Genomic DNA, 63,696 nt, shown 5'->3' with positions numbered 1-63,696 from the left:
TTTTAAAACGGCTTTGGTAGACAGATGAGCACGGAGAGGCATATACAGTCTCAGGTAGAGTATCAAAGAGTTTAGGAGCATTCCTGTTTAAAGCCCTTTCACCCTGTATACTGTATTGTAACGCAACGGGGGCTCAGGCGGGCGCCCTTGCCGCATCTGGTCGGCCCCATCCCGACTGAAGGCTCGAACCCGGGACTTCCGCGTCTCTCTGCAGCGACCTAGCCCCGTGAGCTAAAGAGAGATCTCTCCACAGCCCAGTAGCTGTGGTCCTGCTATCACAGGGAAGGGCGGTGACGTCACCCGCTCTGGTACGCCGGCTCTTACACACAGTGCTTGTCGGCCGTAAGCGTTACACTCTCCCCCGCTTAAATCGCCGTCCCCGGCGAAGGGCTATCCCATCCCACTTCTGACACCAATGTAACGCAACGGGGGCTCAGGCGGGCGCCCTTGCCGCATCTGGTCGGCCCCATCCCGACTGGAGGCTCGAACCCGGGACTCCCGCGTCTCTCTGCAGCGACCTAGCCCCGTGAGCTAAAGAGAGATCTCTCTACAGCCCAGTAGCTGTAGTCCTGCTATCACAGGGAAGGGCGGTGACATCACCTGCTCTGGTACGCCGGCTCTAACACAGTGCCTGTTGGCCGTAAGCGTTACACTATGATGTTTTGTTATGAGGGCACACAGCAAGGCACAACTGAAAGAGCATCAGAAGGAAGGAACCTACTGTATATTGTAATGCAACAGGGGATCAGGCAGGCACCCTTGCCGCATTAGGTCAGCCCCCCACCGTCGGGGGCTCAAACCCGGGACTCCCATGTCACTCAGCAGGGACCCAGCCCGGTGAGCCAAAGAGAGATCTCTCTACAGCCCAGTAGCTCTAGTCCTGCTATCACAGGGAAGGGCGGTGACGTCACCTGCTCTGGTAAGCTGGCTCTTACACAGTACCTGTCGGCCGTAAGCGTTACACTATGAAACTGGGAGCCAATGCAGGGAGTCTGGGACAGGAGTGATATTCATGTGGGGCGTACATGAATGAAGCTTGTCAGCAGTGCACTTAGAAGTACCAGTAAGCAGCGCATTACAGTGATCCAACCCGGAAAAAACAAAGACAGGGAGTAGTTTCTCAGTGACGGGACGGGACAAGACAGGTTATAAATAGGCAATATTACGCATGTCAGAGAAGGACACCTTTGTAATATTTTCTGTCTTGAGCCTCGAGTGGTAAACGTCATCTCTTGCACCATTGAAGACTATCCTAAAGACATCCATGTTGTGTAGTCTGTGTGTTGACCCCAGAGACACCAGCTTTGTCTTGTCACTATTTAGCTGCAAAAAGAATTGTGTGAGTAGTGATACCTACTGTACCTCTGTATCTGCCAAGGTGCTTTATAAGTTCAGTCAGGTACTCTAAGCCAATGTATTTATTGGTTTTGACATAAGACTGTGTCTCACATTTGCCTGTGATGGTAATATAGTGAAGGTGGATAATTTCATATTGCTCTTTTCCGAGATCACATTTAGCAGTGTGCCCATCATGATTAAAATCAAAAGCTAATAATCGAAGAAATCTCACACCTGAAGAAGGCTCCATGGCCGAAACGTTGTGTTTTCTTTCTTCTTTTTTTCAGCATGGAATAAACCTATTACTTGTTCCTTTGCAGCCTACATACGCATGCTGAGGCAGCTACCCACCTGAACTACTACTTGTTAACAGTAATGTTTACTTGGGCTCAGAAAAAAAAGGGATTTGAGTTCAATAAATCATATTTGTACAGACTTTGTTCAGTTACGGACTGCAGCTCCTGGGGGAACAGGCTATGCTTCTGAGGCTGGTGGGGAAGCCACTCCCTTCAGCCCCAGTCTGGCCACTACCTGAGGACGTGCACGTGCTGCAGACACTCCCAGTACAAAAGTCTTGGTCTGGTGTCTTTGACTCCAGTATTGTTAGTAGAGTACATTCATCAATTCCCAAGGCCCAATATCACCAGCAGCTGTTCTCAATTTCCTACACAGGTCAATATAGGAAACTCTACCTGAATATTACACTTTGTAATCTTATAGTTATGCAGTTTATAGCAGAGGTTTCCAATACCAGCCCCGGTGTACCCCTGTGTTCACTGGTTTTTGTTTCAGCACATCTCTGAATCACTAGTGCAAGTTGATTAATCCACCTGTTTGTCTAGGCTTCTGGCTAACTTGTTTTGTGAGTTTCAGAAACAGCCTACTTCAAGGGTAAAGTTTCTAGTGTGATAAAGCGTGAGGTTTAGCCATGCTTTTATCCTCCGGCGTACACTTTCCTAACTCCCTTTCGAAGTACAGTAGAGTGCCAGTGTGGAATCGATCCACCGATGTATGCCAGATAGAGAAATGGGACCAGCTCGATACAAAGGAGAAAAATTATTCTCGTTACTGAAAAAGATTTGCTCTGCTACAGTATATCACCCTGCAACTCACAACTGGCAACCCACTGAAGCTCAGCATGTGTGAACCTGGTCAGTACCTGGATGGAAGACCTCCTGGCAAAAACTAAGGTTACTGCTGGAAGAGGTGTTAGTGGGGCCAGCAGGGGGTGCTCACCCTGTGGTCCATGTGGGTCCTAATGCCCCTGTATAGTGACAGGGACACTATACTTAAAAAGTGCCATCCTTTGGATGAGATGTAAAACTGAGGTCCTGACTCTCTGTGGCCATTAAAAGTCCCAGGGCATTTCTCGAAAAGAATAGGGGTGTAACCCTGGCATCCTGGCCAAATTTCCCATTTTCATTACTTCATTACTCTGTTCTTCCCCCACTAAATAGCTGGTATGTGAGAATTCTTGTGCACTATGGCTGCCATCGCATTATCCAGGTGGATGCTGCACATCGGTGGTTGTGGAGGGGAGTCCCCATTATCTGTAAAGCGCTTTGAGTGGAGTGTCAATAAAAGCGCTACATAAGTGTAAGCAATTATTATTATTATTACTATTATTAATATTATTATTAATACAGGGTTCTCAATTAGGGACACCCATGTTGTTAATAAAAATGTAAAGATCCTCTAGTGGTGAACAGTGGTATCACAATAAGAAAAGTGAATTTTCGCAGCTGTGTCACACTAGCAACCTCAGCATACAGAATGTTAAGCAAACCCTCCTCAATGTAAGCTCAATATGCTCGCCCTAAAAAAAGATCACCCTTATTTCTGAATAAACAGCTATTAATAGTTGCCCTGTCTTGTCTTACTGTTGCCTGCTTTTACCATGATCAAACAGAACAGGAAGAGTTGCTTTTCATTAACTTTATCTTCATAGGTGATCAACTTACAGTATGGAGAACAGACACAGGAATGTATCAAACACTCCCACAGTGAGATTTTAAGGCAACACACCTCACCTGAAATTCAGCACCCATTATAGAAATTATGAATACACCCCAGATAAAAAAATATTTTCCTGCAACTAAAGATTCAGCTGGAGCAAAAACTAGAAAGCACTGTGGTCCACCAGGACTGGATTTCACATTGGAAAGGGTTCATACTGAAAGTAATAGTACCTATTATCATTAAAACAAGCAGACAGAACATCAGGATTATTGCTAATTACAGAAAAGGGCTAAATGGCACCCTCAAAGGTTTGAAACCTTACAGCACGTTCCTTTGTACAGTATGTTCAGTAATGTTTTTTAGAATATTTACCTCTGAGACTGAAAAACTACCATTTTAAATTATGTATGAGGAATATACCGGAGAACCAATACACTCAAGGAAATAGCAACCTCCTCTGAAAATGAGACACTCTGGTCTCAGAGATAAAAATGTGAAGTGTTTGCATGCACAGGGTAGAAGTGAGAAAGAAATTTAAATTTGATTCAAATAGAAGCTCCCGAATGCAAATCCCATCCGCTACAGACATAGTTAGCATTCGGCCTCTGCTAAGAAACTGCACATCACAGGTGAGACACATCTCTTGCTATCGTTCTAAGAACAGAACTGTATCACTAAGAGACAGTCAAAGAGACTGTATCACTTCTGCCTGGCAATGATAATGCCAGCAATATCTTACATTTGCCCAATGTCCAGTGAAATTTAGGAAAAACGAGAAGGCTGAAGATATCATGGAACACTATGAGCATGAAATAAAAACTTTCTGCACATGGTTGGTCCAGTGATAAGCTTGACTGAACTACCAAAGATTGCTAGCTGTATAAAATTGATAATATTTTGTATATTATTGTCATTATGGGAATGTTAATGATAAAGCCTTAATATACAAAGATACTGAACCAACCAAAACAGTCAGGAAAGTCTTCAATAAGACGATTGCCTGTCCAAAAATTGCCTGTCTCTTAGTTAAGCTTGAAAAGTTAAATGCCTAGCCCTTCTTAATGTTAATTCTTTAACAAACACATTTTTATCATTATTTTTATGTTTGTCTTAAATTTGGATTTTTATTCTTGAAGGAGAAGTGGCTCATTTCTGATGACAACAGGATGACTTCCTTCGGACATCTGAAATTGTGGTAGAAAAGGCCATGTAGAATGATTTTGATGTGTAAGACGTTGTAGAGCAAGCTTTGAAATAACTCTGGAAAAGCATATGAAACAACAACAATTCTTGCTTTCTTTAATGCAGGGGGGGGTCACCTTTGATTACAGTATTTTCGAATGGGTGCTTTGACAATAAAATGGTCAGAATTTTTAAAAGCAAGTGCTTCATTTTGTAATGAATGGGAATAGAAATGTATTCAACACCTATAACATAAAGACCAGCTCCCAATTAAATACAGAAAGGTTTAAGTGAATTTTGCATGCTGTTTTTTAAGCTTACAGAAACAATACTTCAGAAACAATTTTTAAATGTTTTTGGGAATATGATGTTATCTAGATTTGAAATATTTTTGAATGAGTAAACAGTTAAATAAAAAGATATTTGATTAACTGATTGCTTGTGTTTTGCTGCCACATTTTACTTATATCTGGCACCATGTTACAGAACACTCTTGGGCAGCATGGAAATGCAGGATATTGTAGGGCCAAATGTAGAAGAGGGCTTACAGTTTAACTGAAATTCAATTCAATTCAGTGAATATCAATTCAAAATCTTCAGGAGCTGAAAAGTGAGGGTTATGGTAATACAAGAGGGAGTCATGAACTACAATTTGTTGACAGTGCCAGATCACTTGTATTTCACTAACAGGATGGTTATTATATTATCCCTTGAGGTTGGGTTATTGTTTGCAGACTTGCAGTTTTTAATGCCGTGCCAATTCTGGGCCACTGTATTTTGTAGATTTGATTTAACATCTTGTCTTTAAGAACTGTCATTTTAAAACCTATACAGGTAGGACACGGATATGCAGTCCATTTCATCCACAGTTATTACCAACCTCTTCCATTTTCTTAGTGACACGGAATCATTATTTTGCCCAGGAGAACATTGGGGTTAGTTTAATGAGCCCCAGAGCCACACATCAAGGTAAGTTCACAAACAACTATTGGCTCACAAGTTCACAAGTCATGAGGGAATACTACCTGCCTGCCAGGTGAGAAACTGCAACCATGGAAACCGCTTCTGCCTTATCCATCTCAACAGGATCTGAAGTATGTGGCAGGAGAGCTCTGTATGGGGGAGTATATTGGAGTACTGATCATAGCCACACTGAGGAACCCTGGCAAGAGCCCTCTTTAAGACACAGGTGGAAACGTGAGACTGGAAGCTCAGAGCAGTAACATTCGGCGGAGAAGACTGCAGGGACAATGAATCGCTGGTCTGGGCTTCTCAGGTGGCACCGTGGACAGATGAAGGAGGGCATGAAGAAAGAGGAGGAGAAAGATGGAAAGAGGGCAGCTGAAGTCAAACACCGACTGAAGTTAGTGTTTTTATTTGTCAAAAATGTGTAGGGAAAGCTGTGTGGCCCTTTGTATTTGCAACAGCAAACGAAGATATGTGTCTTTTCAGTTTCTCTCCGGCAAGGCTAGTTCGAGTTCTTTGCATCTAGAGGCATGCTATCTATCTAATTTTAACAGAACAGCATTTGTGAAGGAGGAATTTGTTTGAGTATATTTGGTGTGGGTTATATATTTCCCTGCTTCTCTCTTCTACCTCAGAAGCTGGAAGGATGTGGTAGTAGACCCTTCCAGTGATGTCTATTTCACCTGGATCCAGGTCATGATCATCCCTGTGTTGTACAACTGGGTTATCATCATTTGCAGGTAGGAAACCAAATGCTTAATCAGTATAAGAAGGAAATGCATTTTTTACATTAACAGTATAATGATTGCAAAGGTTGCAAATATTTAAAATACATTTAAAATGATTGTGCTAGAATCAATCTGACAGAGAAGACAGTAACTAGGAGCTTCCATGACGATGCTTTATACAGTCGACTTATATACAGTCGCACTTTGCAAATTTTATGTTTTGGCAACAAAGCCACAGCTGTATGAGCTCAACCAAAGTGAAGGGGATTGGGCAGAAAACCCTGAAGTCAGGAGGTGTTTAGCTAGATTATATTTTACGGACATGGAACAGGGGATAACACTCATACTCCAGAGGTAAGTACACTGTTTACACATGGTGGCTCGAATGTCCAGCATTGTGAAAGGCCTCTCACATCTGACTGCAGGAACCCTCTACCCCTCTACTACAGTGATCTCTAGCCATGGGCACAATTGTTAAAAGGGTATTTCCTCACAGATGAAGAAGAGGAAATTTAAACAAAGGAGAAATATATCAAGAAATGCTGGAAAACTAAGCACAAAACTGAACACTGTTTTTAAATGCAGTTTTTGATTTGAAGCTGCATTTTGGTTGGAAACTACAATGCTGTGCATTTGTGACTTTTCCTTTAGCAAATGCAGTAAGATTTCTGAAACAGCAGCAGCCCATTTTTATACCATACAGATCTGTGCATGGTGTAGTGAAGCAGCAGGATTTTGGAGTTTCCTGACTGCTTGCGCTCTATGAGTCAGTCGCTAGAGGCTAAGAAAGCAGTTGTAAGATTTTAGTATACTAAGATATTTATTCGATACTTTTATATACAGTAACTTATTTCCTAATGCTGACTTCCTCTGTTTTGTTACAGGACATGCTTCGTGGCAGTACAGAATGACCACCTGGCTGTGTGGCTTACCCTGGATTACCTATCTGACCTGTTCTACATAGCTGATGTCATTTTCAAGTTTCACACTGGTACGCTCCACTTCGAGACATGTTTCAACAGTCTTCTGATTAGTGTCTGTACAGTCCTGTGAATTCTCCCACCACTCAGCCAAGTGAAAACACTGAACAGACAAAGTGGGAATGATGATGCTTTATGAGAACAAATCAGAAATATATTTTTTACAAATAAATATCAATATTAGGAATAAGACAACTGAGATAAAATAATGTTATCCCAAGTGTCTGACCTTGTGAGGCTGTTGTTTACAGTTTGGTCCTGATAGTCTGAAGATCCCTGGTTTAGGTCTGGGCTGCATCACCAGCTGATCACTGCTGGGCTTTCTAAGGCCCAGGGTTCAAGTCTACCAGAGTGTTCTTGGTGTAGTGAGCAGCAGTATCTGCCTTGGCTCTGCATGCTGAAGGTGTGTTTACGTAACTTACACTAGTGCACAAATACAGTATATAGTTTGCCTTGATTACAAGAACAATAAAATAATAGCTCAAAATGGAATTGTGACAAGTCTTGCCCTTGCCTCAAAGGGCTCAAAGGACCTGCATTCAATGAGTAAGTGGCCATGCTCAATGACTAACAAAGTAAAGTATAGGAGGCTTTATTACAGCATTCATCTACAAGTATGCTTATTATGACTAAAAAACCTCTTAACAAACCTTTCAATCTCATCTTTCCACACACACACACCTGCATGGCTTTTTTTAGACCACTACTAATCAGGTCCATTTGAGATTGTGGAATTTAGTGCTTCACCATTCATCATTTAATAATCATATCAACAATCATGGAACCCATCTACAGGTGTTAGAAGGCTTTTAACGACCCCTAGTGTCAGGTTGGCTGTTATTACAGTCGCTTCACATGCCAGCCAGAAAATATTCTTATAATTCTAAATTAGGAGAATCGAACTAAGAGTAAGCAAAAGCTTCTGTTTTACTGTAAAAACAGCACCTGAAAAAAAACTGTCCCTTCCCAACAATCAAAATAATCAGTATTTTAAAAATACATTTAAAATGATCCTCTTCCCTTGGAGGTAGAGGTGCAGGGAGTTGTACAATTAGGCGGTGTTTTTATACTGTATATGAAGAAAGATTATTTCCTTTTACTACTTGCCATGCAACCCCTGAATCTCTTGGAGACAAAATGTGGTTTACAGAAACACTTCCAAGACATTAGCAGTTTTAGGGTGCAGTCTATGAAAGGACTTCTGTCATGTAGAATCCATCGTTACCTCTCAGACCTGTGTGTTTGTTAGTTTGCAGTAAGGTTGGTCCACCTTTGAGGGGATGAGTAAAAGCTGATTTGTGCTCTAGGGGGTCAGGACTCAAGATTTGTAACCTATACAGAACCTTAATAGATCTTTCTAAATAATTTGTAAAGTGTAGTTTATTCACTTGTAATTAATTGTGGTAAATAAATATTTGTGTTTTAGGATTGTGCCTCCTCATTCACCATCTGGCTTGCCTTGGACAGAAAGACCATGTTACCTGCTTTGTCCATTTTCACTCCTGAACATAGGAGGCATCTTATCTAGGATTTTAATTTGATGTCAGGATTTTTTAATTTATTTTTACATTAATACAGTACTTCTCACCTCATATGTTGTAACATTGTATGCATTAAAATCAATTTCCATTAAAATCATGAATATGCATAAATTAAGATAACTGGACCTGACAGTTTGTGACAATGTTTCTGTTTGCATTTGCAGGGTTCCTGGAACAGGGCATTCTGGTCACTGATCACAGGCGGCTCAGAAAGAGGTACCTCACCTCCTCACAATTCTTCTACGATGTGCTGTCCCTCCTCCCAACAGACCTACTGTACCTGCGCCTGGGCCTCAACTACCCGATGGTGCGCGTGAACCGCTTCCTGCGATCGTCCCGAATCTCAGAGGCATTTGACCGCATGGAGACACGTACTTCCTACCCCAACACTTTCCGTATCGCCAAGCTGATGCTCTACATCTTTGTGTTGATGCACTGGAATGCCTGCCTCTACTTTGCCCTGTCTTCTTACATTGGGTTTGGGGCAGACCGTTGGGTGTACCCCAATACGTCTATCCCTGGGTATGAGTCTGTACGACGGCAGTACTTCTACAGCTTCTGGTTCACAGCACTGATCTTCACCACCGTGGGCGACAACCCCATGCCTGAGAGGGAGGAGGAGTACCTCTTCGCCACCATGGATTTGCTCATTGCTGTGCTGGTTTTTGCCTCCATCGTGGGAAATGTGGGGACAGTGATCATCAACCTTCAGAGCCGGGACAATGTCTTCTTCCCAAACCATGAGCTGGTTAACAGCTACCTCCGCTCACAACGTGTCAGCAAGGACCTCAAGCAACGGGTGAACAACTGGTACCAGCACCTCCACATCAACAAGAAGATAACTCGTGAGAACGAGATTATGCGGCACCTGCCTGACAGGCTCCGGACCGAGATTGCTGTCAGCGTGCACCTGGGCACCCTGAGCAAGGTGACCATCTTCCAGAACTGTGAGAAGAGCCTACTGGAGGAGCTGGTGCTGAAGCTGCAGCCCCAGGTCTACAGCCCAGGGGAGTACGTCTGCAAGAAAGGTGACGTGGGTCATGAGATGTACATCATCAAGGAGGGGAAGCTGGCTGTGGTGGCAGATGACGGAGTCACGCAGTTCGCAGTGCTTGGGGAAGGGAACTTCTTCGGAGAGATTAGCATCCTCAACATCAAAGGTAAAATAAAATGAACTGAATATTTTGGGTAGTTTCTTATTTAAAACCAAGGGAAGAGACCAGAAGGTTTGCTATACAGGAATCGGGAATGTTCCAACTCTCTCTTTCCTAGCGTTAATCCCGCATCAGCAGAGTCCGCTTGTCGGCACACCAGTCTCCATTTGGTGGTTTGAACCAAATCTTTGAGCTGACGTTGCCATTAACTGTGACCGAGAATACTCCAACCGGCGCATCGCTCCGCCTGCCGTCGGAGTGAAAGGGGGAGGGGGAGAACAAAGTAATATAGCCAATTCATCGAGGGGGATTATTAGGAGGCATGGGAAATTTGGCCAGGATGCCGGGGTTACACCCCTACTCTTTTCGAGAAACACCCTGAGATTTTTAATTACTACAGAGAGTCAGGACCTCGGTTTTACGTCTCATAGGGAATGTTCCAACAATAGTGGTAATTTAAAAAAATATATATATTTCTTTGGCATTTTATAGATAAGCATATTAGTTTTTAAATTCAGCTAATCGTGTAGTTATAATTATTAAGTAGTGCAGTACAGCATTAATACAGAGTCAGAAGGCACAGAGACGGAGAGGGAAGAAGGAACACCATCTCCCCCCACTTCCTCTAAGTTTATACCATGTGAGACAACCTTGCTCTGATCAGTCTTGGAGACCATATTCACGCTAAGTAATCTGAACATTATTATAAACATCTTGCTATCTTTTTTTATGATACGAAATTTCCTATATTATGGAATCCTCAGGCTAAAAACGTTCTTTCCTAGTTTTTTATTCATTTTTAGAGGAGAGAGATTGATACTCATTTGTTTCTGGACAACCATGTTGTAGGAAGGGAGAATTATTTCTTTTAGGATACGATTATTTGGGTTGGATGATTATTTTTAGTATTTTTGGCCATATTAGGTTTTTCATAGTGTATTTAGATTACAGGGTTAGAGTTCTGGGTTTCTAGCTCAGTAGGAAGTGCTGTACGCCTCTGGAATGCATATATTGTCAATAGCTTTATTTTTTGTAACTATTGTGTGTAGTGTGAAGTTGTGCTTAAAATATTATAATTAATAAATTGATTATTTTATCACCAGTGCTTTTTTAGAAAATAAGAACATATAAATACAGTATGTTTATATCACTATTTTGTCATTTAAGATTAGATTCTGTTTATTTGTAACCTTGATATTTCACATGTATTTTGTACAAGCACAGGTATTTATGGTTTAAGATGCAGAGCTGGCAGAGTTGCAAGGTAATAGTTTTTAAATAACGTTACCCTTCACCTTGCACAGCAGAGCTAGTGTTCTTTGTTGTCATACTAAGGAAATGCCATGGGGCCAAAATACTGTAATGCATCTAGAAGCACTGCTTTCAAACACATATCCTAATACATTACAGCTGCCTTTATAATTTCCAATACAGGCAATAAGTCTGGAAACAGGAGGACAGCTAACATCAGGAGCATTGGGCACTCAGACCTGTTCTCACTGTCCAAAGAAGATCTGACAGGGGTTTTAACTGACTTCCCTGATGCCAAGCGGTTGCTGGAGGAGAAAGGCCGGCAGATCCTGATGAAAATGGGAATGCTGGAGGAAAATAGTGCAGCCAATGCGGAGAGCAAGGAAAAGGTGATGAAGAAAAGGGTGGACCGCATTGAGGACAACCTGGATGATATGCAGACCAAGCTGGCCAGGCTGATGGCGGAGCTGGAGTCCAATGCACACAAGTTAAAGGCCCGTATCGACCAGCTGGAGAAGGAGACCGAGCTGTGGGAGCCAGGAGAGGGGGAGGGGGATATGGAGGAAGACAGGGGAGACAATGACAACAATGAGGAGGAGCAGGAAGAGATGAAGAGGGAAGGGAGTGCAAAACAGGTGGCAGGAGGGAATCCACAACTCAGTGAAAATGAGCAGGAAGAAGAAAAATACAGCAAGGGGGAAGAAGGAAGTAAAAATGATGTCAGTGTAGAGAGAGGAGGGGGTGAAGGGGGACCAGGAGGGGAAGAGTCTGGCAAGTCAGCAGAAAAGGAGAAAAGCAGTGAACCTGAGCAAGGAGGTAGAGCAGGGAATATGGAGATGGTTGGGAAAGTGAGACAAGAAGGTGGTGAGGAAGGAGAGAGGTGAAAGTATTGATTATCGAGTTTTCAGCTGTGTCTAACGTGTCTAAGTGTCTGTGTAGAATACTTCAGCTATCCAGTCTATGGAGATCTGCATTCAGGTTCAGGTATTAAGAAATGTACTTTGGAATAATTATTTAAAACCATAGGTGGGCATCTCAGAATTGTAATGTATGCTTTCATTTTCAAGATTAAGGTATTATTGTGGATGTTACTAGGGTGAAAATCCTAAACCTAAAAGTTGGCTTGAGATTACAGTGCAATTAAAACCAGAAAAATACAGTCACAAAAACTGAATTAGTTCCTGTTCTCTTCTCTGTTAACACAACAGTTCACCTCTTAATAATCAGCCTTAATAGATCATTGATGATCATCTCCCATCTATGTTGTCAGCAATCATAACAGTGTTTCCTGATGATAGTGAATTCTTTTTATTGATTTATTTTAGATATTTCACATTGAAAGAGACACAGGGAAACAAGTTTTGTCATCTAAAAATGTTGCTTGTATTGGGATGCATTTTTCAGAAAATTGTGATAGTGCTAGGTTTTTCTACTCTTCTCTTTCAAAAGAAAGGACAGGGTTTCTAAAGTTATATCAATGAAGTCATGAGTGGGCATTGAGGAAGTGGAGGAGGTACTGTAGGAGTTTAAACTCCATGGTGCGATACCAATATAGAACTCGCCAGAGAGGGAGATGAAGAATTAATGAAGGAATGGATTGTGTGACAGTCTCAGTCAGCAGACAATTTTCCACTGATACTTTGGCTTCCTCTAGTGGTTGCCTCCTTGTCATTGCAATCTATCCAATGCAACCTGTCACACCAAAAGATGTCTTTCTGCATCAAAGCACTCATTTAAAGCACAGGTTAAGCACTATAGACCGGTCGATGCCACTTCAAGAAAAAACATTGTGAGCAAAACAGCACGATAATGCAACACAGTATAAAAAAGTATTCTTTTGAATATATTGTGAATATGTTTAAGAAGCCTAAGCAAGATGTAAAGTTTAATATTTGAAATATGAAATTGCAATTGATTTTTCTGGTGTTGTTCAGTGTAATGACAATACATTTTTCATTTTCCACATTATTATCAATAATTATTCTAAGAAAATGACTGTTAGATTTTAGAAACAAAACCACAGATGACCCATGTAGGATTGCCTGGCCTGTCAAATTTTGTTGCTTTTATCTGCCTCCTCACAGCTGGAGTGCCGATACGCTCAGTGTTATGACCTGAGGTTTCTGCTGCAGTGGAGCTGGCAGTTAGAAAATAATCATGAAGATGGAGCAAGATGATGTGTCAATCTTTGGGAGGTGTCGTGACTCATGGTCTCCCAGCTCGAGGCCTGCCTTTGACACTCTGTGTTTGGCTGTAATATCTTCCTGCCAGATTAAATTAGATTGCTTGGCTGTGATATGCGTGAACAGCACATCTTTGATCCACTGATTCTTCGAGAAAGTCTTTATCATTTAAATAAAAAGAGCAAAACTGGAACACAATTCGCTTAATAAGAACACTATTAAAATACAAAATCCACAACACCAACAGAACACTAGGTGGAGACATATACCAAGATTTTTAATAAATGTATGTGTCTTGCAACCTACGAAAAGGTTGTGGCTCATGTTCGTTGCTTGATCATGGCAACAAAGCTATCTGTTAAGGAACGGTTTAGGGGTGAGAGTGAGGTTTGTTTATGAAATTGAACATATTGCACTGCTGAAAATCTCCAGCTCTCTGCAGCTCTTGCTCAGTCTGCAGGCTTTCTTAAGATACTGTGAAGGGAAAATAAAGATCTGCACTCTCTTTCATGGTTGTTTTAATCTATTTTACAATTTCCCAACATAAAATGAAGTCAAAGAGACTTAACAGAAAATATTTTCTCAGGGTCTGCTATGAAAAATGTTGTTAAAGTGTTAAAAAAACTGGATTGTGATTTTATGTAATGCTATAAACGTTAGCATCACCTAATGGTGGTAATTACATATACAGTGCTTTTCTCATAAACAGAAGTTGAGTAAATTGTTCAAATCTAAGTAAAATCTAACTAATTTTACTTACACTTTTCACATGTACAGTAAATGGTTTGGCTTGGGCCTGTAACAGACTGATACAATACTTCTTTTGGTGGGAAGAAGTTTCAGTCTGTTCTCAGAATGTTCTCAGGCAAACCAGGACAAATATGGAACTTGTGACAACGTAGATGCTTGGAACACTGACAAAGGCTAAACTAGTTACAGTCCTAGTGCAGGAATGAGCCCTGAGCATTCTGGGTCCCCTTTATAGACCTACTGGAGTGAGTGGAGAAAGATGACGTGAGATCTCTTTTTTAGAGAGAGTCTGATAAACATAACCTTTCTGTGCTTTTGTTTTACAAGTATATTTTAATTGTTTAAATTGTTCAGTTTGCTCTAGCTGATCGATGTAGCAGATCCTTTAATAACCTTTAAGTAGTTACAGTACATGTTTTTAAACATACAGTGCTCTCTCTCAGTTTTGACTAGCACTTATTTAAGTATCTCATATAGTACAATTCACATAGCATATAATATAACAATAATATGTGAAATTATGTAACAATAATAAAAAAATGATGTCCAATAAAATTATAAACTGTGAAACTTCTTTTTTGGTAATGTATATTCCTTCTAAAAAAACAAACTATTTCTATCTCTTTTACTTCTAATATTCCCTAAAGTACAGTGTCTGTAAATGTACAAAGTACAATGTCTGAACATGTCCTGTGGTCCAAACATCTCCTCTAAAACATGCAATTTCTATTTTTGAGCAGACAATCAGTGAAAAAGTCTGAATACGTATGTTATTACTTCAGTTAAGACTTAAGGAAAACAGCTGAGAATGACTTCAGAAGCTGAGAAGTTCTTCAAATGAAAAGACTGAGACTCCTGGAACCAACCAGAGAGATGAGTTTTTCTACCTTGATGCTCCAGTTTTCTGGACACTGAGCAGCTGCTGAGCACTGGTCTGTGTGCATTGGTTTGTATGAATGGTTCTGTGTTCACAGATCGGTGTTCAAAGGTTTGTGTGCACTGGTCTGACACTGGCCTGCTTGCTGAAGAGGGCAATATTAAATGTCCAACTTCTTGTTACTGGTTACTTATTTTTATGTACTGTCTCTTCTGGAACTTATTATTTAAAAAAGAAGGAGCATGAAATAAAAAAATAAAAATGTGGCTGATTAATTTTTATAAGTCTCACAATCACAACTTACAATGACAATACAAACATTCATACATTATGTTTTATGCATTCCTAATATTTCTGAGTTGTTTCTCTGTTTAGCCTTTTCAATTGAACGTTTTTCAATTTAATCCCTGGAAATGCTTATGTCAGTGCTCTCCTCAGTCTATTTCCTCTTATCCCTGTGAGAAACTTGCCTTCATGGCAGTACAAAAACTGTCACTGAACACACATCAGTGGGTCCTTCATCCAGGTACTGCTGTGGCTCCTCCCTGCCTCCTGTAGTGTCCACTACAGCTTCTCCTCCATTCCTCACAGCCAACCACTGACCGTTGCATCTCTCATGATGAAGACTATCATACGTCCTCGCAGAAGCACGGCGAAGTAGGCCAGTTCTACCACGGCAGCCAGCTACCCCTCTCCTACCTGTCAGTCAGGCTGGTTGCTGTGGAAACAGTATCAGACTCCCTTGTCTCCTGGTGATTCAAGCTAGTTAAGGCTCTATTATGAATAGATAACAATATCTGGGCTCTGTAGTAAAAGTTACTGCTGTCACGTCTTTAGTTCTGTACTCCTAGTTCCCTGTCTTGCACTCTGTTTGGATTCCCAACCTTGCTGTGTTATGACCTTGTCTCTCAGACTTTCCTTTTGATGCCCTGAACTAGGATTTTGTCATGTTACTTGCCTTTCTGCTTTGTCCTGACCTCAGCTTGTGTATGTCTCTTGGTTGCTTTCACATCATGTCTCCGGCTTTGGACCCTGTGTGGTTCAACCACAGATCTGGACTGTTTTCTCGCTCACCTTACTGCCTGTCGTTCTCCTGTTTTGCCTTCATTTATGACCCTTGGAACTCTGTTTCACTCCACCTAACACAGCAGTACGTTACAGAAGACCACATCATAACCAGACACAGGCACAGGAAACTCAGCCTTTCCGGTCTCAGTATGTTAATGAACCCAGACATGTTCATGCACAGAGAGCAGTTTTGGACACTGTAAGACTAGAAAGGTAATGAAATGGAAGATGCTAAAAAATGATAGCTGGTGCTGTTTTTATTGAACATATGAAAGGTTACAAATGAAGTGAGATCATTTAGCATCTGAGTAATAAAGCACCGCAGTAATTTAGATTTCCTGAGAACAGCTTGATAGTTCTAGTCTTCAAGTAAAGTACGTTATGAGAAATCTTCAGACTTTCCACTGATTTTGTTAACAGAAAAATTTAAGCTGATCTGTTGTTATCTGCTATCAGCCCATCACGTTGAGAGCAATGTAGTACTCCATCAGTTCCCACACATGTACTTGGCGGAAGGCCTGCTTCATTTTGATGAATAAAAGCCCTACTGCTGTGGATGAATAAGCCTGCGGTGTTTTCCGGAAGTTGCCAACTCTGGAATGAACTGCCCACCGAGACCTCTGATGAGGTTCATGAAATAGCAGCAGTTTAGGAAGAAATTGAGGGAAGCAATGTGTTTGTTAATCCAGGTCTTTCCCCATCCCTTGACCATTACCCATCCGGCCACCTTATCAAACCACAGTATAAATGGTCAAATCCTTTTGCTACAGCTGCTTGCGGATTGCACGATGACTCGGAGAGCTAGTATTGTTTGATGATTGGCAACTGTTGGGCGTTCTGTTTTTTTTTTTTTGTTATTCCCAGATACAGTTCATGCCAGAGAATGGTCAGATTCTAACGTTAATTGATGAAGAAAAACAATGTGAAGATTGCCGCCATTGTCCTAGTCAAAATTCCGGGTGGAGGTCCTCATCAGATACATCCTCCCTGACTGTGTGGAAAGGGATGAGCACCTACGCAACTAAACTCTGACAATAATCAGACGTTCCTTCAATTTCAGTTTTCTCAATATCAGTTCAATTGTCTTACCAGAAAAAATGAAATGAAGACTGATTTGTTATGGCTCAGCCAGTAATGGATCTCTCTCAGGGTATCCCTGAAGCTCAGACAGCTCTGGCTCACTCCTGGGCTGTATCATTAGCCAGCTATGGATTTGATTCTTAAGCAGAGGGCTGAGCACATCTGAAAGCACACCACTGGAAGTGTGCAGGCATCCTCAGCTCAGAGGTGTGATAACCTCTGTGATGTGCTTGCTGGGATTGAAAGATGCAAATGATGACCTGGCAATCAGAACGACTACATTATGGCTCCTTGGTTTGTTTTCAGGGTGGAGCACCTGTCCAAATGGAGTTTACATATTCACCCCATTTCCAGGTGTTTTGTTGCTGGATGCTCTGGTATTTCCCAACTTCCAAAAACACACACGTTTGAGTTTATTAACTACAATAAATGTGTCTGTTCAAGTGCAGTTTCAAGGGAAATATCCTATTAGGTGTGTTTGTTCCCAGTACAACACCACAACTACCAAATAGAGCCAAAATGAACTCAATTATCCAAATACCTCCTCTCATACAGTATGTGGTCTTTTCAGTGCTTTGACGCTCTGGCTCAAAAATATGTGTGCCAGAGGAGTGCTCCACGTTGCACGTGCACTGTGTGTGAGCACTCTTCTGTCACATGCTCTGTATCTGAGCACTGCACGTGCAACGGGAGTGCTCACACAAAGTCAATGTGCAACAGGAGTGCTCACACACAATGAAAGTGTCAGAGATGCACTCATACTGTATAGTACGGTCCCATTGTCAGTGGAATCAGGCACACAAAACTCTAACTGTGAACTGAAACTTATAAAGAGAAATAACTGGATGAGATTCTCAGATCAGTTAGTTACCGAAAACCCAAATGAGATATTTGGACCAAGTGCCCTCCTTTCCTTTGTCTCTGTTCTCATGTTCTTGTGATTGTGCTCTAGTAGTGAAGTCTGCAGACCAGCTAGAAAGAGCTGTAGATGGACTTTGCAATTTCTAAATAAAGGATAAATAAATTAATTTTAATAGCAAATTACAAGCACAAAATAAAATCTGAAACAGAAAACAAATTTTAAATGTGATTTTGAAGCAATTTGATGTCTAGTTATTGACTTTTCACATTTAAATTTCATCTCAAACTAGTTTATTCTACAGTATGCCAACAGTGTCCAGGAGATGGTACAGAAGTACCATTGTGTCTACTGTAGGTCTATTTTAAAGCAACAGCACCAGACAAGATGGGTGAATCAGATACATTTCTACAGCTAAGCCAGGAATGAGCAGGCTTGTCTTAAAACCTTTGGATAGATCTGCCCTCCAGGTGCCAGGACTGGACACCCTGGATTTTTTCTTTCTTATGCAAAAGGCACAGAAGAATATGAAAAAGGTGCACCAAAGAACACATGAGTGAGAGCTGGCTGACCATTAAAGTGTGTACAGGAGCCGTGTGTTGCTCTACTGTGTGTTTTAGTCTGGTGAGATGTGGGAGGAGGAATCTTGGTCTCACAGAACGGCCATAAAGTCTTAAAAACAGTTAGAAACAGGAGGAGGCTATTTGGCCCATGTAGCCTGTGAAAGACTTGGGGAAGATCCTGGGATTAATTCAATACTAACTACCAAACGGGCTAGAAGGACCCACCGACCTCCTCTTATTTGAAACATTTTTTGTTGTTATGAACTTTTGGTATTTTGCCTATACAAGCGTATTTGTGTACAATAGTAAAAACTGTAATGTTTACACGATGAAGTATGATGCCGGGAAACTGTAACAAAAGTGAAGCAGAATAACGGCAATGCCTGGAATAGCTGGAGAAACAGTGTTAGCCTACTGTGGTAATCGTTCCTAAGAAAGCGTTAGAAACTTAGCACGCTTAGTACACATATTTCTCCTGCACACTGACCATCCTCAGTAATGTATTACATACCGAATTTCCAAGGCTGATGACCGTGAACTAATGTATCATTCACAGCTGCAATGGCTTGGAATTAAATTAAACACATTCAGAACACTAATGAAATAATTAATCCTGATCAGGAATGACTTCTGGCACGTTTTTTCCCCTCATGTCTGAGAATGATTTTGCATCATAAAATATTTTATTTTTTGGCTAGTGACAATGTTGTCACTTAAAACATAACACGTTTTTCATGGTTCTCTGGACTTTGAAACTGGTGCAATAATGCAATATAAGTTTGTCTAATTAATTTACCTCACACTAAATTGTGAGACAGATGTGAGCGTACTTTTTAGGGGGGACTAAGCTGCAACTGTAACTGCAGTATCTGTCTATTTAAAGAATTGTGTTAACGGCTAGCAGTTCCATAGTAGTGTAACATATATAATTGCATTGTTCTTATAATGCTTGAATTTTGAAATATGGTACAATTTTTACATATTGATTGACATGTCAGCGATTGTTCTACAGTAAAAATAATCAGTTGTGATGCATTTTAAATGCAATGAACACAGACTTTCCATTTTTTTCTGCATTTGTATGTGCAGCAGTTTTCTGACTCCTTGGGAGCCCTGATGTAAGGGCCTTAGCAATGTCTAATTCCTCCACAGACAAGCCAGTATGGGAGCCGCATTGCTTCTGTTCTGTCAGAGATGTGCTGCCAAGTCCTGGGAACTGAACTGTCCTCTTCATCGCCAGCGGATGTGCTTCATCGATTGAGGGCTCGGTCGAGACAGAAGCTCTGGCACAAGGAACAGCTTTGGGAATCGCAGTGGCCATCTTCACCAGAGGCAGGCACGGTATCTAGAATCATCTTATTATGTGCTATAGCATTAGTGCTATTTGTTTTGATAAAAAAACACACACATATTTAAGTCCCATGCAAAATGGAGCTTGGTCAGATCAGTATCCCAGCACGCCCCAGCACCAAGCAGCACCAAGCCCAGGTGACTGATCCGTGAGCTGGGAGTTCGTCCGTGTAGTGTATATGTCCACAATATAAAAAACCCATACTGGTAAGGGAATGGTGCTGGGAAAACTGCCCAATGGCAAAGGTGTCTGTCCCATTTGGAAGCACTGTGTAACCGTGTGTAGCAACAGTATCCCGTAAAACTATCTTACTGTTTCTTTTTGTTGGGTGGAAGCAATGATAAAGGGCTTTCAGCCCTGAGTGATGTACAGTAAGTGAAACCCAGCTGGTAGGATGGTGGAAGTAACATTAGCGAAGGAGATTCTGAGCAGTTTTTTTTTAATGTGACGAATCATCAGCTGTTTCTGACATTTCTGCTCTGCAATTTGTATTTAAAAAAGTAAAGCAGGACTGCATAGTAATACTAAGCCGTGTCTTAAAAATTGCAATTTAAATTTAGATGTAATGATCGCATTCATGCATACTGTATACGGTTCAATATTGTCTAAAACAGTCTTCTTACAACAGTACTTCTTGTTATATAACAAGAAAATACCCATGTTATATACTAACACAGCTCCATGACAGATTTGAGATGAATTAATTGAACATCTTTTTTAAATGAACAATGTCAGAATTTTGCCTTTACAAAAATAATCAAAATCATCATGTCAAGAGTGACCCACAAAAGCTTTCGAATGTGAATACAATTTTATTTTCTCCATGACGTAATCCATTATCATCTGACTTAAAAGCATGTTTTGCTTTTAACTCACCTTTTTAACAGGTGATAACATCAAAAGCCAATTTAGTCAGAGTGCATTTGATGTCCATTAGCACAGACGATCAAGAGGCAGAGATAGTCTGGACTTTCTGCTTGACTGGGGACTGTTAGCAAACGGAGCAAGATGCCACTCTGCTCAATGTGCACTGGGGTGACTGTCACAGTTGGCAGGTCAGCACATCACACTTTACTGATAAAAACACACAGGATCTAATATAAGGGTGTAGTAATTCTATCTCACAAAGAAATGCAGACTATTAAGAGACAATGTTTAATGCCACATTCATCTTTGAAAATGTTTTCACATTACTGGCTTTTGTTTGTTTGTCCAAGTTGACATGGAACACAGCAAGCTGGTTTGCTACATGAATTGTAATTGATATTTCTGGGCTGATAATCATGCATTCTATTCAACCAAAACACAGCTGAGCACTATAAAGCAGCTCTAAAACATTTTGATTTTTTACCTGGTAATCAGAAATTACTCCTTCACATTTTGTGCAATTGTGTACTGATTGGACTGGAATGTGGTCACCTTTTGCTCACTAGAATAACCTTTCCTGGACTACTACTATAGTCTTTGGGTCAGAAAAAGTAATATTATTTTGTTTGCTATGAGTGAGTATGCTTGTTTAATTATTAGTTGCTGACCACTTTTATTGCAGTTGAGGCTTAAGGTCAGAGGTGAATATAAATGTATTTAGAAAGGCTAACCATATCTCTCCATAATCCCCAGGCAATTTGGAGAGAAGACGGGGTCCTACATTTCCTCAAATTGCAGTAAATATGCAATCTGCCAAGTTGAATACTGATGTATAATTGCCAGTGCATGAGAAATGAGAAACAATGTTCATTCAGAATGATTGTGAAAAGTAAAATAGCTGATCAAAGTGACTTGTTTTTCATGTCCTCCAATATACCAGATTTGTAATTATCCTCCTGCTCATTTCAGTTGCTCTGTGTGTGGTGGATGTATGAATCGTGCAAGAGCCTGATCAAGAAGCCTGGTCCTCAGGTATATTTGTAACGAACAGTTCTTTCCGGACCCTATGCGGACGACACAGTCCGACGGAGTGGGGAAACATTGGGGAAATGTCATGCAGGAAAACGGGGCAGAAGACAGGGGGCGTGTCCAAGGTGCGCTGGTGCACGGGGGAGGTGTGGCCGAGGCGAACGATCCAAGAGTAATCCATAGAGTATCCAAAACGCAAGGGTAAGTCCAAAACCAGGAGATCCATCCGACGAAGGAATTAAAAACCACGAAGGCCGGGTCGGAACCGGCAGACAGGGACAAGGAACAGGAACAGGGGGGTTAAAACCTTAACGGGACCAGGCGCTTCCTGGTCCCGGACTCGCACGATATGGAAATCAGATGCAGAGCCCGGATGCGCGTCAGCGCCTGGCTTTTAAGGTGGGCTGGGAATGGGGAGCAGGTGCATAGAATACAGTCTCACGTGAAAGGGCTGGAGCACCCTTAAGGAGGGGGGACTATAATCGTGACAATATTCAGATTGTGTAACCTTAAAACCTATTTGGGCAGTAACTTACTTATGTACCTGGATGCACTGAATCATTTATGATTCTTAGATTAGAACTATAGTATCTGAAACATTGTGCCAATTATTATTTTAAGTCTTCCATTCTTTGCTGTAGGACAAGATCAAAAGAAAGATTACAATTGAAAGAAGTTTTAAAATCTAAATCTAGTTTTTAGCAGGATTTTCATTGGTGATTCAAAAATACTTCTTATCTTGATCCTAAACTTTAGAGAATATGTCACAGGTTCAAGAATCTTCAATGTATATGTCTTCTCTAGTATTAGGTCTCTCCTCTTAAGGTCAGATTATTTTATTTACACTGCTTCCAGTCTGATAAGAGATCTTTGCAGGAACCAAAGGAGATACAGATTAGATAAAAGTGTCTTCTAGAAAAGAATCTCAGATATGGTTGAAACAAATCTGGTGAGTGTCTGGCATTTGTGTGGTTCAAACCCAGACATAACAGAGAATGACTTTTGACAAGACAGCACATCTAAACTAGCAGATGGAAATATACAAGTCAAAGACTGGTTGCAGTTCACAGCTAAGGGAAGTTGTGCTGTCCTGCTGTTTCTGTTGTGTTTTGGTTCTAATGTTGACAGTTCTCTATCAAAGCTGTTGGGCATGATGTACCTGTGACTGTCACGTGTGATGAGTGATATACCTGTGATTGTCATATGTGGTGTGTTATATACTGTACATGTGATTGTTGTGTGTGGTGTGTGATGTACATGTGATTGTCATGTGTGATATTCATGAGATTGTTGTGTGAAGCAGTTTAGCTAATTACAAGTTGTGATTTATAACAGTTATAGAAATATGCTTTTTCAAAAAGTAAATGTAAAATTAGAGTAACATACTCAATCTAATACTAAAGACATACTGTATATAGATATTATAATACTACAGATCAAAACTAATAATTACGTTTGATTAAGGAGTGACAGAGACCAAAATTGCTATGCTTTGAAATACTTCTTGTATTGATGCGCCTGAAGCTTAGTCTCTGCATTCATGAATATCAAACATATCTGTTACCTATGTATTCAATGTATTAAAATGTATTCAACTTTTGTACAGAGAAAATAAACTGCTTTCTTAATTTAGAGTTGTTTGACTATAGAAACTAATTAGTAGAGTCTTTGAGTGTTGGATTTCCTACAGGATGTAAATAGTGTATCAATGTAAACTCCCAAGTCTTTTTCATAAATAGCCTCTTCTAGTTCAGTGTTTCCCATTCTGTATTGATATTTTATGTTTTTACTACCTGCATGCAATTCCCTGCACTTTTCTATATTAAACATAATCTGCCAGGAGTTTTCCCAGTTGTGAATTTTATCCAAATCTTTTTTAATTTCATTTGCTCTGTCTACAGCATTTGCTAATCCTCCTGTACATACAGTGTTGATAATCGTTATACTTTGGTATCATCTGCAAACGTGACCAATTTGTAGTCAAACTTAACATTGAATTGAGGAGATTGCTTTGTCCACTGGGCTCTATGAGTTCTGTTTCTCTTTCATCCCATAGTCAGTAACGGTTGCCCTGTAAACAACCACCCTCACATATGACTACTTGAACACCCACACCTGACAGAACCAACTTCACACAGCCACCCCCAGACTAGATCAGAATGAGGACACTGGAGCTTTCTTCTATTTTAATAGAGCAATGGTAATGTTTATTCTATTGTAATAATTATAAGTTATAAACATGGACAGAAGTGGAAGACAGACCAATACACTTTTTACAATTATTTTGAGCTGTGTGTGCTCACAACACAGAGAAGCTGCCACGGACAAACCTAGCCCAGCTCCATTTTACCAGCGCAAAGTTTAAACTCATCAAGGATATTTGGCCAATGGATTGTTGAGTATACTGTAACTTCATTATTCACATTCTAATTCTCAAGAGTTGAATAATCATTCCAAATTCATGTTTGATGGTCATTTCACAATAGTAAATGCATATTTACTTGTGTCTGAGAAAATATATACGATTTATTTATATGAGACTGAGAGAACGAGCTAGACTGTAACATGTTATAGTTGATGCATATTTAATTCTGAAGTTTTTAACTGATCTTTGTAATCCCTGAGTGAATGATCAGCATTCCATATCACAGCAGATCATTTCACAGATACTGTATATTCTATTATTTTGTTGCTTGTTATGCATATTTCTGTTATATGATTAATTGTATATTGTATACTTAGAATTCATGTGTGGGACTGTGAATTATTATGTTTGATTGGTTCCTAAAAGTCGTCTATGACACGTCCTCTACAGCTAGAGGGCACTCCTATTCTGTCCTGTCCCTAGTTTCCTGTGCTTTGCTGTCCTTCTGGTGTCTATATATATTATATATATATATTTCCGGGTAACTCTTTCCTCTTTGCTCATCATTGATGAGCACCAAGTTGCCCCACATCCGTGGCCTGAGGGCATTGGTTTCTATAGGACTCCCGAACTGCTGAGCCCGGACTAACCCCTGTCCCGCTGCTACACATACGGTCTTTTTTCACACTCCTGTCATTCTACGGTTCGTCCCTCCATGACAGTCTACTACTCTTACAATTTACTGTCACAATTTATGATTGTTACAGCAAATTTAAGCGCTCATCTCCTACGATAGTATGTTTAATATTTAATTGTTTGCTGAATAATGTGTTTTGCGAAAAAAAATGTTTTGTGCAATTTATTTATGTCTTATAAATGTATACTTTTCAATACATTTTGTTAATGAATCCATCTTTCCCCTCTGGTCTTTAAAAGTATTTCCCAGACAGTAATGCCAAGCACAGAGCACAATCTTTACCATAATAGTTACTGAAGAGAAAGATTGAGCATTTTAATCAAGTGGTCTTCAGCCTACCTTTGTCAGTCTATGGTATTAATGGATATTTTCTGTTTGTTGAAAAATGTATTGAATTAAGACTACTTTAGTGTATCGCAGCACTCCACGCTAATTGCCTACTTGAAAATCTTCTGTAACAGAGGTTTGTTTGTTGCTTTTTATAAGAACATAAGAAAAATATAAATGAGAGGTGGCCATTCAGCCCATCTAGCCCATATGGTAGTTAGCTGCCTGTTGGATCTCATCCAGCTGTTTCTTGAAAGAAGCCAGGGTATTGGCTTGAACAACATTGTTGGATAGCTTGTCCCATACTCCCAGAATCCATTGATGTAAAGAAGTGCCCACTGCTCTCAGTTTACAATTCACTTCCATGTAGTTTCCACTTGTTTCTGTCAAAGACCCATATGCGTAGCGGCGGAACAGGGGATTAGCCCGGGCTCAGCAGTTCAGGAGTCGTATAGAAACCTATGCCCTCAAGCAGCGGACGTGGGGCGACCTGGATCTCAGGACATCCGAACGTCAATGCTGAACGAAGGTGAATCCGTGACCCGGAAATATATAGCCCCAGAGAGAGAGATACCAGAAGGAGAGCAAAGCACAGGAAACTAGGGACAGGACAGGAGTAGGAGCGCCCTCTGGCTGCAGAGTGCATGACAGTTTCCTCTGGTCCATGTTTGAGCTTTGGTTCTGACAAACTCCATGGGATTAACTTTGCAGACTTGAATCATGCACCTTCATAATCTCAGTTTAAGACTAAAAGTTTTCACTGTTTGTAGCCTGTTAGTGTGACTCATTTAGTATGGAAATTATACAAAACATTCTAAAAGAGGATACTAAATTACTAGTGAATTATACATTTTAGCATAGCATCTCTTGTTTTTGAATTCCACATGTTTATACCCGAACATTCTATTTATCTTTTGTATTGCTTTCCCACATAGTCTAAAATTTAAAAATGTTGCATCATTATCAACACTACTGTAGTGTATTTCTTTTTCATAGGTAGTAACAGTTACAAATGACAGATCAGTCCAGCCCATTTGAAAGCTGGTAGCTAATTGATCCAAGGATCCATCCACCAATGAAGATAATGAAGTGAGTAACAATCATCTTTTAAAACCATACTGTATATACTTTACAATCATTAATTTTAAGAACACAAATCAATCATCCAAAAAGACAATACATTATTTGCAAAGTAGCTATTAAGTTTTTTTGTATGACCAATAATTGATTTCAGTTACTAACCATGTATTTATTAACCATCTAATCAATTATTACAAAAAGTACCCCTTACAACCAGATTACTGCATTTATGTTCTCTTCATAAATTATAAACTAGAATGGATTTGTTTATACATGAATTTGCAGATTCTAAATGGAACTCTTATTGGTATCGGTTATGTCCTGTGAATTAAAAAATCATCAGTGTTTATATTGCTAAAGCAATACTTCCGGTATTGAGTTCTGGAATGCGGTACTTCTATAAACTTGTGCATTTCATCTTATTCAGATCAACAGCCAAGCCTGGTAAAATTGGTATGTATGTTTCCAAATGTTTCTGAAAGATTGTAATTAGGGTTTGTGAGAAAATTGTTTAAATTAGGTAATTACAGTGTTACTGGAAGGGTTCATTTTGGTTCAGTTACATCAGACAGTTAGACATACTGTGAGCTGTGAGCCACATTTCAAAAACTCCGAAAACTCAGATAAATTTATGTTGTGTATGTTTTTAGAAGATGTTAATTGATGATGGTTTGTACACGTTTTAAATCATATTACATCATATCATATTACATGATGAAATGTATCAGGTGAAATGGACAAACATTTTATTCAGTCTCTTTCTTTTAAATCCTTGTGCTCATGGAACACTATAACGTACTAGTAACTCCAGGGCCTGCCCTCAGCCATAATCAACTCTGGTGTCTAAAGCTTTCTGTACACCACAAATGTCAGACTCATTTCTTTTCAAAGTCAAATTAGGATTCCCACTCTAGTAGTTTTTTTTTACAAAGATTGCCCATTCATTCATACAGTATGACACCTGTCTTGGATGAGAGTTGTTGTATTGAGTTATGAGGTATCGACTTGAGAGATATAATCTCCATTCCTTTTATTAACGTCATCAATAATCCTATTATTGTACAGTCCTTTGCAGTATTCAATAAATAAAAGAATCATCATGTAAGGAACTACACTAGAAAGAAGAAGCTGCATTGCTTAAGGGTTTTATTTTATTTTTAAAGTTCAGCAAACAATGTATTTGCAGTAGCTTCCTAGCATGTGTTGCGGTGTCTTAAGGTCTTCATTGGCAGTGTGCAGCACTGTTGATTGATGTCCATTCATACACAGCTGCAATTGCAGCTCTTTCCCACCTCTATTTGACAGCAGATCAGACTGATCTCCTTAAAGCTTTCAGGTTCCTGGAAAAAGCCCGTCAGTTGTCAAAGTTCTTCAGCATCCCCAACACTGATGTAGGCAGAGGCTGTTCCTTTTTCCAAATTAGAGAAAAAAAGCACAATTCCTTTTGAATTTCAGTCCATTGAGGATCAGCCTGGATTTCGCAACTCTAAAGGACTCTGAGGTGGCTGAGATACTGGACATAATGTAAAGCCCAAGCATTATTTTAAAAGTATTGAAATCAAATGCAGGTTGTTAAGACAATAGTCTGCAATTAGTGGCAGGACCTGATAAGATGCTCTTGGTGGAAGAAAAAGATTCTGAGAATGAGATATCTGTGTACATGTCCTTGTCGGTCTTCTTCAGGGTCGTTACAGAGTGAATGTAATGAAAAAAATATTTTTAATGTACAGCATTCACAGTTCATTATTTCTTTCCAGTATCAATATAAAAAGAGCAGACAGTGAAAGAGATCAAGGACAATGGAAGACCTTGGATACGGCGAGAAGGCTGTGCAGAATCATTTTATTGTAGCGACAAACACTGGTCAGTCCGCTGATTGAGTCAGATTCTCAAGATTGTTCTAGAAGCCCTGGTGCAGTACGGTCTCACTGTGCCAGTCACATGATCAGTGGCCTTCATAAGACAGCAGCAGAGGGGCATAAATACATTTGATTGCTTCAGCAAATGAAATAAGAGACCAAACCAGACTTTGGAAGGAAAACTGGTGAAATTGTATTTCAAGGGACACCATTGACTGCAAATTAACTATAAAAACAAGGAATTAATACATTATCATATCTATTTTCTTTGCTAATAACTGCTAGTTAGCTTAAACCTTGCTATTTATACAATATTCTATTTGTATATGTATTTATTTTCCTTTCATTTGTTTGATAATATAACTTATATGCCCTGCCACTCTAAGAAGAAAGAAAGAGTTACAGAAATAATGTAAATAAATAATAATCATGGTGCAACGTACATAAACATGAGTAACAGAAAGTTAAACCTATGAATATTATGTCTGCTATTCATAAAACAATTAATAGAACACTGTATTTCTTTGTCAACGAGGCCTGATTTTACAGAGCCAAGATGATTTAAGTTGTATCTCAAGATTATGATTTTCATTTTGGTCAGTCTCTTCTTGCTTATATCCTGATTTTGTGAGGTGGTAGCTGTTAGAAATGTTAAATTGTTAGAAACACCAACCCACTTCCTTCCTCCCAGAAGATATTTTGGTGAGAATTTGTGTTCATGGCCATACAGTTCAGGTGGGTAGCTGCGTCAGCATGCGTAGGCTGCAAAGGAACAAGTAATAGGTTTATTCCATGCTAAAAAAAAGAAGAAAGAAAACATAACGTTTCGGCCGTGGAGTCTTCTTCACACCTTCTTCACACCATACAGTGCTTTCTTCCCTCTTGTAGCGTAGTGCATCATTGAAATTATTCAGGGCAGTGCTGGTCTATGCAGGTATGTTCGTAGCACCACGTCCTGCCTGACACACGCTTGCGAGCCGCTCAACTCTGTGTTGTGGCTCTTGTTCCAGCCAGTTTGCTCTGTCCATCTGGGATGTTATTAATTAACCTATCAGTCCACGAGTGACAGGGCCTTAGTCTGCTGACCTTCTCTGTCACTGAGGTAATTTATTTTCCATGGCATATTAGGTATTTTCTTTTTTTATGAGGTTCGCCATCTTCTATCATATTGCCTGCTCAAAATTAAGCACACAAAAATTCGCCCATGTCTCCAATGAAACAGATGTGTCTGGTGGTGGGTGTGCATTTCTGTGCCTCAGTTTTCATATGACTGATTATTGCTATTGTTTGTCTGTCAGAAACTATTGTAAATTATATATATTTGTTACAAATACTGTCTTTATTGGTCTGCCTGTTCAGCTGCTGATCCATCTGTCCAGCTGCCTAAAACCATCCTAAAATTAAATAAACTCAGTGCTGCCCTGTCCCCTGTGACAAAGACTAATGGCATCAATAGCTACTGTAAAACGAATAACAAGATTCATGCCAAAAGGGGTATATATTTTACTGCTATTCAGGGCTTTGTAATCTGTTTACTCAGTGTCACCATAAACATCTAATTGTGCTCCTTAAATAGTTTTAGGGCCATTACCATCAGAATCTGACTTGCAATGGGTAGAAGCAATTGGAATCATTTTAACCCTGCTCACCTTTATCCTGGAAAGCACTTAAACGGTTTTGAGCCACGTGGGTGTAATTATAGTGGCACTGACCGGGATGGTCAGAAGCAGTGATGAGGAATGGCCTCAGGTCCTGATTTCCTATGGAAGAACGAGATTGCTAACCTGAGCTGGAAGGAGCCCCTTTATTATGTACTCAGCAGCGTATTTTCATTAAGACAACTGGAATGTGTGAGAAGCTCCCCAGCCAGTGCGGTGCTTGATGTGAACACAACCTAACTTTAGAAATTGCAGTAGTGGCCAGATTTGAAATAATATTTATTCGTGTTGCGCTCAATGAATGCACAGTTTCAGTTCGTCCACTTTAAACATGTCCAGGAATACACACCTCCTGTGTTTGTTTGTTTTTTTTGCCAGTTCTCTCCAAAATTAACATGGCCAGCTCTGAGACCATGTATTTTATTTATTTCTAGTCATTTCTGGGGTAAGACATGAAAATCCAAAGAGACCCTCCTATTGCCCATCCTTCCTTTTTAAGTAAAGAGTGTATTAGTATATAGTTTAAAGTATTATGAATATGGTAATATAGCAAATATAGTACTGTACAGTTAATAACCTTTACTTTGTTAGACATTTGTAGAAGAGTTGACCAAGGTGCTTTGACAGTAAATGGGATAACAAACTGGCAAATCAGTTACTGAAAATAAAAGTATAAACCCTCTGTTTGTGAAGGACTGCTTAATTACTTTGAAAATAAAATTAAAGCCAAAATTATTATCAGAATTAGATACTCAAGATAGATTAGTGGGAATGGTAATGAAGTCATTTTCTTCAATTAGGGTTTTATTATGACCATAATACATATGAATAAATTCAACAGGTATGTTTGATCTTTAGTCTTGCTATCATAAATAGTTAATTGAAAACTGTAATAGTTCCAGCCTCTTTTGTTATTACCCTGCTTAATCCCTTTCATCAAAATCCAACTTAGTTCAGTTCTGACTAACTTTAGACCCATGTCCAACCTTCCTGTGCTGGAAATGTCAAGAAACATCATTCAAAAAGGCTGCATTATGTTATAAAACAGTTGAATAAGTTTTACTCACAGGAAAGAAAATGCCCTGGTTACGCAAACACATTATTTTCTTTTGAGTTCTAGTCCAAATGCTCTTTATACTCTGGCTCTTATGGACCTTAGTGATGCTTTTGATATTGGAATGAGTTGACCAGGTACACTAGTTTTAAACTTGTTTAGATCCAACTTTTCAGCATTAAAGGTTTATTAAGTCTTTTATCTGTGATTTTTTAACATTTTGAGGGATTTGTTTTCACTGTCATTGTTCATTTTGCTTTGAATCATTTGTATTTTTTATCAACCTCTTTATTATGTGTGAGATGCTTTGACCTTGTGGCATGAAAGGCACTATATACAGTTTGTATGGGAAATGATCCAGAGCTGTCCGATCAAGAGCCAGTTCAGCGGTGTATTGTGCTTAATTAATAATCATCTTATCCTGCTAGTTTTTGTTCATGTGTGTTTGCAGAGACATTCACTTCATGCTGTTAAATTAACAGGATGAAGAATTTAATTTTGATTTTTCATTCTATGGCACATATGCACAAAGACATATTACGTCAAAAACACTCCATGTTCCTTTATGTCACAAATCCAAGTAATTAAGATCTTTCTAGTTTTCTTCTTCTAGCAGTCTAGCAGGTGAGTGGTTTTTGAAGCTGAAGAAATTAGTGGGCTGGTTTCACATAACCATGCGATAGGCCCACTATGATGTTATATTCAATTAATTTTTGTGCAGTCACTCATAATTTTCTATACTCCATAACACCAATTTACACAGTATAATATTATAGAAACAATAACAAAACAAAATGAGCTGGAACACCAAGAAGTGAGCAGATGGGTTTTAATTGCCTTTTTGGAGCGAGCCAAGGAGTCAATTTTACAGGTCTCCAGGGGAAAGGGTTTTTCAAAGTGCAGGTGCATTTGTTTTGATCAGAAATAGCCTAAAGGAACAATCCGGAAAAAATTCATCAGCTCACATTAGGAAATAATTTTTATAGAAGTACGATTTCTTTATCAGCAAGAATGAGGTGTATGTGTAGATTTGTGTTGTGTTGTGTGCAGAAATATGCTAGAAGCAGTGAGAAGTATTAAAATGTTAACAGATATAGGAAGGAAGTATTGAAATGTACTTCACAATGCTATTTTTTACAATGAAGAAATGCCATACCTATAATGAACTATAATTGTGAAGCCAAAATTTATGTGACACCATTTTTAAAAACAAGTCCAATCATAAAATAGTTGTATTTTTCATCCTCTGTGTATAAAGTTCAATGCTCAGTTTCAGACAAGAACATAGGCACTGTAGATCAGGAATGATGCTGATCACTAAAACGTGGAACACTCTTTATTCAACATCAATTCTGTATTTGTCAATGACACTTTTCCTAAATTTATTGAACGCTCAGCGCTAGCAGTTGGCACCCAAGAGTTTTTGGCCTGTAGACATAAGATGTCAATAGCTCTGTCTGTATGTGTACTGTACGACTTATCTGACATGAGACCAGTAGGATTCAACTTAAGGTAGAAAACTTAAAATAGGCTACTTAATATGAGAGCTTCAAAAAATGAGCACAGGCAAGAAAATCGAGTGATTTAATTAATGGGAAATGGACAAACAAACAATAATGAAAAACACAACTGAGGCAAACTAAATTGAATAAAGCACATTTCACAAAGCGATTTTAAAATGTATCAATGTTGATAGAAACAAGTGAAGGTTTATTCCATGCTGAAAACAGAAGAAAAGAAACACAATGTTTCGGGGGTGGAGCCTTCTCACACCCGAAGAAGGCTCCGCAGTCGTATCGTTGTCTTTTTTTTCTTCTCTTTGCAGTCTATGCATGCTGACGCTGCTACCTACGTGAACTCCTTAGTGTTGATAGAATATTATAATCTTGAATTTTACAACGCTGAAAAAAGAAAGAACAACGTCATGATTAAAATGAGACACATTTAGAAGTCTTATGGGCTAAAATACACGCAAGTTTCGAAATTAATTAATTAATGAACATGCTGCCTTTGTTTGAGCTGGATTGGATGCCACCACGCGATGGCAGTAGAAGGGCACGAAATGTATGAGATCACCGCTATGGAGCCCGAAGTGACACCAAAAATGGCAATGCAAGGCAGAGGGAGCGCAGTCTCTTTAGCGCGCAGAATGCACAGCTTTTTGGCGTTTTCATTCTTCTCAACAACAACAAATGCTAAATATAAAGCGCCTGGCATACACCATGAGTGAAAATATTTAGCTAGAGTGTTTTTTTTTGTTGTTGTTGTTGTTGCCTTTCCAATAAACAGATTGTATCTTTCTTAGAAACACCAGACCTCCTGTTTTTATTCTCGACAGAAGCTACTATACTGTATGTTGCTGTGCAATGAGCGTCAACAAGCTAAAACACGAAACACTTTACACTGGTACCTTTTACACACTGATTGCTGTACAGCTGGGCAACAGCAGAGCCAAGAGCGAGCAAAACAAAACCACAAAGCAACCGGAGAAACTGAAGAACGAAGCATCCTTTTTGCGGCAGTGTCAAAACTGGTGATAGAACATAACCCGACATGTCAAGAAAGGTCGTCGACCTTAGCTGCATACAGTACATGTAAAAACTCAACAGGTTTGGGGATCTGTTTTAGCACACAGGTCTCAGTGGTATACTGTAGAATGTGATCATTACTTTTAAAATATTTGTATTTAAAAAATTCATAGGATTGCTTTTTTTTAAGAAAGCAACGGTTAAGTGCTTAACAATTGAAAAAAAGTTCATATATAGAATTTTAATTGAGGTCATGTTAGTTTGAAGATTGATAAATATTACCATTTGTGGGCCAGATTGGTGGAAGCATAAGACTGGAATGAAATAAACACAGATTGCATCACCTCTTACATTTTTACCAACTTGTCAATTCAAATTCAAATTTCTGCTCCTAAGACTGGACCTCCTTTTTAAAATTCTGCTAAAATGTTCCTAGTAATTCCATTATAGTAAAAAAAAATCCAAATGAGCACATTGCAAACAAATACATTTTCATTAGTCAATACATGTACTGCCGGGTTCTATCAGACAAATAAATCTCTGCCCATCTTCGTGATTTTTTTTTAAAAAAAGCTTTGATTTAGCTGGCAGCTGTGACACAAGGTTACCTAGCAACAGGTCGTGCCCTGATGAAATGCATGAGGTTTGTGAGTACCTCATACCGGTCTGAGAGCGAAAGAGAGGAGAAAAGAGCACATTCTGCAGAAATGAACACTGACGGTTTCACAAAATTGTTTTAAAGACATTCATGATCTCCGTGGCAGGGGGAACAGGACATTGGCTAAACCTCCTGGCCATCCTGCACAGGGGTGTTAGTCCAGGGACGCACACATCATTCCATGCTCTGATCACAGCTTTCACTCTCTGTGTACTCTACGCCTGTTGTAATTTGAAGTCTTGGATTAAAAATCAAAATCTCCATGCAGGCGTTGAACAACCCAAGGAGACAGAGAGGTGGAATCTAGTCCTCTTTTGTAGTGTAACCTTTTCTTCCTTTTTTATTTCGACCCAAAAATAACCCATAAAAGGGGAAATAAATCCCAACCTCATTTAGCAGTGTGGAACAATGACACTTGTGCAGCAGATGAAAGAGAGTTTAAACTTAAATATACTTACGGTTTCTCTAATCCACTGCTTAGCCTGGCTTATAAATTGCAACAGAGCCCTTCAGGCTGTTGGTCAGCATCTGATAAATGGGCTCTCCTCAGAAGACAGAGACTGCTGGCTTCTCCTCAGGCATCCCGGTTAGGGCTCTTATATACAGTACTTGCACATTACTGTCATTTATAAAATTAAAGAATGACATATGACCATAAAAATAACTCAGGAATTCAGTGGCTGAGCAGACATCTATAATGATAATAAAGTCCACCTTTGCCAACAATTATGTCTAGTGACATGGCTAATTGTGACAGGAACTGTTGATACTGCAGCACAATGTCCTCATTTGTCTCCAACTCCAAACACACCTCTATTCTGTTAGCTTCTCCCAATGTATTAGTTATCCAAATGTTTTCTCAATGTCACATGATGAGTTGTGCCACAATGTGGCATTCATGTTCTCTAATTCAGGCCCATGTGCTGTGTATGTGCACAATGTCTAAATCAAACCCTCTTCCATTGTCGGCTAAACTTGTGCAACCTTTCATTTGCCACGTTTGCCCCGAGGGATCCATGCAGCTGCATGTTTTGCACACGACTGAGGTGCGCCCTGCTCAGACCGGCAAACAGTTGCCCATTGGATATCATGCTGGCAGTTCCCTTAACCTTTGTTTTTCGTTGTTTAAGCCCCAGACAATAGGCATATTAATAGACAGTATGTACAGTACATGTAGTAAAAGTGCTTGTTGTTCTTTCAAAAACAGATGCTTCATCTGAACTGAGAAACATTTTGTTTTTCTCAGAAACTGAAGATTCCTGCTGTTGCAGCTTCTGTAGCTGGAAAGTACATTTCTTTTACAAAACAGAATCATAGCCGCAAATAAAGAAATGTGGCATTGGACTTGTATGAAGATGTTTGAGAAGAAAAAAGAACAATTGTGGTTCTTTACAAATATAATTCATAGCTTATCCTGTTACACTTCCATCTCAGCCCCACTGACCCCCTTCAGAGAGAACAGTTGTGTTAAATGACCAGGCATAGTGTTGGTGAAACACAGGCTTGTCTGCTGTGCCCTGCATCCAGCCTGACACAAGCGGTCAGACAGAAAGCTCATACGTATGCTACACATGTGTTTTCTGTCACCTTATGAAACTTACCAGTTGGCAGTTTATGTCCACTGTGTCCACTGCTGGGTCAACTGTGAGACTCCAGGCAAGATGGCAGGGCAGCATGTGATAGCCTTGGACACCAGGGCACAGCAAGCCCTCGTATACTGTATGTTCTGGATGAAAACCAGAGAAACTACAGCCGTCAGAAGGTGATTTGGATCTGACAGGACAGCAGAGTCCATGAGGGAGAAGGTGGAGGAGCTAGAGAGCAGATGTAGAGTTTTTGGACCCCACTTGGCAGGGTTTTTCAACCTGCTAGCTGTCTACCCAAAGCATTCAAAGCTTGTCCACAAGCGCTCTTTCCCAAAGAACACTGACACCAGGCCTGCACCACAAGAGCTGGGGTGGACCACTGTGGCTGAGCTGTGTGATGGTGCTCCACTGGGAATGGCAATGGGCAGCCAGAGGAGCAGCAGTGGAAGATCTCAGCTCCAGTGGACACTGTATGCTGCCCCTGTAGCTGGGAGACTTTGACTGCTGGTCGACACCACTGGGTCTCACCCAAGGGGTCTGGTAAATGCATGAGTTGGACTAAAAAGGCTGTTGTTCTTCATAAATCAACTCTGCCTCAGTAACCTCTTGCTTATTACAAACTGTTCCAAAATATACACATACTGTACCTTTGTACACATTCATCCAATTACCTTAAAATGGCTAAGATGTGCGATGGGGGGGGGGGTAAATGTACGTGTTAAGCGACAGATGTGCATAATGAGAAACAAATTTGTTAACTATGAACGATAGAGGAATATATAAGGTACAGTATAGCAGCCTCCTGGGTGGCTGTTGGAATACAGTGCTGAGGGGGACCACAGCTAATTCTCTCATCTGCGCTGAACCTCTGGTACTGGGCAGGGCTGTCTGTGATGTGTTAAAAGACGATCGTGTCAAAGGTGGGGAGGAGGAGGAGACTTGCCTTCGCTTTCTCATTCTCCCCTGTGTGCAGTTGGAGGATTCGGAGCTGTGAGCCAAAATATGAAAAATGCTCAACTGTCTGTGTTAAATCAGGTGGGTGTAACAGAAATGGTTTCTGATCCTTACAGTAATTACAATGCATATTTAAATTTACATAAAAATAACCAGTATATTTAGATGTTTTTGTTAATACCTTACGCAAAGTTAAAATAAAGAAAGAGATATGTGTATATTAAATTAATAAGTCCTCTTTCAAGGACCCTGCACATTAAAACATAGTTGAATATCCTGATACTGATGTGAAACTGAAAGGGGACAAAGTCACGTGAATATTTTTTCCAGTAACTAATATCAACAATAAGGTAATTGGAACACTTTCCTCATTCCACAGCGAGGACATAAGGTATTCGCTTACAGTCCCAGCTTCATTCTCCTTTCAATAAGCATTTATCTTCTCTTGGCTGTACCTATTTTGTAACCTTTATACTTGCCTTAGCATTTTTCTTCATGTATAAAGGAGCAGTTCAATTTTTAAGGGATTGATAGAAGCCTTACAGTCTTCTGAACTGGGTGCTGTAGCTATGTTTTGTTACTTTCATGTAATTAATAAACCAAGATAAAACCTAAATAAAAGGTGCTGTATGAAAACAGAATGGACAGATCGACTAGACCAACATACAGTAATCCATCATCAATGCGGTCTGGAGAGATTTTCCCTTGCAATTGCAGTAGGCGTGTCACTCAAAACTAGCAGACTTTTCTACCTGGCTGTCGCAAGTTTCTGGTGTGTCTTGGATCAATGCCTGAGCATTGCTTGATTAATCTTGAGCCATTAGGTGAAACAGGACTTAGATAACAAAGTTCTCTAAATGCTCTTTAAACACGCCCACTATTGTTGTTTCCATCACACACTTTCAGTTCACCAGCTTCTTTCACTTGTTACCAATGAAAAGAGAAATTGGATTGTTCCAATCTGCACAGATGTCCGCAGCATACGCTCTTTAATTCAACAATCAGACGCATAATAGGCTCTTCTCTTATCGTCCAGAAGGGACGTTCTTCTCATTAGACCAGTTTTGTTGCTGCTTTCTCATAAACCCAACTCTTTCAGATCCAGCAAAGTGGGCTTTTGTCTTCCAGCAGGGTCTCGTACTAAATCAGGGCTTTTGTTAGTCTATCAACAAGCTCATCTTCCTGATCATTATCTCCTCAGATCATTGAGAAACACCCCCAGTGGAGGGTAGGGGCAAGGGGGCAAAGTCTATTCATTTCCCATGTGCTACTGTGACATTTTAGAAAATCGTAGTCCAAGCACTATTTTGTCACTGGAATATGTACTACTTTTTTTTACTAAGATCTACCCTAAGATGGACAATTTACTGTAGGTTGAATATTATCATAACAACAATAATAGCTATAATAAGGCTCATTCTCAATTATATTTAGCACTCCAGTATTTTGCTCACTAAATTGCTAACTAAACTAAACTAGTTTGCTAACTAAACAGTGGGTTTACTAGATGTGTGGAAAGGAGAAAAATAGATAAAAGTCAAAAGAAAGAAAAAAAATGACAGACACATAGTTTGGTTAATGTCTCCTGAAAATGCAAATGAGGGAAATATGTGGTAAGCATTTTCATACTTCAGCAATGGGACTCTCACAGCCATGGTGCATCCAATTGAATGCAAAAAGTAAAGCAATGTATACATTTTTCTCTATACAGTGCATTCAGACATAGAAAATCTTCGTACCAGCCTGGCAAGCTTTGCCTCCTGCCAAAGGTGCAGCGAGCACCTTCTGGGATGAACCTAGGCAGTGACATTACTATTCATTTATTTGACTGCCAACATTACACTGTAGGACATGCATCTGCACAGTGGGACCCTTTGCTGAAAGCAGCTGAATGAGCTACCATGTTCAAAGGTACGGCAGCACATTGACTTGAACCTACAATGTTTGAATTTCATGATTTTAAACTTTCATCCCAGCACACTGCAGTGCTACCCCATGAACTGTCACTGAATTCAGGAGCTGCTGTCTTTTGTATGATGCAATAAGATCAGATAAGATCACTTTATTAGCCATAGTCAATTTCCATGAGACACACAGACAGAGAGAGAAGCGTGGGGTCAAAGCAAAGCTTCAGCCATTTATACGGCGCCCCTGGAGTAGTTGGGGTTAAGGGCCTTGCTCAGGGGCCCAACAGAGTAGGATTCCTCTGCAGGATACGAACCGACAACCTTCCAACCACAGGTGCAGATCCTTAGCCACAGAGCAAATTGCATATCCAGGGCATCCTATTAGAAACTCATTTGATCTCTGAAGTGGGGCTAAACGTAAATGCTGCTGATTTGTGAAGCACTGATCCATTCTCAGGTAGTCCCCAGTACAGGTGATCATCGTCAATTAGAATTTGTTCTGTCATTTCTATTTTAGACTTCATTGTAAACCATTGGCAGCCATATGCCAGTACAACCTCAATTTTCTTTAAAAGCACAGTGTTTTTTAACCTGGCTTCTGTTGGCAAATCATTTACATCTTCTAGACAATGTGGGGAAGCAATAAAAATAAAAAGAGTAAACAGGTTGCTATGATATTTGGTTAAAAACTTAGAATTTAGTAAAATCTTAAAATTCAGTTCAAGGAATGTTACATTAAAACTGTACCATGCAACAGGAAGACATCATTCTCACTGCAAAATATGCTTTTGTAATGTGGTCACCAGAATTGTACTTGATATTCTAAATGGTGCTCTACAATCAGTCGGGAGAAGAGCAACTAGTTATATTATCAGGCTTAAATGAATGTCCTACAATGACAGGCTAAAACTGAACATTAACAGTGTTGAAGACGGGATACAATAAGTAGACGTGATTCGAAGTTTGAAAGTCCTAAAAAGCATTCACAAAGTGAATCTGACAGACGTCAAAATTAACAGTGAAACACAAACCACAGGACACAATTAGGGGTTACAAAGAAGTGGATTTGAATCTGACAATGAGAGTCACTTTATTTCCCAAAGGGTTGTGGAACAAGCTGCCCAACCATGTTGATAAAGCTGACATCCTGATTTCTTTGCAAGAAACAGTTGGTTGAGATCTTTGAATCAATTAACTACTCTCAAATCAAACTAGAATGACCAAAAGGTCTCTTGTCATTTGTAACCTATTTTTTATTCTTTGAATTTTCCAAACTGAATTTGGTGTTTTAATTTATCAGTTGAATTAAAATAAGTTTCTGAATAAAACTGATATTGTAGAATGTGCTTAACCAAGCAAAGTACAGTTTGGATTTAGGGGAAATAATGCACATAGATAGGATTATAAAATAAATTACACATGATATATCTTGAAATAATTAACTAATTTCTCTGAAAGCTGCTTCTTTTAAAGTTTCAAAGAATGCACATTTTGTTGTTTGTCAGCAACGTCAAGAAGGATTATTTCAATGCTTTTGGTGGTTTTCACTAGACAATCTGAAAGAGAGAAGGTTTGGTTTAGAAAGTCACTCTATGAAAAGATCTTGTCTTCTACAGGAAGATTGTCTATGCCCTAATTTATATAGCATTTCTTCTTTTTTCTTCTTATTCATTTAGTCTTTTTCAAAGAAACAAAGAATGAAAGAATCAAATCAGTTACCTCAAGCTTGACAGCTCAGTTTTTCATACTGTTTGAGAGCTGTAGATGCAAGCCTGCCTGTTAAAAGCCTTCTTTGACAAATAACTTCCGGCATTTGTATTGAAATAATTCATACCACCACAGGCAAGAAGCAAAGGGATTTGATGTTTACATTTTGTCATTTAATGGTTACAAACTATGGCCATGAGCACTTCAACAAGCCCCCCATTGTATATCACTCTGGTCGTTCATGCATTATTACTTACAAGCCTTCCCAGCCTGTGGAACTGTGCACTGTGCACACACTTGATGTCATTAATCCAGGGGACATGGCTTCTTTCAGGAAGCAGGGTGGAGAGGAGTCGCTTGGCATTGGCCTGCCTTGTGTATTGCCCGGGGTTAACCTTCTTTAGAACTGAAATATTAATACAAGGCAACTGCATAAAGGCTTAGAGCAGCTGTATAACACCTGCCTCAAATCATACCCAGTCCTGCCTCCAAAACACTGCAAGGGCAAACAACAAAGGAGCTGGAGAGGAGAAGAGACAGGTTAATGTTTTAATTACTAGAGTGCAGAGACTGTTTTATATGCAAATGAACACATCAGCAATATCAATCATTGTATTGTATGTGCAGCAATGCCAAGATTTCATTTCCTACTTGATAAGGAGTTCTTCATGAAATGTTTTGACTCCAGAAATGGATTTCAGACGTTCCCCAGAACCGTTCTCAGCTTTTGTTTTATTAAGGTTTCTTTCAAACAAAGTTAACTCAACTAGATCTAAAGTCTTTCTGGTATGTGATTAAGTAAGTGGATAGGTTTCGCAGTAATAAGAACTCAGAACTGTGAATACCTATGAAAGAAAATGTTTTATGTTTATTTTATTTAAGATGACAAGTGAAATTTATTTGGAAAAAAATCATAACTCAGGGGCTGGGTGGGTTTCAGATTTGTTTAGGGTATCTTTGGGTTGCACAATAATAATTCATGATAATTCTTTGCATTTATATAACACTTTTCATCCCAATGGTTTTCAAATTTCTTTCCCAACAGGAGGGGATCCACCTTTTTTTACCAAATTGGAGCCCTAGCTGGGTGGCAATACAGTCACCCCATGTGTCACCCCACTGCATAGATGATCAGGAGAGGAATGAGAAATTTGCTTCAGGGATTTCAGGAAGGCCAGACTGTAAGGTCAGAAAGAAATTGGGCCAGGACAAAAAGCCACACCTCTACTCTACTCTTATTAACAGTGTCCTGGGATCTTTTACAAGGAAGCAGTCAGGACCTCTGTTAATCATCTCACCTACAATAAATGATGGTATGTGAACAGGAAAGAAGAGGCTGTAGAGTAACATCTCATATGAGAAGTACAGGCAGAAGTACTACAACCAGATAGAAAAAGCTCTCTGAACATTTATGATTGAGTGAAAAGAGGTCAAGAGGTCAAGAAACTTAGGGGTAGGGGTGTGATATTGTAATAAGAATGACTATATTGTATATGCAGAAAGAGCAAAGTGATAATAACAGATGATCTTCCACACATGGGCCAGGGCAGGCCGAAGGGGTCCACAAACACTGAAGTGGTAAGTGATGTATTTACTCTCTCAGTGCACCAACAGAGAATGTGCCTTCCTTGATTAAATCACTGGAAATAATTAGTAAGAGAGCTTAGTAAGAATGGTCAAAGTAAAACAGCTACTGAAACGTCAAGACTCTAATATTCATCACATTTATTGTCGCTGGTGTCCTTTTCAAAACTGAGTGGGCAGAGCAGAAAACAATGGATTACAATATTAGAGGGAATTAATTAGAATTTAAGAGAAACAGGCGAAGTGATTTAGATATGGAATCTGTAGACCATGCATGGTTACAATTCTCAAGCCCCCTTCCTGAAGGACCTCATGTCGTCTGGATTTTGAGTAGTAAATAGAATACTTAGCCTATTTTTTATATATCAAAGGTAAATAGGGTTTTTACAGTTAATTACATAAGAAATTCAGTTTATTAAATGTTCAGTTACCCATTAAAATACCTAAGAGCTTGGCTCGAACTATTGCAATTCAATAATGAAATCCACTATGTATCTAAGAACGTGGTTGGAACACACTGGGCTCTCCAGGAACTGAGCTAGTCCTGGTGTAGAGACTAGAAGTGCAGACAAAACCTAAATTGAAAATAAAAAATAAACAAGGGCTAGAACATTTTGGCATAAATGTTTAATGGATTACTAAAGGTAAATGTGGAGTGGGTATATAGAAAGATCAAAGAGCAAGCACAGCCCAGAGAATGCAGTAAGTTCAACCCATGAAAACTATTAGAAGAGTATATACTGTAGAAAGAGTTTAACAATGGGGACTAAATAGTTTCATCGCTATATACAGAAGATGTGTAAGATCACTAATGGAAGAAGTAAAGTAGTTAAGAGATAAACTATGTTACTGATTGGAGATTGCGGTGATTATTTCACACAGAAGTTTATGAATAAAACTAAAATTCTACAGGACAATAATAGTATGTATTGTATAGAACCATTAAAATGAATAAACTCATCGCCCTTAAAGAACAGTCCCACTCAATTTATTTTAAACCTCTGTTTAATAGAGGACGAGTTGTTAGAGGGACAAAGTAATGTTACACAACACACATCTCCTGGGTCAGACAGTATTTGCACTTTTACTCAAATAAATGAGAGGTATTTTATGTGGACTCTCATTCTTTTTTTTGGGTGAGGATGGGGTGGACTGTGGGACTTTAAACAGCAGTTATGCCTGCTGACAGGAAAATACAGCATCCTTTCATTAGAAATGAGACAAACTTTAACCAGCAAATTACACACTAGTTGGTTATGTGTAAGATTTTGAGGGGAAATTATAAAATCCAAAGTGGAAGAATCTGTCAAAATGGACTTAGAAGGATCTTCTGTAACTAACCTGTTAGGTTTGTGTGAGAAGGTACTGCATCTGTTGTGAATAATTTTAAGGCAAATTACATTGTATACCTGCATTTTCCCAATGATTTTGATAAATAAAGGACAAAGCCGCAAATTGAAAGTTTAATAATTCAAGTTAGCATATGTACTTGGATAGAAAAATGGAAGAAAAAGGAGAAAATAGAAGTTCTGATCAGGTTCGTTTCAGGATCCTTACTCATTCTGAGGTGTAGACTCTGGTAGAGGAAATAAACTCAATTTCTGTATGACAGCAAGGTAAGTGATTATCAAGTACAGCTCAGTTTTTCCCAGCTCTTAATCTGCTGGACAGCCGACCTCCAGGACCAGAACCAGACAACCATGGCTTAGGTCCAATTTAGAAGGTACCTGACAAATGATTTAATAAGTGCTAGAGCCAGATACAGCTTGCAGGTGGTGATGTATAAATCAGATGGATGTATGACATTGCTCATCATTAGAATACACTAAATATTTGAAATTACATATTGTATTTCTTAAAGAGAAGACATTTTAGATCATGATGTGAATGGTCAGAACTTGAAAGTTCTCCTTGTCCCACCTGTTTTTAACCATTTTATTTCACTCAGCAAACAACCGAATATTCGTAAATGCACATACTGTACTATACTGTACTATACTGTACTATTTTAAAAATGACTGACTTTTATTCATCCCTGTTAATTTAGGTGGTGGAGAGATTTTCCTATGCAAGGCGTGACAAGAAACAAAGATGCAGGTGCCCAAGGCATTGAGAAAATTGTGTGCAGGTTGTGGGAGAGACCCAATATAATGGCAATTATGTTATGAATTTAACTTGAACAGTGGAAAGAGTTCCCATACTCCACCCCAATATACAGTGCAATCAAGATAATGTTAGGCTGCTTCTAGGGAGAACACTTCTCTCTGAACCCTCATTAATTTTTATTTCTTTTTGTTTTTGGCATTCGACTTTTTTCTCAGTTGTTATCAGGGTTGTGTGAAGAGCAGAGCAAGACAAAAAATAGAATGTTTGCATTAGAGATGACACTTGTGATGTTTGTTCATTCATAATCTGGGCCATAATCCACTTTAATCCTTTACTGAACATAGCCTCTAGTAAACAGAATTTGACACCTCACAAAATCTGCAGTAATGAGCTCACATCAAAAGCCCTAAATCTTGGAGCACAAGCGTGGGACATTGATTTCCATACAAAATTGATTTTTTTTCTTTTGTTCCGTTGTTAAGTGTTACATGTGATATGTAAACATCATTTATATATGAGATCTATATATTTGTGAGATACGAATATGTTAGTAAAAATTTACCATGCAGTTTGGTTTGTAACCTATGCTCTTATGAAATTAAAAAACGCACCGAGCATTAGACTTGCTTATTAAGTTTTAAGAGCCCACATACGTAGTCTGTGTCTGTTGCATGTCAGATGCAATTCAACTTTTTAGAGAAAAGAAGTAGACCCCGGTAAACCAAATTGCTGTCCTCTTGAATGTAACTTCATGTCTGCTCTGCATTTTTAGCTTCTGCATGATTTTGTGATTGTCATTGGCCAACCCTGCCCCCCCTCCCCCCAAAAAAATGTCTATTAATTTCATGCCGTGGCTATTATTCCCTGGCTATGACACTCCATCAGATCCCTGGTATCTTGTAATTCATCTCTGAAATTTGTCTTTGTCTTCTGTGATACAGTTCTCTAGTCCTGAGCCACCCCTCTGTTCAAGTGGTGTCCATCTGTCATCACTTCTGGGCGCCAGATGTCCCAGCCAGTGCCACTTGCTTCTTTTGGTTTCCTCCACCTCGTCTGCTTCTCCTCCGCCAGCCTGGCGATGTCAGGCGAGTGCACTGCTCTCTCCTTCACACGCTCCTGCGCTCCAGCTTACAGGTACTCCTCTTACCAGGACTAGGAAAGGTCATCATCCTTGAAGTTGAAGTATTTTTAATACGTGCAGCTGCAATGAAATGCATTGCAAAAGCATTTATTGTAAAGTTATTTCTTTTAATTGTTTGGCTTAATGTATATTTCAGTGTTACTGTACATCTAATTTGGGCACAGTTGCATATTGTGCTGTAGACAATTTATCAAATCCTTGTCCTTTTTTCGTGAGCACGAGTGAAATTCAATTTAAAAATGTGTTGAGTTTGCAAAGTAAATTATGAGTGGACTCTGAGGTATCTGTGGGATTGAGGGTGTTGTTGTAGGTTTTGACTTTTTCTTTAATCCGGAGTTTATCATTTGGGGTCGTTTTTGTTTTTTTAATTTAGGTGAAACCTAAGATTAAGAGGCATGTTTCGTGACATAACCTGAACATTGTCTTATCTAGGACGATGATGCCCAGAAGAAGCTCATCTACTTCTGTGTATGTTAAAAAGTTTTTATTTATTTATGACCGCTTTCAACACTCTCTACTTTGCTAACTCAAATTTATCCAATAATTTTTTATCATGACTATACAATCTGGACTGAAGAACCTCCCTGTAAATTTGTTTACAGGGTCAACTTTGTCAGTGTCACTGCCTTTGAGGAATATGAGTTCTTAAATACAACCCCTTTGTTGTCTTCTCTGTTCAAGACTAAAATGTGCTCAGTTCTCGCAGATTGATGTGTTAAACTTCCTTTATTTCAGGCAATACATCTGCTTGGTTTTCTCTGGTCTGATTCCAGATAAGCAATATAATTGTGTATTGTAGTGACCAAAATTGTACCTTATATACTAAACGAGACCTTACTAGAGCACGTACAAATGCAACATAGCATACCTTTATTTCAAGTTTACACTTAAAGCTATATATCCTAACATTTTATTTACATTTTGTATTGCTTCTACACATTGTCTGGAACATTTATATGGTGTGTCAACTCAGTCTCAGTGTTTATATATTTTTTGGTACCTGAATTTAATACTCATCTCTTGTCTACATTTAATGAGGAATTTTATCTAAATATTTTTTTTTAATTAAGCTCTGGCAGCCCAGTGTATTTTGCACCAAAGGTAAGACAGGTAGAATAACATCTAGGATAATGACAAGAAAAACTTACAATCTTTTACATATTGCCATATTGTATGTAAGTAGTATATGTTACATTATCAATCCAGTAGAAGTTTTGTAAACTTGTAAGTACAGATGTAAAGATGATAAAATTGTATAGAACTAAGGACTCACTGTAAAAATACTCCTGCTTCAAAGTCCTGTTTATATAATTAAAGAAAATGTATTAAATTGACCATAAATGATGTTGTGTATAGTGCATAGGTATATTCTGTGTGTAGTACATATAACTTTCAGATTTGTAGGCTTGTTTAGCTTCTTTCAACAATGATATCGCCAGAAGACAAAGAATTAAGACATCCCCTGCTGAATTAAGTTACAAGCCATTAAATGCACTCTGTGCTCCAAATGTCTTTGGTACACTACCTACAGTACTTCCTGTGTTCTACTTGGGCTTCCTATTGGTTTTAAACGTTCTCTTTAGTTAGGTCGCTAAAAATAGCTTTTGTCATTTTGATGGCTTATTATCAAATGTACCATTGATACATCAACACGCATAGTAATTAATCACCATTTAACTGATTTGTTTTCAATGCACTCAGCAGCATATTCTACAAGCATGATACTGGGTACATAATTATGTTCTATGTTTCTATTATATTCTTATTTTCTATAATTTTCTGTTAAGTCACTTGTGCAATCTTTTTTTAAGTATTGAGTTTTTGCAGTAGTGTATTTCACAAAAAGATACACTTACCAATTTTTCTGAGGTAAATGGTCTTGAACTTTCAAAACCAAAAATGGGGTTGTTGAAGACTTGTTGTGACTTCTATCAAAAAATTGTGTCCTTAGACACAACAGTGTCTGTAAGTTTTGCTTTCTGATGAAAAAGTATCCTTTCATTCGATAAAACACATTAGTACAACATCTGCATTGTTGTCATACTTTATGCTTTTTTAAAAAATCCCAAATTAATATTTGATAACGGATTAGTTGAAAGGGGCAGTGTGTAAATAGCATTCGTCACATAAATAAGCAGCTCTGATTAAAAAATCATCTACAAGATCTGGCACACTGATTAGTTCAAGTAATTTCAGTCATAATTATGGCCATGATTTGTTATGATCAAAGGGAAGACACACCTGATCTCCATTAAATTATAACATTTCACTGACAGAGTTTGCATATTTTACTGATTCACTAAATTAATTAATATTAAATTATAGACCACTTTTAATTACAACTGCCCATTGAAGATGTTTAGTGGAAAAAAGGGAAGGAACACAGACGCTGAAATATGCAGGCAAGATTCGCATGTAATATATTTACAATCTCCAGTAATAGGTGGCGCTCTTTCCTGGAGCATAAATTCCCCATTGTCCCACTATTGTGACACTGGGGGGTGTTCTGTAAAGGGCACTGTAGCTCAGAAAACAAGGTAAACTAATCTCCCTGTGCTAGGAATATTTAAACTATCCCATGTGCAGAGGTGACAGCTGCCAAGGTGCCCTAGCCAAACTCAAAACCAGTTGCATAGACTGGCTTACAGTAAGTACAGAACTGCATTTGATGTGGGTCTGCTGTGAAGTGTTCTGGTTATGATATGGAGAGTCATTTAAGAACTAAATGTCATTGTTGTTGTGGAAGCACAGAGAATACAGCCACTAAGCAATAGATAAAACTGAAATCTGGATATTGTTTTCCACCAAAGATCAATGATTTCAGACCCCCTACCAAAGATGTCTTCTGTCTCCTATCACTTAGAGCAAATAGTATTTTGTCTAAAATCTTGTTTTGTTCCCATTAACCAACTTTGTTACTGTCACTGTTAAGAGGTCGGATATATGAGCTCCATTCGTTTGCATTTTGGATGTTACGATAAGTGAGATACATTATTCCTCCGTAATAAAAGAAGACAATTGAAAATCCAGATGGTGAAAGCCATGAGACCTTTGTCATATCCATTCTGCTCTGAGACCTGAATCAGCAATGGCAAAAAATTACTGACTTAGTAATGTTGCCATATCTGAGTCAGTTCATGCTGTGATACATCAGCATTTAGCTGGATGTTATTAAAATGCACTGTACTGTTGTGGGTTTTTGTTTTAGTTTGCTGTCTTTACCATGCGTAGCTGAAGCAGTGATGCCTAGTCAAGGTAGTCCGACACAGGCCTGAATCAGAAGCCAGTAGGCTGCCTCCATCCTAGAAGGAGGACCCAGCCCTCTGCCTCTCGGAGCACACATGTAGGAGTCATGATGCCATTCCGGCTCTCACAATCTCCTTTATATAGAGTAGATTGGTGTTGTCATGCAGAGAAAGTCGAATTACCACATTTTGCAAAAAGACAGCTAAAGAATTAAACATCACGAAGGTATTTAGCATCCGGATCAATACATCTCAATATATTTTAGAGCATGAGAGCTTGTTCTAGCCCTTTGTTCTGGGAATTTCAAGCTTACTTGAAGAAGTCTGTGGTTGTACTGGTGTAGATGAGAGAAAAAAGCTATATTACTAATGCAAAAGCTGAAGCCATGTGCTGAGATAAGTTTTGCTTTAGAAAGATGTTTATAATTTCCTTATTAACTTACCTGATCCAGTCACATCCCTGTGGTGCTTCTGAGTTAGGCAGGCTGAATTACCAAAATATCCACTGAATTACCAAACCATAAACACCTGGTTTTAAAACTTTATAATAAGGACCTTCAATAATTTTTTTTTACATATGAGTAAAAAAGTATAAAGCAAAAATAGATACATATTACTGTCATCCCTGAAAGGCGACTTTCTTAGATGTCAATCAACTCATGTTGATGACCAAAGTGTCCATTTTCTGCCTGAATGTTGGATTGCTTCAGCCAGTATAAAAAGAAGTGTTCTGGGCAAAGCATTTAAAGGCTTTTTCAGCACTGAATTATAATAAAATTATATTAAAAAGGGATCTAGATATTTCACCTGGCTAATGTTTTACCAGACATGACTAAACAGCTTTATGGAATGCTTGAAGTGCTTACCCTAAACAGTGCCTTTAATGGCAAATAGGTTAATGTTAATGGAATCTACAGCAGTTCATGACTTTCAAGAGTGCATTCAAACCCTGTATTTTTTCCTCAAAAGTGCCTAAGTGCTTTGAGTGATATTGATTTTAACAATGAAAAAAGAAATGTGTCTTAGGCTAAAAAGTACTCCTTAACAATAACTGTAGGTAATTTTAACATTTATAGTTGTCATTGCTGTGACAAAAAATTAAGACTGTTTCATGTCATTTCCTTCGTTTTGTGTTGTAATTGACCGGAATGAGCTAAATCCTCAAAGATTAATGCACTGGCCTTGAAATTATTGTAAATTATTGTATTTGGACCATTACTAATCTAACTAATTGTAATGGTCAAAAAAATAAATTTGTCACTCAAGTACAGAACTGGATAGAGAACTCTGAATTAACTCTGGTACTGAGTGAGCCCTTAACAGGGCTGCAAATAGACATCCAATCGACTGACAGTGACAGGGTAGAATGTCAATGAAACGTCAGAAGATGTACAATATGGATTCTTTCTTTCCCCCACTAAACACACAATATCATATTCATTCCTCTTCCCATCAGCACCTCACTGCCCTAAGATACTATTAATTAGATTACGTATTGATTTTTGTGCAATACAACATAACATTACTAGTTGGCCTGAAACCTATTAACACCTTTTTGTAGCACTCCGAATAAAGCATTTCATATTCTCTCAAAGTAAATCTAATTTGCAATCATGTAACCCCCTCTAGTCTTTATTGTGAGTAACTACAGTCCCACAGGGATATGCTATTTAATGCAATCAGGTGTGTGCTGTGCTAGAACTCATTCACTTTTAGTTAGGTTTCTCTGAATGGGTTTATATCACTGTCGGAAGATGGAAAGGGTCATCCTTTTATTACTTTGATAGTAGACAAAAACATTGATTGAAAAAAAATAATGGGATTTTGAGCAAGACAACAAAAGAATTCAGTCCACTCAATTGTAAAAACATATTTAAATTAAAGTCAATTCCATTGATCTTGGACTTTGTGGCTGATTCATGGAGTTTTAAATGTGGCACTGTACACTCTTTTCTTTAAAATATACCACCAGTTTAGAACTGCTAATAATAAGAACATATGAAGTGTTGCACATTTGGTAGTTCACTGTGTTCACTGTGCCAACTTGTGAGAAACGAGGACCATGCACACCTCCCTCCAGAACTGTGCATTTGTCAGTGCCTTCTCCCATTTTTCACACTTCAAGTCCAACAGTGTCTATGTCTGGGTGGGGAGAGATGCAGCTCACTGCCAGTACTGCAGGCTCATGCACGCCTGGGAAGTCTGATGGGTCACTGCTGCTCAGCAAGCCGAAGACACCGTGTGTGCTGATGTTTCTGTCACTATGGTCACAGATGGCAAATGGAACAGGGATGGCTTGAACTTTGTCAATGCCTGGGCAGCACAGCAAAACGAAACAAATACCTTCACTGCCTATGACATTTTGGACTCCTGGTGGGCGAAGGGTTTGATTAAATCTTGTCCTTTGACTTTTTATTCAGTTTCTTTAAACAGGTGCGGTTCAATTTACACTGCTGAGTGTTTGGAATCTGTTATTCATAACCATGTCCTTTATCATTCTGCTTGGCAGAGATGAAAAGTAATGCTTAGAATCACAGAAAATAGATTTTAGTGTGAGGGATTTTGAGTCTCAAATGGTACAAATATTTGATTTAATGTGTTTGTGTTATCATAAAATATCATAAATCAACAACATACATATGAACATATGCTGGGGTTGCATTGACACTCCCTCCTGGTGAAGTTTGTTCTGGACCTGAGGGTCTGGCAAAGTGGATTATTTTCAGTGAGGAAGAACATTTGGCTATCTCTGATTATGTCAGAGAATGTGGGACTTGAAGGAGATGGGGGATTTGGCATAGATTTTTTAATAACCTGATCTGAGCTTTAACTTTTCATTCTAAACTTAAATTATTATTTTTTTACTTAAAGAATAATAATAATAATAAATGTTATTATTGTATTTAACCTTTTTTATTTCAGCTTACACCAGGCATCTCCAACTCTGATCCCAAAAAGCCAAAGGAACATATGGATTTCCTTCCAGTCAAGCTCCCAATTATAAGCTCAATTACTCATGATTAGCACAATCTTTAGCCACTGACTGAAGACACAAACAAAATCTGAAGGAATCAGGCTTGAAGAACCATTTGTGAATACAAAACATAAAGACACAATATGCACCAAGTGTTTTACAATACAGTTGCACAACATACAGATAATGATAAGTATAATATGGTAATCTAACTAAATGTGTTCATTATTTTAGCATATGTTGGAACTAAAAGAAACAATTAAGGAAGACAAATGACTGTAATTGATATTTTTATTTATTTTTTTGCACAGTGAAGTAATTCATATTCAATAGCCTTGAAGGGGAAATTCATTTTGATTCATTTTGGTGCATCAATCTCGAAGCGTGTTGTCACTCCTTATTAATGGGCTTTTGAAGATTATAGCTGGCAGGTATAAAACTCCTGTGTTTCTCTGCCACAGGGCTAGAGGCAGCTGAGAAACAATGACTGGAAACAAGATCATTGACTTGCAGTCCAGGCCACCTAAGGCAAAACACCAGGCAGACAGCTCCTTCCCCTCTGCTGCAGAAACACGACCAATGAATCATGTTCTGTGTCTCTCTCAGTGTGCCAGGAGCAGCTCGGCTTATGCCAAGGCAGATCTTCAGGTTTTGTTTGTTTTCATAATTTTTCATTCAAACAAGCAGCGGAATTTTATCCGTCCATTCAAAACGTGACGGATTTCTAGAAAGGTTATTGTTGTTGCTGTGATTCACTCTGCTGCTCCTGGCAGTAAGAAATGGTGTGATGGTAATGCTTTCTTTTTATGAAAGTTGTGCCCAAAGTTTTCTGCAAGTCTCAAGTTTTTGTGCACTTTTCTGCTGATGACACAGAGCAACAATCAATCTGATATTGTTTCGTCTTCACAAATCTGTCTCTATACATGCATGCACACTTAGACATCAGTCTTGACACACCCAACAGCTGGCGTTGGATTCTGCAAGAATCTGCATCCCCTAAAAGCCACAAGACATCAGACAGCTAAACAATGGGAGCCTTATCTACAGTATTTCATTTCAGCATCCTGCCTGGAATATTTGGAAACCTCTATAAATCTTCCCGTTAGTCAGACACATCAAGGCCATGGCTGCGATGTCCTGTCTTTTCAAATCTTTGTGAGCGGTAATGAGGGTGCTGCTCCACGGAGTAGGCAGGAGGCGAAATGTGCTTAAAGGATTCAAACAGCACCACTGCTCTGTGTCCCAGAGACAGCCAGGCAGGACTCATGACTAATTGGAAGAGATTTTAAAAATTCAAATCTGCTATTAAAAAAGGTTGACAAAGATAAAATATCATCCTGGGAACTACTGAACAACTGTCAGGTGTCAGAGGTAAGAAAGGTCAACGGTTTGATGAGCTAAATGTGTTTCTGAAAAAGGCCCATGTGCGTTTCACTGTTCATTTTGAGGAAAGTCCAGTGGGTTGACTTTGTCAGTGCGCTTGAGTACTTGAATGCTTGTATCAAGTCCCCATGTAACCTTAGCCATTCAAGACTGAAAAGATTCAGCTCCTTTAGACTGGAAGTTAAAGTATTTACACTGCTAGGCAAAAATCATTCATTCTGCATTGCTGTATTTTTTGTGTTCTTCCCTCTTTATGCAGGAACACAATTCAGAAAACAGATTTCTCTTCATGAAGTCTGCTCAGTTTGTTACAGCTGTTCTCTGTCCCATTTGATATGAAACTAAAGACTCTGTTGTGGAGGATTTATCATGGGGAAAGTCATCAGTGATGTACAGGTGGCTGTTCACTAGTATTCTATGGGTATTCCACCTAGTTACCTAGCAAAGAATCTAAACCAGGGGTGTCCAATTCTGGTCCAGAAATGCCAGGGTGTCTGCTCATTTTAGGGTCAGGACTGGACACAGCTAAGTAAGCACCCCAGTTAACAATTCTTAAAGCCATATTGACAAAGTGTTTTGAACAAAGGTTTATAACACCTTTTAATAAAAATGAAGAATCTTAAATATAAAAGCTTAAAAAGTCATAATTTCTTATTAGGAATTCTTACAAATCTGAAAGTTGTGATTACAAATTCATTAAAAGGTTTCCTTGTTTGGACAAAAATAAAAACATCCAAGTGGTCATAATAACAGCAAATGCTTCAAGAATTTGGGCCCAAACTTGAGTAAGGGCAATGTGAAATAAATTTCATCTGGACAGCATGATCAGTACTTTAAATTATATGTGTTGCTTGCTTCCCATTGAGAACAAAATTATTTATATGCTTCTCAAAATATTAAAGTATAAATCTTATATATAATACATAATCTTTAAATATATCATCTTGTGGTTAAATCAGAAATTTGTCTATTTCTATTTTCTGACAGTATCATTCTGGTGCCTGATGCTGCACAGTGGAGTAGAAGTCAGGACTGTGGACCTAACCTTCTCCACGTCGCTGCTGTTGGGCCCTCACCTGAGGCATTTCATTTCCAAGGCTACAGTAAACACCCTGCTCTATAAATAGATCTCCAGGTTGTTATTATAAATAAGAATCAATCCTTAATTGACTTGTCTGGTAAAAAAACATGACAGATCACTGAATTGTTATATTAGCATAGTCAAATATCTTTACGGCATTAGAAACTCCAAGTGAAACCATCTTTATTAGTTTACTCATTCTGCCTGCACTGATATGCACTGCTGTTTACATCAATAATGTCTAATTACATCAGACTGTGATTAAAGTGTAAACTGCAGACTTTATTTGACATTATCGGCAGCCCTGATTCCATGTTTCACTCCTTGCAGATATGGGAGGAATCACCCCAATGGAAAAGGAAACTTTAGCAAAGAAAAGCATGCAGAGGAAAAGGCATCTATGTTGGTTTCTTTGTCTTTCCTTTCAACCTGAATTCATCATGGGATGCATTGTAGAGCTCACTGGAAAAAAATTAGGACCCCTCCCCCCCTATTCAAATTAATAGACTCCCAGTGACAGGAAATGCATGGTGGGTTTGAGGAGCAAGAGACGGGCTTCTGCTATATGACCTGACCAGAACAATCCCCAGATTCCAGTGTTGCAGGACACCAGGGAACAGAACCAGAGAATGTCAACCATTAACCTTTGCACAGCCTCAAGTGAAGGCAATCCTACTTGAAGAGTAGGGCTGCTTCTATTTCTAATTCCAACAGTATACATGGCATATCCCATTATTGTCACTCACAAGGTCCCATCGTGTTAGTAGGGATTTTTAATAGTTTGACTATTAAGAACAGAGTGGATCCCCAGTGTAATACTGTTTACAAAGGAGTCAACTTGACTTCCTAGAGGGCTGCAGGACTTTTATTGCCACCAAGTACTCATTGAATTCCTTATCCACCACAAACGTAACACTGCTAACCAGGTCTCAAAGGACTGCATTGCTATTGTACCTCAAATCAAGTCTACAATATAAATGATTGACTTGAAAAAGTCTTGAAAGAAATAAAAAACTGGAGTAATGACTGGATCAAACAAGTTAAGTGAGAGTTTCATTTGAAATCCAAATTAGAAGGCTCTTACTCCTAAGGAGCTCCTTTCGTGATCTTGTTTGCTCTGTGCTCAGATCAAAGCCGAGATGATGATAGTTTCAGATTGTGCATTTTTGCTGGGGTTGGGTGGGCTTCAGTTGGCCTGGGTAACCTCAGCTTGCCGCTCACAACAGCTGCACTTGAGACCTCTGAGCTGTCTGTGAACTTGCACTGTCATCAGTGAGCGTTGCCTCACTCAAACTGGAGCTCAAAGAGTGTGTCAGAAATGGGCAAGTGCATGAGTCCTTGTGAAGTCATCAGAAAAATGTATAATGTTTATTTACATATTTTTAAACATTTTATTAAGATCTTAAAATATTCATTGCCTCAGTTTCCCATAAAAGAGTATTTTTTTAAATTAAACATAAATGGTTAGAAATATGAACTATATAACAGTAGGGAATTTATAAGAGCTGTAATTCCTTACAATGGCCACAGAGAAGCTGCAACATTATCTTTCAATTATTCTTTCTCCATAACAATTTGACCTTTCTGCAATCAATTAATAAATGGAAACAATAAAATAATGTTAACATATTTGATCAACTGCATTAATCACCAAGTGATTTTTGCTAGAACATTCTTGAAAGTTCTTAATGCAGTTTTGCCTCCCTTTGAGTGTCCTGATTTGATCCAATACGGGCATAAATGAGAAGCGCAGAAAAGAATGAAAATTGTGTGGTTTAAAAATATTAACATTTTCTTTCTTCTGTGAAACCTATGCATGCCCTGTGGACAAGTTAAGGGTTCACAAAAAAAAAACTTAATTTCAGCTGGGAAATTGGCAGCTGTGCTAGCTCCTGTCGTACCTTTTGAATTTGTCCAAGCACACACACACACAGAAAAGAAATTGCAGGCGAAGTCTCCCTTAGAGCTGCTATCTATTTAAATTGAATGGCATGGCAGAAAATGAGTAATAAGAAACAACCAGGGCGATTTCTTTTGAAGAAATATGAGCATCTGATTGTGTTCACAAAACTATTAATTTGTTTTGAGTTATTCGCGTGCGGCACAAAGGCGAGAGAAATTTTGAGAAAGCAGGAAGCGTCTGGTGGATTTCCTATTTGCCTTCATCATTTGTCTCCTCTGAAAACTGGCCCAGGAGACTGAAGAAAAAAAGCAGCAAAGTAAATAAAGAAGGATGGGTCCCCCACCCCTCAGGAAAAGGCCTATTCATGTCATCTGTGTGTCTGTTCATCAGCAGTTGCCACAGTCTGGTGTGCCGTTCGGATCAGCTGTTCCCTTTAATGTGCCGCCTGCGACACAAATCAAACAATGACAGAAGAAACAAAAGCACAGCCATGCTGGTGAGGGCTCACATAATTCAAGTTAATGCAAGACCCAAGCACAGAAAGAAAACAAGCCAGGACAGCAGTAGCAAAGACATACCCAGAGATTTCTTGGTCATTCGGCATATTGCTTTCACAAAGGGAAATGGGATCCAGTCATTTTATGTCAAAAACAATACTAAGCTGTCACACAGATTCTCATTTCAAAGCCCTGGTGAGAAGCCATTATAGGTGTGGTGTTTGGAGGGCATTCAGACTGTATGCCCTAGAACACAGAGTAATTTAAAATGTATAGTAAAGTTCTCCCAAATACCACAGTACTGAGTTTTTAGAGCTATCCACTCTCAAGACAGACAATTATTGATTTTGTTCAGTTTGCACAATTTTGGTGAACAGTTATGTGTACGATTCCAAATTGTGCTGTTCTGCTTTTATTTAAAAAATATTACATCTAACCATTTGCCAAGATCATCATTGAAAAAAAAAACTAGTTAGAAGGTCTAAAATATTTAAATCACTAGGCATTTAGGATATATGAATATATGTCGTGAGTTAAATTCTCTAGCTTACAGTGACTGTTTTATTTTATTTCTACAAATGTAACTTTTATTTAATCAGATGAGCTGCCTGAAAACAGATTCTCATTGGCAATGATGATGTGGAGACTCATATACGCAGCAGGAAGTTTACTGGAGAAATCTGAGTGGAGCACCTTGCTCAAGGGTACAGCAGAAACACCATCGAACCCACAGCCCTCCAGCGAGGAGTATAGAGCCCAAGTGACAACACAGCTGACCAAAAATACTAAAATAATAAAAAGAATGAAATTACAGGAGAGAGGCTGACCACTGATATGTCAATTAAAATTAAAAACCAAAAAACTAAAAAAATAATAAAAGAGTGTGAAGATCTTTGGATATTAATTGGAATACATTAATATTAATGGGGCGTTGATGTTACATTTGGAACTGAGGACTAGGCTAGACTTTGCTTGAGAGAAGGAAGTTGGTTACGGAGAGCAGAGCAGTCTCCAGCATGCACGTCCAGCCATTCTTCAAGAGGTAAACTGTGGAGCCAGTGCTGTTCTGTGAATAGCTAAGAAAATCATAATGGTCACAGACACAAGAAGGCCATTCGGCTGTCACGCCAATTTGAAAGTTAGTTTTTTAATTGATCAGCCGTCTCTTTAAAAAAAACAGGGTACTGGCTACTGATGTTTTGAAAATAAACATTTTTTTTAAGCTGGTTTGGAAAAGATCACACGTAATTGTTGTACTGATTGAAAAAAAAATGTTTGTACTCTTGAAAATACTTCCAGGAAATGTATAAAGAATTCCAGTTTGGACATTACAGATCGACCTACTGAATACTGACAGTTTTTCCTCTGAGCTTAAAGCTCTCACCCTAACTCTTTTCCTAAACCTTACCGATCAACATTTCAACTTACTAGAAAAGCATAAGATATTGTGATATTCTCATTAATTTTACTGGCCTCCTTTCATGTTGTATGTATCCTTATTATGTGTTATGTTTATACAGTTGTTTAGGCTATTTTCAATTAATGGTTGGTTCTAAAGAAAAAAGCAGAAACCTGTATATCTCTGTAAACCACAGAGAAACGTATTTCAGTTTCTGACAAACTGCTACCCAAACAGTACACCAGAGCTGTTATTCATCCCTCCAAAGACTGAAAACTTAAAAGCAAGGGGAATACCACTTTAGTTACAGGTTTTTGTTAAGTTCAGTTGTTAATTTGTTTGTGTGTGTGTTTGCCCGTGTGAAGACACAAAGAAGATTTAACAGTGCCTGATCGACACTTGTCAGCTTTAGTGAGAGTCCTGTATAATGATGAAGATGACAGCAGGTGAGAATACGCCCAGCAGTGCAGGAAACAATTAATGTATGTAATCGCAATCACACATCATACGCACAAATAGTTTTGTCCACTAAAAAACAGAGTCACCACTTATTTTTTACATAACTTCTCAAGCAGATGTCAGATAGTAATGATAGAGACACAAAATGTAAGTAAGTTTGTGTCTTACCATCACTCCATTATAGACAGCAGACCAGCCCACCAGGTTTATAAAGAGCTGAACAGACTGCTTCCTTCAAGACAGAACTACAGCCGTGGTTACGTCTGTTGTGAGAATCACAGCATTCAGAATATCGTGAAGTCTTTGATTAACAGTGTGATTAGAGCAAACCCACAAAAAGGTCATTCACAAACATTCCGCCTCAATCACAGCCTCCCCTCACTGCTGAAGCAAGGCTTTACAACGCTGTCTCTCCTGTTCTGACTTTTACTGTAGTGTTTCAGTTTCCCAAAGAACACAGCTGTACAACAGAAATTGCACAACATGAAACTCCTGTAACAACAATGAGCGCAGAGATTTGGGGTGGCTACATGGGGAAAGTGTTATTTGAAATAAGCAATATCTGTTTCGGGGACTGCTTCACAATATAATATAAGCTAAGCTTTTTCGTGTGAGACACTAGCAGCATGGGCAACAGCTGACACATCACTACTTGAAATAATTTTCTTCGTTATTTTTGCTTTCTGGCATAGAATCAACCTCTCCTTTTAGAGCTACTGACTTCTAAGAGAATTTGCAGACATTTTCTTTATTGCCACTGCTCCCAACGTCACAATCTTCTTCTGGTTTCTTCCTTCTGCACTGCCTCCCGACTGACTTCATGCCACACAGGCTGTCTGAGGGGACTGCGTCCCCTTCACTGAAAATATTTCACCCGAATGTCACAGGAGTGACTGTGTTCTAGCAGGAGGTCTGATTTTAGAAGGCAACAAGGTGTAGCTTCTCTATAATATGACATCACGTGATCCAGTATCAAAAACGATTGCCTGTCTGTGAAAAAATAGCAAAAGAATATTGAAACCCAATCCTCGGAATCCAATTTGTGGAAAGGGTCATTTAAAAAACCCAAGAAAACTAGTACTTAAACATTTCTAGGATATTTCGTCTGGTTTGATCAAACAACAGGCTAATTCAGCTATTTCACCCATTTATTTTGTGTTATTCTTGAGGGTTTCACTCACTGACTTCTGTTGTTGAATTGTTCACTTGTGAACGTCTTCATCTTCTCTCACATCCTGTGTCACCTGTTGTGCAGTAATCCAAGGATCCTCCTTTCTTACCTGGAGCTAGCTGAGTTTATATCTTTTTAATAAAACACACAGAAATTCCATTTGTCATGATTTTCCCATCCATCCATTTTCTATCCTCTACTTCCAATTCAGGGTCATGGGGAAGCCAGGGCCTTTCCAATGGGCACAAGACAGGGTAGGGGAGCTACAATTTAAAAAAAAATGAAATGTTAATGAATTAAAAATCCACTGTTCTTGTCCCAAGACCGAAGAAATGTGAAAGTAATTAAATCATAGTAAGGCAGACTTCAATTATGTTGCAAATTCTGACCAAGTGAAAAGATTTCCAAGCCCTTCTTTAATATGTGGGTATGAAGATGCAGTGCTGCTGTGTTCACAGGAAAAATGCAGTTAAACCTTATAACTTCAGCCATTTTAAAAGAACACCCTGCTGGAGTTAAGGTGTCAAGATCCTAGGTTCCAATTATTATTATTATTATTATTATTATTATTATTATTATTATTATTATTATTATTATTATTATTATTATTATTATTATTATTATTATTATGATCATCAGACCATCATCGGCCATGGTCTCACAGAGATCAAACAGCTCTATGAGGACTGCTGCCTAGTAGAACTCTGGCCATCACAGAGGACAGTCAGCTCTTCACCCCACTGCCCTCAGGAAAAAATACAAGAGCATACGGACACTTAGCTTCTATCCACATGCAGTGCAATTGGTGAACACACTTGGCCATGCCCCTCGGACGACACCTACACCATCTACTTCATTATAATTTCTTATTTATTGCACATCTGCAGTCATTGTTTACATGTCTGCATTGTTTACATTCAAACTGTTTACTTGTTTACTTTTACGTTGTCTACTGTTTGTTTGTATATTGTCTTGATGCACTGTTTGCACTTTGTGTTTTTACACTTTTTAACAATCCAAAGACTTTATGTAAATAAGAATTCCATTGTACCAGTACAATTCCTCAAGTCTAGGCAGATGAAAGAGCTTGTCTGAAGAAAATCCGTGAGGAAAATGAAGTTTCCTCTGCAGCACTGAGTTCAAATTAGCCATTCCAGCATCATCTGTCGCCTGCCTTTCCAGCACCTTGGACAGCACTAAAAGAATGAAGCCTAGCAAGCAATTTGCAGTTGTGAGTTTCAAGATGCAATCCCAAACTCAGCTGCACCTGAGACCACCTGCTGGGTGAACAGCAGGAATACAACCTCAGACAGTGTGTGTGTGTGTAAGTGCAGTTGTGTATTTATCAGCTCGGCAGGATTCCTTCTTGCACAAACACGATGGGTGGTTCTACACTTTTGTATATAGTAACTTATGCACAAATTATTTAGATGCAGAGGAGTGGTGGTTAGGCCTCTAGACTCGGAACTGGAAGGCTGTGGACTCATATCCCGAAGGATTTTTAAATTACCTGAGGAATTTAAAATGTAAACAATATCTGGAATTTGTAGGCATGGTTCTCTTTATGCACAAAACAATAAAACATATATGTTGATATGCTCATTATGTGGCTGAAAGTGCAGAAAGACTCAGTAACTCAGAGAAAATGAACAAAAAGTCTTAGTGGGTAGTAAAGATGGGAACAATTAATGGCTTTTCCAGTAACACATGACCTTAACACTGTAAGAAACATACAACTGAACATTATCATTCTAATAAATTGATTTGCACTTTTTGTGTGCTTGTTCTGAACATGCTAAATCTTTATAATACAGGAAAATTATCACTGTTCTCCAATATTTAGAGAACTCCTCCAAGTTAAGGAAAAATAACTGAAGCTACATATATTCAGTGCTTTCCCTGCAGCTAAAATTTTAATTCCCTTTTTCACAGCATTAAGGATTGTTGTTGATTGCGGATTAGACTTTTCTCAGCACTGAAAAAACAATGAATGCTAACTTTTTTATTTATTTTTTATGTAATATATTATCATGAAAATTCCAGCTCTTTCTTTTATCATTCTTGATCTGAAGTATTAAAGGGGAACTGCAATGTTATTTTTTTATATTCTAGGGTTAGAAAAACTCAGAATCGATGAGTGCATTTCAAACCACAATGAAAGCAAAATGTACACAGTAACTAGTAAAACCTCTAATTTACATCACAAAGTAGACAAACTTTCCAGCTAAAGTATGCGCAGCGCCATGTTCTACAATTCAGAACAAGGCAACAAAAGTTCCAGTGATGTGAAGTGGCCCTATCACATTATAAAGAAGCAGGCTTGTGAATAAATCTCTTTTAATCCAATAGAAATATTTCTCTCGACTTCAAGACGGTTTTGCCCATAAATGGAACTTACTTGTTAACTCTGCATGCAGATCACGTTGGGAACTTTCTGTGGTGAAATGTCTGCTGCACAACCTGTACTTATTCGCTCCTACATCACATTACATCAGTCACTACATTGAGCAGGAAGGGTCGCTTCACATCACGATTTGTTCAAACTCTCGCTCTCTCACCCATAGATAGACCACTGGGGTGTTTTTTTACAACATGGCTCTCACAGTACTCTCACAGTACTTTTGTGTTTAATTCGAAATTTGTAACATTTTTCTATAACGTCAATGAATTTAGTTTTAGATTTAATAACCTGTTTGAGAAACTGGGACTGCAGTTCCCCTTTAAAAGAAGGAATGCAAGGAAATTGACCTTCGTCATCACACACTCTTCTGAGTGGCTGACCAGTGGTGTTCACTTATTTTCAGATATGTTCAGATATTTTTGTGGTATGCACCTGTTCTCTAGTGCCATAATTTGAGAGGAATACAATAACGTAATGTGGAGTGTGTGCATGTGTCTACCTAAAATGTGTTTTTTGTCTTTACATTCATCTCTGTACTGTGTGGACAAGATGTTTTTCATAAACAGTACGAATGTAGGCTCTAAAATACAATGCAAATGCTCGTAACATTTTATATTGTAAGAGTGCCATGTGTCCTGGGATAATTCGGTGTTTAATCGCACTATCCAAATAAGCCAAAATTGTCAAAGAGAAACAGTACCATGCAGTACCATCTCCTTATCTGAATCTTATTACATAGGCTGTGTGGCCTGTCATAAAACAGTTGTATACAGTTTTTATTAGTATATATTGAATTAAATATATTATATTAATTAAATGGAGGTTCACGTAAGGAGCTGCATCAGCTCCACAGTCGAAACATTGGGTCTCTTTTCAGCATGGAATAAACTTTTACTTAGTCCAAATCTGCAGTTCTCCATTTTGAGTTGACAAAATATGGTGAGTTCACCGTTGGAGATACAACATCTCTCTGTGCACCATTTCACCTTATACTGTATGTCTTCCTTAAACACAGAATATGTGTGCAGCTTTATCTTTTTTTTTATAAGTATTCAAAGTACACCAGGACAAACTCTGGTCCTGAAGAGCCCCGATCCTGCAGGTCCTGTAGGTCATCAATAAATGTCCACTTCCTAAAGATGTGGAACAATCCCATTGTGACGAGTTAAACGGGTAACTTGTTAAATTAAGGAATTTCGAGACCAATTAAGGATTCTTCAGCCCTCAAGGAACAGTTCTTTTAATTTATCAGATTACTTTCTGGATTCATCAATGGCTTGTAGGTGTTGCCAGTTTTTAAAAACAGCTGATCTGACCATCAGGGGTCTCCAATCCTGGTATCGAAGAGCCCCAGTCCAGTCTTGTAGGCTACTGTTGTATTTCACTCCATCAACATGTCTTATTAAACGACTAATGAACAGACGAACAGTCCCACTGAGCAGAAGGAAAACCCTCCTGTCTCCCAAACTCAACATTGCAGTCCCATCCTCAACGAAGAGAGAGAGCACTGCAGTCAGATATGTTTCATTGTACAGGGGCTCCACAGCAGGGCGGCATGACCCGTCTGGTGTCTAGGCAAGGAGAAGATGATGGAGATGTAACTGTCAGAGTCTGTAGTAATTGGTCTGTGTTATTTGTCTTTCATATCTTAACCATGTTCGTGTCTAGTAAAAAAATAAAAAGATCACCTACAAAAGACAACATCCTTACAAAAACATAAGCTCAGGTTCAAAGATGTATGTCATGTGATTAATGTGTTTAAAAAGTGTTCGGGTGTCCCACCTTAAAATATGTGATTTCATAGTCAATTCATGTCATGCAAGGGAAATAATATGTGTACATGATGAATATGTTATGAATACATCCTGATTTCAGGTTTTTAACAGAACAATAGACAAGAACAATTACAAGGTTTTCTTATTTTTATCTCAAAGTGTTTATTCTTCGCATTACACTTATGCAGAAGATTGGTCGGTTTCGTAGGCATATTTCCAAAGGACCTGAGATTTGAAAATGCTAATAGGATTTCTTTAGCCACTTTCTGCTTTTGTTCAAGATTTGCTCTCTTTATGTTTATATCTTCAAACAACGGTTGCCTGAAATTCCCTAATCATTTATAAGTTGGTGAAAAACTCTTTGCCATACCTGTTGTAACTTGTCTGAGTTGCAGCCTTAAATGTATAACAGTCCTTTGGGAGAACAGCGAGATTTTTCCAAGTTCTGAAAAGCACTGTGTGAAAACAACA

At 38.8% G+C, this 63,696-nt stretch overlaps 1 protein-coding gene across 1 annotated transcript; it reads left to right on the top strand.

Annotated features, from left to right (window-relative positions):
• Positions 1-5,624: 5,624 nt before the first annotated feature.
• Positions 5,625-14,511, top strand: cnga4 (cyclic nucleotide gated channel subunit alpha 4). The gene is made up of 5 exons (XM_088601385.1): positions 5,625-5,848; positions 6,084-6,185; positions 7,058-7,164; positions 8,859-9,854; positions 11,283-14,511. The coding sequence occupies exons 1-5, from the start codon at positions 5,730-5,732 to the stop codon at positions 11,981-11,983; spliced, it is 2,025 nt and encodes a 674-aa protein (XP_088457511.1). The 5' UTR covers positions 5,625-5,729; the 3' UTR covers positions 11,984-14,511.
• Positions 14,512-63,696: the final 49,185 nt, after the last annotated feature.

The sequence above is a fragment of the Lepisosteus platostomus genome, chromosome 2 (assembly GCF_059453375.1).
Source record: "Lepisosteus platostomus isolate fLepPlt1 chromosome 2, fLepPlt1.hap1, whole genome shotgun sequence".
NCBI classification, from domain to species: domain Eukaryota; kingdom Metazoa; phylum Chordata; class Actinopteri; order Semionotiformes; family Lepisosteidae; genus Lepisosteus; species Lepisosteus platostomus.
The sequence above is the reverse complement of the archived record's forward strand: the minus strand, read 5'-3'. Positions and strand labels throughout refer to the sequence as shown.

Excerpts from the sequence above, each read along its gene's own strand:
- cnga4 (XM_088601385.1), top strand. The coding sequence starts at position 5,730 with ATGAATCGCTGGTCTGGGCTTCTCAGGTGGCACCGTGGACAGATGAAG. Across the intron at positions 5,849-6,083 it reads AAACACCGACTGAAGTTAGT|CTGGAAGGATGTGGTAGTAG; the intron begins GTTTTTATTTGT and ends CTACCTCAGAAG. Across the intron at positions 7,165-8,858 it reads CATTTTCAAGTTTCACACTG|GGTTCCTGGAACAGGGCATT; the intron begins GTACGCTCCACT and ends TTGCATTTGCAG.